Source organism: Eleutherodactylus coqui, chromosome 13 (genome assembly GCF_035609145.1).
Source record: "Eleutherodactylus coqui strain aEleCoq1 chromosome 13, aEleCoq1.hap1, whole genome shotgun sequence".
Lineage (NCBI taxonomy): Eukaryota > Metazoa > Chordata > Amphibia > Anura > Eleutherodactylidae > Eleutherodactylus > Eleutherodactylus coqui.
Genome location: NC_089849.1, coordinates 11,529,469 through 11,601,557, shown reverse-complemented (window position 1 = coordinate 11,601,557; position 72,089 = coordinate 11,529,469).

Genomic DNA, 72,089 nt, shown 5'->3' with positions numbered 1-72,089 from the left:
CCTCAGTTATAGCTGGGGATACACTATTACAAGTAACAGATTAAAAAGGAAAGACGTGTACAATAATTATAGTAGATAAAAGAGCAAAGAGAGGGAAAAAAAAAACTATGGAAAAGAAATGTCAGTCATATAATAAAGCATTATGCACTGTTATAGGACACAGTAATATAATAAATTCCTAAAAAAAACAACTATGACTTTTAAGGCTGCATTCACACGAACGTATATCGGCTCGGTTTTCACGCCAAGCCGATATACGTCGTCCTCATCTGCAAGGGGGGGGGGGATGGAAGAGCCAGGAGCAGGAACTGAGCTCCCGCCCCCTCTCTGCCTCCTCTCCGCCCCTCTGAACGATTTGCAATGAAAGGAGGCGGGATGAGGGTGGGGCTAAGTGCCGAGGAATTAGCCCCACCCCCGTCACGCCTCTCCCCATTGCAAATAGTGAAGAGGGGCGGAGAGGGGGCGGGAGCTCAGTTCCTGCTCCTGGCTCTTCCATCTCCCCCACCCCCCCTGCAGATGAGGACGACGTATATCGGCTCGGCGTGAAAACCGAGCCGATATACGTTCGTGTGAATGCAGCCTAAAACTGTGATCACGGTTAAAAGGGCCCCTTAACACGTCCGTAGGCATTTTTACATGCGCCCACCATCGCCATAAAAACGCGTGAACGGATGCACAAATCTGACATTTGTGCGCCCGTTCAGACGGCACGAGCCCTGGCGCATACACACCGAGCCCCCAATGCTGTTGGGCTTCCCCCTCGCCGGCTCACCTCCTCTCTCCTCCCGTCCTACTGTTTGCAATGGAAGTAGGCGGGGCGGAACGGAGCTAAGCTCCCGCCCCTTGTCCGCAGCCAGCCATGGGAGGTGGCGGGATGGGGCATAGCCTAGCCCCGCCCCCTCCCATTGCAAACAGCTGTAGGGGAGGAAAGAGGAAGAGAGAAGAGGGAGGGAGTTTAGCAGTCAAGCTGCTAACCCCCCACCACCACTACCACCACCCCTCTCCCACCTCCTTTCTTCGGCCGCTGTCATTGGCTTCCAGGACTATCTTTTCAGGTCGGCGTGAAAGTGTTTGGCGCTATATTGGCGCGGCCAGGCGCTTTCACCCCACAGGAATACAGCCATGTGATCTGATGCATTGGAATCCAATGCATCATATTGCAGCATATATCGGACGGCTGTGAAAACAGTGGGCCAATATATGCTTATGTGAAAGAGGCCTAAGGGCTTATTTAGACGACCGTAGATCGGCTCGGTTTTCACGCCGAGCCGATATACGGTGTCCTTGTCTGCAGGGGGGGGGGAGAATGGAAGAGCCAGGAGCAGGAACTGAGCTCCTGCCCCTTGCCACTATTTGCAATGGGAGGGGCGGGGGCGGAGCTAAGCGCTGGTACTTAAGGGGTTAATGTGGATCCTCAGGGAATTGCGTCAGAAATTCCACATACGGATTTTACAGATTTGTAGGGATAAATTTGCATGTGGATAGGCTGCAGAAATACGTAGCTTAGGCCACAGGCATAAACGCATTAGCGCATCGGGGATTGCGAATTTCTGCGCACATCTGTGTTTCATTGTTCTTCCCACATCGTGCACAAAACGCACCCAACCATTTTCCATTCATTGAAATGGGCAATTGGTGTAACTAGTTCAATATGTGTTCTTTCCCTGAGCAAATATGCAAGAAAATAGCGCATTTTGCGAATTTTATCGTACAAACAAAATGCGCACTCAAAATAGGCCTATGTGAACGAACGCTTTGAAATTAATGGGTTCTAGTCACTGCGCAAATACGTCTTTTTTTGTGAATGCGGCCTTAACCGCAGATTTCTGCCGCGTTTTTCAGGTGATTTCCATAGGTTTTCCTATAGGTAAAAAAACAAAAACCTGTGTGTGTCTTAAAGCCGTCATAATTTTAAAAAATGTGACTTTTCTGGCTTTTCTTTTTACAAAAATACCAGAAAAAAGTCTCAAGCCAAATGGATATTTTTGGGATTTTTTTGCCGCAAAGCTAGTCACTCGCTGTTTCCCTTCTCTCACATCTCCTTCACCCATTTCCCTAATATTACTCCATTATTATTATTGCTTTTCTTCTTTCTTCCCTCCTGCCTGTTCAGAATGATTTATGCCGCCGGTGACTCTGCACAGCTGCACTTGTGTCCCAGGCCGGGGGATACAAGGGGGGTGCGTTCTCACCGTATCTAATGCTTTACAGACCCCCAATAAACAGCCGTGAGATGTTCAAAACCTTTGACAGAAACCCTTTGTGATCCTTTGACCTCAGCTGAGCCCCATAAAGCAGGGATGGTCCATCTCTCCCTCCCTCCCTCATTCATTCATTCTTGGAGTGATTTTGTGAATGAAGAGTGCAGTATATCGCCAATCTCGAATACTGGGAGCCACCCACAATGCAAAAGTCCCTTACATAATATAGTCAGCGAAATGCGCACACAAAATACGGAAATATGAATAGACCCATTAAACAATGGGTTTTGTTCTCTGTGTATTGCACCTGCAAATACGCCTGTGTAGAGCCGGCCTAAGGCTAACTTCACACGGGCAAGCGCGATATGGGGCCATGAATTCCATATCATACTCACCATCCATGTTAATTCTCTGAGGATGCGAGCCGCTTTCATGGCAAAACAGTCTCGCATCACTTCGGGGATGCAGGGAGCCTTTGGCTCCCGTGGTTTTCAATGGGAGACATTGCATCGTGTGCACCCAACACATGTGATGCTGCTGCCGCCACCGGCCCCATTGAAAACAGAACAAGCCTTTTGTTGGAAGGAAGCCTGAGGAACGTTTCATGCGGGACGGAATTACAATGCAGGATGCACTGTGAGCCGCTATAGATTCCAGGCCAGAATCTGCAGGCTACTTGCGAGTTTGTGATGAGGAACTGAAAATGGCTCAAAATCTGCCTGCAATTCTGCATCAAAATCCACATTTAGATTTGCAGGGTTTGGCGTGGAAATCTCAGCCGTGGATTTGGTTGCGTCCTTATACCATCCTGTGTGAAAGGTCCCTGAGGCCGCCCTCACACATGCAGGATTTACAGTACAAGCCATGAGGGAAGATCACATATCTTCACATGATGCGGAAATTTTCTTTATAAAAGCCCTCTGTCATTTATAGCAACATATTTTCTGACATTTCTAAGAATTTCTACGTGTTGGTAAGGAGATGCCGACAAGATAAACAAGGGCATTCTGCAGTTTACTGGTGTCATTGTATTAATAACGATGTCCCAGAAGTTCCCTCACTAAAAAAAACATGGACATTTGCTGCTGCACTCAGAAAATCAGCAAATTAGAAAATATCAAAATCTCAGCCAAAAAAAAACAAAACCTTTTAGGTATGTTCACATGTAGAGGGAAAAGGGGGCATGGCCTAAATTGCTCCCAAAATTCCAAATTGCTCCAAAATTTTGGTGCAATTTTTAGCCTAAACTAAGCCAACTAATAGGTGGTCTAAATGTAGACTAGACCGTACCGAAGATTTATAATTCAGTAAAGCTACTGTGAGAAATCTGGGGGCATTTTAAGACAGTCTATTCTAAGTTTACACTAATTTTTAGACAGTATTAATAAATAAGCCCCATCACGTCCAATATGTCACTGTGGAGCCCTGGCCTAAGGATGTATTTATACATCGAGGTTTTGCTACTGTTGTATCAGTTTATTCTTTACTGTGGGTTCATGAAAAATCATGTCCAAAGCCTCAAGTGGATCATGAAAGAAGAAAAAGTGTCCACTAGTTGGTTTGGCAACAGAATTATGCATCACAACTGGCATATACACTGAATTATCATTCCCCATCCCAATCACAATTGGCGCTTCCCTGTATGGTAATTCTCCCCGTGACCCCGGAGTGCAGCATAAAAATCACGTGACAAGTTTTCCGCGGATCAGTTTCAGTGTAAATCCACATTAGATCAGAAAATCCAGCGATCGGAGCGACTCCCAACGAGTCATCAGTGCTAGACTAGCCGGGGTCTCGCTGCCATCTGCGGGGGGTTTCTTGTGTAATAGTGGGGAGTATAGTGAGGAAAAATATCCAGCGAAAGGGGATCCTGTGGACAGAAACAACTTAAAGGGGTTGTCCCGCGGCAGCAACTGGGGTTATACACTTCTGTATGGCCATATTAATGCACTTTGTAATATACATCGTGCATTAAATATGAGCCATACAGAAGTTATTCACTTACCCCCCCCCCGGTGTTGGCGTCCCCGTCTCCATGGCGCCGACCGAAGCCTTCTACTGCCTGGATTAGACACGCTTGCGCTGTCTGCCCTCTTCTGTCCCGCTCCGGCGTACTCGCGCCGCAGAGGTCTTCTGCGCATGTGCAGAAGACCTGTGCGGCGCGAGCACGCCGGAGCGGCCCCTTCAGCAGGACAGAAGAAGCAGACAGCGCTAGCGTGTCTAATCCAGGCAGTAGAAGGTTTCTGTCAGCGCCATGGAGACGGGGACGCCAACACCGGGGGGGCTGTATGGCCAATATTTAATGCACGATGTATATTACAAAGTGCATTCATATGGCCATACAGAAGTGCATAACTCCACTTGCTTTCGCGGGACAACCCCTTTAACACTGAAAGGGGTCAGAGGAGGATGTCAGGAATGATTCTGGCCAACTATCACTGCACAGTGAGCCGATAACAATGCTGGAGCTCCAGCATTCCTTATCACAGATGGGATATAACAGCAGATGACCAGTTCCAGCACCATTGTGTCTAAGAGAAACAGAAAGACGAGACTCCAGCAGGCAAAAGAGCGCAAAACTTGTATGATTGAGCAGCGGAAAAACATCTCCTGGTCAGATGGATCCAGATTTCTGTTGCCCCGTGCTGATGGGAGGTCAGAATTTGGCGCAAGCAGCATGAATCGCTGACCCCTTCCTGTCACGCGGTCAGAACATGTCAGCACCGCCATCTATTCTGCAGCAACTACAAGAAGCTTCCTGTCCGCAGGGGCCGATATTCCTGCAGAATGATTTCATCACCTAGTGGGATCTACTCCGTGATAAATTGGTGCGGTTCTAATGGCCAAAGGAGTCCAACGCGCCACTAGATGGGGGGGGGGGGGGGGGCAATAAAATGACTATTCAATGTATATTAGTATTAATAATATTTCTTTATTTTAACTATTATTTCTATAGTTCCAACATATTCATCAGCTCTGAACAGAGACCGTTCCCAATTTAGGGCCAACTTCATAGGAAGCCAATTAACTGATTAGGATGTTTTTGGAGTGTGGACTCCGGATAACCCAGAGGAAGCCCACAGAAGCGCAGGGGGAACGTACAAACGCCATACAGATGTTGATGTGATCAGATTAGAATGCAGGAGCCCAATGCTGAAAAGCATCTGTGCCAACGGCTGAGCCGTCCTGCCGTCAGGGAATCATTATGTCTATGTTGCCAAAGCGGTGTATTCCAACTGAGGATGTCAGAAGCAATCTTTTTTGATATTAAGGCTATAGACATTTTTGGCAATTGTCAAATGATTTTTCGTGGAAGATTGACATTTTTACCACAGACATTCAGTTCTATGTATGCGGCACTTTCAGAATGCCCAATGATATAAAGTATCAGACTGCTCTCGCATCTCAGGAAAATGCCTTAGTTGAATGGGAGAATGATTCCCTCATACACATATGGCAACTATATTACCTAGTGTAGTGGTCCAAAGTCACCGGGGCCCCTACAGAATGAATGCTATATGTAGATTATATTGTTGTGCACTTTGTCTGGTATAGCGTCTTTAATGTGGAATGAATCAGCTAAATGTACTAATGTTTGCAGGAATGAAAGAATTAACATCTGCAAATGTGCTGTCCGTGTTTGGAAATGTAGCACTTTATGTGGTGAGTTTGAAGTCATGTGACCATTAGTGATGAGCGAGCGTAGTCGCCAAGGGCAATTGCTCGAGCGAGCATTGCCCTTAACGAGTACCTGCCCGCTTGAGACAAAAGGTTCGGGTGCTGGCGGCGGGCACGGAGCTGCGGGGGAAAGCAGGGAGGAATGGAGGGGAGATCTCTCTCCCCCCCACTTCCCCCTGCTGACTGCCGCTCCCCCGCGCCGGCACCCGAACCTTTTGTCTCGAGCGGGCAGGTACTCGCTAAGGGCAATGCTCGCTCGAGCAATTGCCCTTAGCGAGTATGCTCGCTCATCTCTAGTGACCATACTTTATATATGTGTTTGCAAGGTGGAATGCAAAAGAATCGACTCTAGTCTAGTCTAGCAAGAGTGAGCAGTTAGCAAGAGTCTGCAAGAAAGAGATGCTTTTGGACCCCCACAGACACTGATCGGTCTGTGCGTGGATAATAGAAGAGGCCGAGTGATTTCTCGAGAATTACCCTGGGACTACTACCCTCAGGAGTTCTTCTTACTAAGCAGAGGAGAGGAGATCACCACACAACGCTGAGAGTCGGCTGAAAGTGTGAGTGTTGACGGGTTGAGAGTCCGGCGGAGTAAGTAGTGTGTTTTCCATGAGCGGAGCTTTACAGATAACTGGGACTGTGGGCCTGAGATTCATCCTGAGTTTTGCCTTTCTGTCTCACCACCAACTTTGCCTGCAGCAGTGCTTTGCTCTGGCCTATGTACTGATGAATTGTTTAGTGTTGGCGTTTCCAGTAAAGCAACTTTGCGGACCAATCCCGGCTTTGTTTTCAACTATACTCTGGGTGTGTGTGTGGATTATCATTTCATCATCCAGCTTTACCGCAGAGGAAGGAACGGTGGCGTCACATGACATTGAACTGTAAGTCGTGAACCGCAGTTCGGTTCATTATTCTTCTGAGGTCTCCCCCTAAGCAGTGGCCTGGACGGGTCTCGTTCATCCCTTACGGGGAAGAAGATGGTAGAGCCACCATGACAAGTGACATCTCTATCCCTGCTATCTCCTCGGCCATGGGCACGCTCCTCGCCCACTGCACTAGCACCTGCGCCATTATTTGCATGTTCTCCCTGTGGATGGCAGTCAAATAATACCAAGTTTAGGCTTATATACAACTGCATATTTACTACTACTGATGCGCTAGAATTCTGGTATTCGTGATTCAATTTCTTCAGCGCAAATCAGTTTAAACTAATTTACTATTGATTTCTGCTAAGCAGAGCAGATGCTGCTTCCGCCTCCACCTTTACAAAGTATTTAGAACTGGGGCAGTTTCTGAGTACAGAAAAGTTTTTAGACAGATTTAAGAATTGCAACTTTTTTTAAAAAAACCATAAGGTTTGTCGCAATCCCACTCCAGTATCCGGGTAGTGTACAAAGTGACTCCACATCTCCAGACATATATAAAAAGGTGACAAATTCATAAACATCGTGTGAGATTTGATAAATTTGTCACCTTTTAAAGTGGAAAAAGAAAATTTGCCAGAATAGTTGTCCAAACTTCCCTGCTGATGAATTCTCCCCACCGTTTTCTTTCATAAAACAATTTGGCAATTTAGGTGCTGGCATTTTTTCTATGGCAGAAAACGCAGCATCCAGGGGCTTGCTGTAGTTCAGTGGTAAAATATGGCATGCCCTGCAAACAATACGGGAAATTTATCATCAGGGGAGTTTTTGATGCCACTTTTTGGCAGCTCTTTTTTTCTCCTTGCAGCAAAAATTGTGCCAGGTTCATCAAACTTTCGCATCATGTTGATAAGTTAGTTGCATCTTTAAATAGGTTTGAATGATATGGAGTCACTTCGTACATCACCAAACTACTGGAGTGAGATTGGACAAAAAAAATTTTTTTTGTTGAAAATTTGCAATTCTTAAAACTGTCTAAACCCAACCACCTGTCCCTGAAAATTGCCTCACATCCATGGGTAAAACGTACGTTGACCAGTGCAATATCGGGACGAGTTTCTAAGCTCGATATAGCTCTCGCCTGTGTGCAGTTAGCCTATCTCTATTTGCAGATTACGGTTCTGGCTTTTATGTTACCCATTGATCACTAAAGTGAAAATCCGCTGCCTATACGCTCAGTTTACGCGACATAAATAGACAAGCTGTGCAAATGTAAACCCCAGAGGTTTTCAAACTTGTTGCAAATTGATTGCAAAAAAAATTCAGTGACGTGTGAGGATTTGTAACATCTCATTCTCTTGTCTTGTACGGTAAACACAGCGGAATATCTGCAGCTACTCCAATGCAAACTCCTCAGCATTTACTGCTGGTCTGAAGTCGGCCGAACAATGTTATTTCTAAAGTTGCAGATGCAAGATTCTCGGGCAATCATTTTGTAACGTTGGTACGGCATTTTGTTGTCTAGAATAACGTACGATTATGCATTGTTTTTGTGACTTTTTCCCAGTCAGTGACACCCGATCAGTGCGTCTATGCGTGTTCTGTACTCCGGCATTGTGAGACCTGTGCAAAATTTTTATTTTCCCATTGAACATTCAAATTCCTTCGAACAAGGCGGAATGTTATTTGGCAGCACAATGACTGACACACCTCTACACAACTACTTCAGAAAACACCCCTTCCTGGAGCACGACCCCTCCGAGAAGGTGAGGTGCTTATAGAGCGGAGCTATAATTACAGCTAGCAATCATCTGCCTGCTGGATGCCAGCCACTTCTGGACCCGAGCTGCGGCTGGCACTGGGGCTTCTTCGTCTCTGCCAGCTCTTGTTGGCTCAATTTTGTTAGTGCCCCCCTCGCACCAGCTCTTGGATTTTATTCTGTCTTCATGCCTGGGACAGGAAGGTGTCTGACAGTCTCAGGAAGGAAACACACAGATCACTGACCCCAGTGAGACCCTCTCAGAGGGGCCGTTCTGGCTGTTCTCCAGGACTCCTCTCACCTGGGACTCTCACAGCTGCAGCTCCCTGCAAGGGATCGTTGTATTTTAGGGTATTTTTTTCTTCTGTTTTTATGTATTCTTATTTTAGCTGCTATTTTCCCAGATCACCTCCCAGATATTACAGCTGCCTGTAAATATTGGTACCCATAATGCTGACTGTTCCTTAAAGTGTTCAGTAAATTATGACTTTTTGACCCTTTTTCCTAATTAATTTAAGTAAGAACCTGTTATTTATAACACAAAAAAATAAAAAGCACTATGCATGCATACAATTATCAAGCTGGTAAATGGAACCATTTACAATGCCTTGCAAAAGTATCAAGTATGTATTCGCAACCTGTATATATATTCACCCCCTCTTGTATGTGTTTACCCCCTGTATATGTATTCACTCTTCTTGTATATATTCACCCACTTTGCTGTGAAACTACAAAATAAGATCTGGTCCAACCAATTAACTCCAGAAGTGACATAATTAGTTGCATATGTTCCCCTGTGTGCAATCAAAATGTCACATGATGTCAGTAGAAATACACCGGCTGGGAAACTCCTCGGAGTCTGCAACATGGAGAAGGAACTCCAGACAGTTCAAAGGAAACGTTATGGAGAAGTAGAGATCGGGGTTGGGTTGAAAAACATATCCCAATTTTTGAGGTTCACGTGGATCACCATTATATCTATTGTAACATAACGGAAAGGACGTGGTGCAACTACAGACCAGGCAAGGGAAGGCCCCACCAAACGTCACAGACCAGACAAGAGAAGGCGCCACCAAACGTCACAGACCAGGCAAGAGAAGGCGCCACTAAACGTCACAGACCAGGCAAGAGAAGGCGCCACCAAACGTCACAGACCAGGCAAGAGAAGGCGCCACCAAACGTCACAGACCAGGCAAGGAATAACAGACACCAACGATAACTTTGTAGGAGCTCCAAAGATCCACAGCTGAGATTGAAGGATCCGTATAGAGAATGCTATAAGTCGTATCCCATACAGAGGAGAAGGAAGGATCCGTATACAGGACACTATAAGCCATACACTATACAGAGGAAACGGAAGGATCTGTATATAGGACACTATAAGCTGTACACTATACAGAAGAGGTGGAAGGATCTGTATATAGGATGCTGTAGGGGCCCAGTAGATCATCCTGGTCCCTTCCATAAATGTCATACATGTTAGTATTGTATTGACACACTGTGCAAGCCTGTCTTTTCATTTCCAGTGCAGCACTTGAGAGGTTAACTTTAATAAAATCCAAGCCTGCATGTAAATGTATCAAGTCTGTCATGTCACGTGGTGTGAGAGAAGGTATAAATGTGAGTGCTTGAGAGCGGGAAAAGGCCTTAGGAGTGGTCTTCCATTTTGTCTGCCACCTGAGTTCCACCTAACACAGAGCCACATGAAGGCACCTTCAGCCTTCTTGTGGTGAAGAGGGAAGCTAAGCAGAGATTTCCCGTACTGCATGTGTTCTGGATGTGTGTGGAGTGAGGCCCCAAGAGTGAGAGAGCATTTGTAAGCAACTGCTTCTTCTCAAGACCAGTGCAGAAGTACTATCTAATTGTTTGTTTAAGTTTCCTACGCGGCCGTCCAGAGCCAGGATCACAGTGTAGAGGTATAACCTTTAATTGTCACACCCACGCATCTTCAAGTTAGGGTGGAGGTACTACAAGAAAGTAATCTTTGGTAACACATGCATCTTTGTGCTTATGAGAGCAGTGTGGAGGTACTCCGTTGTGAAGTCATTTGCCTGCACTGTAACATCTTTAACTGAACTGCCTTGTATAATCTGTTCAGGTTCTTCAAGTAAAGTTTATTGCCAGGCTCTGACCGTTCCTAGAGATCCGTAGTAGTAAGAATGGTCGGTGTGTGTGTACGAACGGTGGCCTCACCTGTGACAACTACAACCCCTGTTATCCTGTGTATTGGGCATCGTCCTAGGGGTGGCCTGCAGTGATATTCTGGCCTTGGCTACGTGTTATCCCTCTGGGAAGGAGCCTGGTAAGTGCCACCATGAGATGCCAACACTTTACCCTCCCAGCTCCCCGTGTATGTCAGGTGTCCAGGGTCTCCCTATGGGACACTGCAATGCTATAAGCCATCCACTAACAGAGGAGACGGAAGGATCTGTATATAGCATGTTATAATTTGAACACCATACATAGAGCTTTATGGGAAATAGCCCAGAAAAGAAGCCATAGCCTAAAGATAAACATAGAAAACCTATTTGAACCTATATGTAGCCGACACATAGAAAAAGGTTCCCTGGTCAGATGAAACTAAAACTGAACTCTTTGACCATGATGCGGTAGAGTTATTCAACATATTTGTTGTAAAAATGTCACAAAATTTGGTGTAAGCTTAGCTTATGCAAACGTTCTGCGACCTTTTTGAGTGGTGGAACACTCTGCACCACTTTCCAAAAAATGACGTGCAGCTTGTCAGGAGGAGACGTGGCTGCCATGGACTCACACTCTTATGTATAATTTCTGCCAGTCTTAATAAATCTACCTTTTTTGTGAGGAGCCAACCCAACACTAATCACCCCGAAAACAGCATCCCACATTCAAGTGCAGCAATGTCAGCGTCATGGGGAGGCTTTTCATCTGCAGGGACAGAAAACTGGTCAGGAGTGAAAGATGGATGGCAGGAAACAGAGCAATTCTTGAGGAAAATCTGCTTCTATCTGCCTGCGATGTGAGACAGGGATGGAGGTTCATCTTCCAGCAGGACAATCCCCATAGACATACTGCCAAAGCTACACTTAAAGGGTGCATGGAAGTGTCTTGGAATGGCTGAGTCCCAGTCTGGACCTCAATCCAACTGAGAATCTGTGCCACCAACACAGCCATCTAACTGGAAGGAGTAGGAGTAGTTTTGCCTAGAAGAATGGGCAGAAATCTTGCTATTTGCAGCAACTACGTAATCAGTCGTGATATGGAATCTCCTTTCTCTAAATAGATGAGGGTCCCTCAGTTGGGATCTTCACCTATCAGAAATGTGTTGCATCTTGTGAATATCCCATACATTTCTGAGATGAGAATACCTTTTTGTCATTGGACACAGGACAGGCTTTTCTTATGGGGTGCCGGTTGGAACGCAGTAGGGAAGGTCACTGTATTGGCCCAAGGTGATGGGTAATACTAGGGGGCAGTTGATCAGGGTATGTGAGGAATCATTGGCACAATGGTTTAGTGTCCATTTGACACAGGAATCTGGATATGATGCAGCAGATGGAGTAACCAACGTGTTCAGTATTTATTGAAGCACAGAAAAAACCATTGCAGTCTATCAAAAGGCAGATGACAGTATACCCTCACGATATCCTTTTACGGTGTGCTCTATTCCTTCAGACTCGTTCACACGGGCGTAATACGAAGTCCTAAAAGCCCATTGATTTACAATGGGCTATTCAGATGTGTTTTTTTACGCGCATCTAAAAAAACCTTAGCATGTCCTATTTTTGTGCCTAATACACCCATTATAGGCTATGGGAATTAAAATATGCAGTAAGCATGCATTTTACATGCATATTCAACTGTATTGCCTACTATGTGCATGTAATATGCAGCTCCAATATGCCTGTGTGAGTGAACCCTTTAGGTGACCTCCGCTTCTCCCTCTTGCTTCCAAATAATTCAGTCCATAAACCAGGAGTCAAGTGCTAGAAACCTGCCCAATGTTTAGTGTCCTTATTATGAGTTCTGCCTCCTACAGCAGACCTCCTGATGAACTGTCCTTTAGTCTTTTCTTGGTGTGCACATCTAGCCGATTTACAGAGACCGGCCTCACTGACAAGTCATTGCCGATTAAACTCTCAGATTCTCTCTCTTTAGGCAGTCAAGTCTACTGATCTCCCAGATTAAGCAATCCAGCTCCAGTATCCTCACTGCCATCAGCCTCCTGCCCTCCTGTGTGGCGTCTTCTCTCCCCACAGACTGTCAGGCAGTGGCTCCTTTAATTTCTCTTACAATCCTGCACACTTGTCGTGCAGCAAAAATTTACCTTTTTCTGTCGGAGCCTCATCCAATCAGCAAATGTCCTTTTAAATATGCTCAGTTATGCCACACAACATTTGGTGCACCTGCATAGTCCATCTTCCTAGTAACACTAAACCTTTAGGGTGAGTCTCTGTTCAAGACCAGTAAATGTTATAATGTCCACTGTATGGTATCTGTATGTCACTGGCGCTTATTTTAGTATGTACTTACCAATTGTCTTGCCGGGAGAGCCAGCAAAACTCCTTGGTGCGCTCACCTGTCTTCCCCACCTGACGCCAAGGAATAGGGAAAGCTGAGTAGCAGAACATTTGGTCCAAGGTCTGTAAAAAGGTCATTTATAGTCTATAAATAAGGGGGTCAATTCTGGGGTCTGTTTCTTAGGGGGGTATGACTTGTAATTTTATGCAAATGAATGCATTCATTTATGGGTCTGCATTGGTTTGGGTGGTCTGGTGTGTGGCTTGTATTCATTTTGGGGTTTGTTGAAAAGGTTGTATGTACAATTTGTTATTCAAATACCATCATTTAGGGGTGTATCTTATATTAATGGGGAAGGTTTAAAGACAACTTTTGCGCGGCCCTTAATTTGCACAACTGCTTTGTTTCTCTTTTCAGACTTTCCCCAATGTCCCTTCTCAAAAGCGGACCCGTTTGGTGTGCCGAGCAGTAAAGTTGGGTCATGAATCGTTCTGTATCAATCTGTTTATTCCAGAAATGCCCCCATTTTTCTGTTTTTCTGTTTTGCTTCTTCTCTCCCCGCCTACACTCATCATACCCCCCCCCCCCCCCCCTGAAATGCTCGATAGAAACAGGGTGTGAGGCTGTTTGTGGAGGGTGAACACCAGGTTAATTCCAGTCTGCAGCTTCCCTCTCCAAACAATGAGACAATCACAGACCGGGAGTCTGCGTAATGCTGCGCTCGCAGGGGAAGCTGCGCTCTCTCAGGCCGAGCTGCAAGGAGTAGGAGGCTGGAATGTGCTCAGCAGTCGGGGTGAGTCACATCTTCCAGAGATGTGCAGGACAGTCCCCGGAGAACCCGGCAAACCCTCAACGAGGAGGTCAGCGCAGTCCTGAGAAGGATGAGTAACACCAGGCTATCTGCTGGACACATGCGATGTACTGGAATCCATACTGTGAACCAACATCTCATCATCAGGTGCTGTGAAAAACAAGCAAAGCGGTTGTACCGGGTAGACAAGCTGCAGGACAGGGGATAACGTGCTAATCGGTAAGGGTCTCACTGCTCAGACTACCAATGGGGGTCCCATGTCCCCCATCCTCCTCACTGTGCACTTACTGCACCCCTTGAAGTGAGAAGACTGAATGAAGCACTGGTTGCGCAAGCACACTGTCACTCTGTTCACTTTGAATGGGAGTGGAGAGATACCCAAGTACTCAATTATCTCCCCATAGAGATGAATGACATGTCAACCGCACATGTTCAGCCAGCACGCCATTCATTCTGACATTACTGTGGGGGAAGAAGCATCCCTACAGTGTTACAAAGAGGGGGACATTGGACCACCATCAGTGGTGAGACCCCCATCAATACTGTGGATAGGAGATAACTTGGAATTGTGGTGCAACCTCTATGAAACAGTCTATAGAATGGATGGAAAGATGATTCAGCCAATGCGATCACTTGTCCACCTTAAAGTCGCTGGTTCAGGACTGAGAACAAAAGATCTGCTGGCTTTATGGAAAGAGCTCCCCATCTGTCCATATTCTGTGTGTGGTATTGCTGCTCATCCCCATTCAGGCGAATGGAGGTAAACTGCAATACCAGACACAGACTATGGACAGATGTGGCGCTGTTTGTTGATAACAGCAGATCCTTTTTTCCAATGCTGGACAAACCCCTTAAATGTAAAAATCTCTTTGGGGGTTTTATGTTAATGCACTTTAGAACTGAAGCTTTATTGTCAAATTTAGTGGCTCAGGAAGCTGCAATTAACGTATTGGAAATTGTGAAAACACTGCGATTTAGCACCTTACATTCATACAAAACACGGGAACAGATTCCCCTTATTAAAGGGGTTGTCTCATGAAATACATTAATAACATATCTCTAGGCTAGGATATACGTGGGATTTTGATGCAAAAATCGGCTCTGGGGAAGACCTTAAGTTGCTGGCAAATTCGGATTGGGTAAGCGGAATAATGCAAGAGACCATATGGTCCAATGTTGCACACATGGTTTGAACTGAAAAGCCGTTTGTACATATGGACGGCCCCAAATGGCATGAACCAAATCGACTACTTCCTATGTCAACTGCGTTAGAAAAGCTCAATTCTGGCCATGGGAACACTTCCAGGTGCAGACTGCAGCTCCGATCATCAGCTCCTAGTCTCACAAATCAAGCTCAGATTCAGCAACATCCAAAGATCGCCAGCAATACGTCGTTTTGATGTAGACAACATCCCTTCACGATACGCAGTCAAAGTGATTGATCGATTTGAAGCGCTCAGCACCACCAGAAAACACCCTGATGTATTATGGGAGGAAATCAAATCCATCACACTGAATAAAGCTGAAAACATCATCCCCTTCAAAACATCTGCAAAACGACCGCAATGGATATCGAAATTTCAAAGAAAAGTCAGACAAGACAAGGAGCGCTACTGGAATGACCCATGCGCAAAACTGGAAAAAGCAAATTAGCAAGTCCATACCCGGGCTCTCTTCACCCATGTGAAGCAGATCCGAGCGCCATTCGCACCACACAAGGCAGCAACCATCAAAGACTGGGATGGCAAATTATTACAAGAAGAAAATGAAATCAAGCGTAGGTGGCAAGCATATACGGCAGAGCTGTATGCAGGCGATCAAACAGACAAACCATTGGGTGATGTACATAAAGTAGAACAAGAACTGGGCAGTCTGGAGGAAGAAGTCACATGGGCCCTGAAACCACTACCAAACAGGAAAGCTCTGGGCATTGATCAAATACCAGCGAAACTGCTCAAACCAGTGTCAGTCAAGATCCTAACCGAGCTATGTCAAAAGATCTAGAGCTCCAAATCGTGGCCCAAAGACTGTACAAGATCTGTCTTCGTCACACTTCCAAAAAAAGGTGATGCTCAAGAATGTCCCAATTACCGCACCATCGCCCTCATACCTCATGCAGGCAAAATTCTTTTAAAGAAACCTACAAAAACGCATTGTGACAATTGTTGAATGGGAATTGCTGGACGTTCAAGCTGACTTCCTAAAAGGACGTGGCACCAGAGGGCAAATCGCGAATCTGCGCTGGGTCATGTAGAAGACCCGCGAGTATCAAAAGGACTTGTACATGTGTTTTATCAACTACAGCAAGGCATTTGGTTGTGTCGAACATGACAAGCTTTGGAAGAGTCTGAAGCAAATGGGCGTCCCAGAACATATTGAACAGCTTGTAAGGTCGCTTTACAACAACCAAGAAGCAACAGTCAGGACAGATTATGGAAACACGGATTGGTTTGGAATCAAGAAAGGAGTACGGCAAGGCGGCATTCTATCACCAGTCCTTTTCAATCTGTACGCAGAAACGATCATGAGGTAATGCAATCTGGACAAATCAGAAATCGGAGTCAAAATCGGTAGCAGAAATAATCATCATCATCATTATTATTATTAAGGATGTACAATTTACTGAATAGCTCCTTTAATACAGCCCCCAGCCCTCTCAGGATTGGTGCTTCCCTGTATGAAAATTCTCCCCGAGACCCCGGAGTGCAACATAAAATCACGTGACAAGTTTTCCGTGGATCAGTTTCAGTGTGAATCCACATTAGATGGAAAAATTCAGCAATTAGAGTGACTTCTAACGAGGCCGGTCATCGATGCTAGACTAGCCGGGGTCTCACTGGCAACTGCGGGGGGTTTTCTCGTGTAATGGAGTGGAGAGTATACTGAGAATGGCGTGATCGAGGAAGAACATTGAGCAAAAGGGGATCCTGTGCACAGAAACAACTAGTCACTGCAAGGGGTCAGAGGATGATGTCAGGAATTGATCTAATGAACAAGAGCTACACAGTCAGCCAAATACAACACTGGAGCTCCAACTAATGTGTCCGAACTGATAACTCGCCGTTCCTTAGCACAGAGGATTTAACAGCAGATGACCAGTTCTAGCGCCATTGTGTCTAAGAAACTGAAAGACAAGACTCGAGCGGGTAAAAGACCACACAAATTGTATCACTGAGCAGCAAAAAAACTGCCTGGTCAGATAGATACAGATTTCTGTTGCACCGTGCCAATGGGAGGTCAAAATTTGGTGCAAGCAGAATGAATTCCTGTCGTGGTGGTGGAGTAATGGTGTGGGGAAGGTGTCTTGGCACACCCTGGGTCCTCTGATACCTGTAGATGGACAACACAACAAACTGCTGCAGTTCTGAAGGCCCAAGGAGATCCAATACACTACTAGATAGGGTGCTCCAATAAGGAGGCAATTTAGTGTAGGAAAGTGTTATATCACTTTGGCTTCTGTTGGCTCCGACCTGCATTCTCCAGCCTTTAACTTTATTGGACCTATGTGCACCTGCCCAAAACCATCAAGTGAAAACATTGTATGGCGCTTTCCATGTACATGTAGTACTGCAAAAAGAAAGTGTTATTACCAAAGTGAAGGATATAAAAATTTATATTCTTATACCAATTAGGTTCTGATGCTGACAACTGCTCTACAGTCTCTACAAGCCGCAAGGGAAAGCCACTCTGTAAGCGGCTCCAGCCTTTCCATGCATTAAATCAAGGGTGTCCAACCTGTCGGCCACATGCAGCCCAGGATGACTATGAATGCAGCCCACAGGGGTAGATTGGCCATTTACTGCATCGGGAAAATTCCTAATAGGCCAACTGCTGCACCTAACTACATGTGGCTGGCCCTGTGTATACTGTGTGTGACTGTGAAGTAACGGAGTTTCAAGACTCTGTCACGGAAGGGGGTGGTCACAGTTTAGCCATTGCTGCTGCTCCTCCAAGTTTGAGGAGAGTCATTGAGGAGAGCTAATGGGGAGTCGTACTAGCCGAGTCTAAGCCATCGAGACCCCTCATTGGTTCAGTTCTTAGCAGTCCCACCTCCACCTGATCATGTGGAATAGCAGAGAGCCGCCTGGTGCCGTTCGCTCCGCCTCTTCCTGCCTCCTCTCTCAAGCTACAGCTATGCTGGTGCAGCTTCCCATAGGGTAACCCCGGACACATGGCATACGCTGAGGAGCTGGGAGAGCAAGATGCTGGCTTGTCACGGTGGCACTTATCAGGCTCCCTACCGGAGGGATGCACATAGCCAAGGCCAGGGCAGCGCTGGGCCTCTTCTGGACACCCCCAGCATGGAAATGCCCAATAAACAGGAAAACTGGTGTGGAGTTTGTCACGGGTGACACCACCGTTCTGCTACCTTACAGCATGACAATCGGCAGGGAATTAAATGAGCCACAGACAGTTCAATAGTACCTCAGGTCCCCGGGAACGGTCAGGACCTGGAATAACTTTATCCAACGTAACTTGTAAAATACAAGGCACAATTCGAAGTGATTACAGTGCAAGAAATAAACAGACTTGACAGTAGTACCTCCACACGGTGACCCAGACTTCAGATCAACCAGTGCGTGACAGATAAAAGGGTGCATCTCTATGCTGTGATCCAGACTTCAGACGGCTGCGTAGGAAAATATAAAATGTATAGTACCTCTGCCTCGGGCCTTGATGCGCACTTGCTCACGCCTGTTCTTGCTCTTCTTAGGTGGGGCTCACTCTTTTCTCACATGTACATCCACAACGGGAAACCTCTCCTCTTCTTCCATGCTTCACTACATAGGGGCTGAAGGTGCCCCCATGTAGCTGGACCTCCCGACTACCACTCCTGAAGACATGGAACTCCACTTTCCCGCTCTCAACCACTCACATTTATCACCTCTTTCATACCATTTGACAGGATGAAATTGTTACATTACAGAGAGTCCGCTCACACTTTTCAGACATTAACCCATCACACGCTGCAGCTGTGCAATACACATGACAAAATGACAGGACAGATTTGCATAGTGCATCAACATAAGATATACATGTATGACATAATGGAGGGGGCCAGGAAAGCATGTGCTTGGCCACTACACCGGCAACAGTACTGTGAGTTCATGTGAGTTAATGAGCAGGCAGCCCAGTGCAGACAGCAGTTAGTAGACAAGCCAGGTCAGCCACCGCAGCTGAATTAATCTAGAAGTCATCAGCTCAGTGCTGCCTCTGTGTCTCAGGTGGGTATTCATTGCTTATTTGAACCCTAAGGCAATGTCCACACAGGGTGGATTTTCTGTGCAAACCCTGTGCATAGAAAATCCGCAGCATTAACAGTAGCAGCGCAGTGGATGAGATTTTGAAAATCTTGTCTACATGCTGCTGAAAATAATCTGCAGAAATTTCCATGTGGTACAGAATGTATGTCAATTTTATCGCCATTTAGGCTGCCTGTCCACAGGCGTTTTCGAATTGCTTTCTCCGCGGCGATAATCCGGCCCCGGGGAACACAATGCACGCTTTCCATAGTTGCTATGGAAAGCGCAGCCCTCTTGTCCACGAGCGGAGAATCATTGCGATTTGCAGCATGCTGCGAATTGCCACGATTCTCCACGGTCAGCCTATTTGTCAGATAGGCTGACTGCGAAGATTCGTCTGCCGGGTCTGCTCCCAGGCGGCGGCTCCTGCGGCTATACCGCAATGCCCGTAGACAGGCAGACTTAGGCTGTGGAATCCACCTGTTCTCAATGAGGGGTGCATCCCGCAGCAAATCCGAGTTAAAAACTGCATCAAAATCACCAAGTGGTGTGGTTTTTGATGTCGGCTTACAGCTGTGGATCTGATGTCCGCTACAGATGTCCCGCAGCAAATCTGCCCCGTGTGAACATGGCCTGAGGGTACATTTGTACAGCGGAATTTTCACATGCCAATTCTGTCCCTAAAAGCTGCCACAAGATCTTTGTCTTTCTGTTACAGTTTTTGCCGTGACACTCTCCAGAGATTTAGCCCCGTCAATGAGCAAAATTCACCTGTGGAATTTGTCAGAGTATATGTATTTAATGTGCAGCCCAAGAGGACTCTTCTTATTCTATTGCAGCCCAGAGATCCCAAACACTTGGACACCCCTGTGTTACACGTCAGGCATTTATTTGAAGCTACAGCGTGTAAATAGAATTCTTTTTTTGCCTTTCTCATTCTTTCCATTTATAAAGATACAGCAGCATCGCCCTTCAAGATACAGAGAAAAAGAACATGGAAATGTGTGCAGAAAGGAAGACGAGGCCGTTGTATGAGGGGAGGATTTATGAATGGAGTGGGCACGTAGAGGAGCGGTTGGGGGGTACCCTGTACACTCGGTGTGACCCCATAATTATCTGTTGTTGACGGCTGGAGGGGACATACCCGGCTCATCATGTCACAGCCTATATATAGCAGTTTAGGATATGGCCAGAATTATGACAATAGAGGGGAAGAGGACGGGTGTCCCTTGTGTCCCGTCCACCTCGCAAGAACCTGCAGCTTTCCTAAACCCAGAGCTCAGTATGACACAATAGTAGGAAAGCTCAAGGGGGGTCAGTGACCGGTGTATGTGAGATTAATCACACAGTCATCGGATTCCAGTGCAATCTATCCGCACCCTCTTCATACACTCTGCATCTGCGGAAGTCGCTCGTGGCCACAGAGTTGTTTGGGTTCATATAAATGATACCCATTTGTACTGATCTGTATGTTTGTTATATCAGAATGATCATTTCTGACTAGTTTGGAAAATGTGGCAACTTAACGTATGTATATGTCTAAAAAACATTATACTGTTTATATATACTTATACAGAAAGTTGACATTTAAGCACATTAGGCCAGTTTCACGTTGCAGAATGTGATAATGGGCCATGAAACTCTGCCTGATATCGCGCTTGTGCGATGTCCCCACGAATGTGAGGCATATTGGGGTCAAAAACATCTCTCTGCACTTTAGTAGAGTTGCTTTCAGCCATTACGGAGGATGGGCAAGTGTTTACCATTGTTTTCAATGGGAAACCTCGCATCACACTCGCGTGCACATCACATGCCGTGCAATGTGTTTTACAGCTCAATTAAAAACCATGGGTGATGCGTTGCGAGGGACGTCCAAAGATAGGATATGCTCATCTATATGACTCCATCCAAAAGAATAGTGTCCTTATTCGTTTGAGTTTTGTGCGTATCACAACGCACAAATCTCATGCAATTTTCTCAGCTGTGTGAAAGCGGCCTCAGGATAGGGTTGCACAGCGACATTGCACTGCTGTTGAAAACAATGGGTTCACAGTACAAGTCTGCAAACTCACAGGTTGCAAGAAACATCCAAGTACGATCCACGTGCAACCACTCTCATGGCCAAAGTTACGATGTAGCCTTACCCTTATTCTGTATTATACTCACTATTCTGCTGGTGGAGTCGCTGTGTACATAAATACACTCTACCTGCCGCAACCTGGGGGCCGTGCCTGCTCCACCAGTCCGTGCCCAGAGTTCAATGTTTGGGACGTGCCAGGCTTTGGCGCAAGGCGTGAAACCACTCCCCCCAACACCCCACCCAACCTACCTACCACCCAGAATGTGAATATATACATATAAACATACATTAATCAATACACATAACATACACAATATATATTAACATATACTGAAAGCCTAAGGTCAGCTCTCTTGCAGCCCTACTTCACTCCATCTTGCCCAAACCAAAACAAAAGGCTTCATGGTGCACTCACAGACCACCACTGGGATTAGAGGTGATAAGCCAGGCACAGACATCACAATGTAGTATCCCTTACATTTTTTTAAAAGGGTCTCCCTATTCTTTCTCTAATTTGCTCTAGACTGTCCTTAATCTGACCCTCAGTCTGACTCTTCATAGAAACTGTCCCTGCCCTATCCCTCCTCTCTCCCTTTCCTGTCCCTCCTCTCTCCCTCCTATGGCCCTAGAAAATTAAGAAAAGACTGTTCCTAACGAAGTACAAGCCCTCTCCACAGAAGAGAAGCCATAGATGTGCCCAGCCTCTCATACTCCACAGAACGCACCTTCACCAGGTCACCCAGGATGTTCCTACAGACCGTATCCACGGGGAGGACTTTTAGCTCCTTTGAGATTAAACACCGTGCACTCCAGATGTGGAGCCTGACCACTAGGCTAACTAGGAATAAAGTGCAGCGGTCCCTGCCACCAAGGCCTCTGAAGGCACCATAAGCCCATTCCGCATAGGAGAGGTCTGCCAGCGAGGCCAGCCTATAGAGACCCCCACCCGTTGGTATACCTCTGTATTAAAGGGGCACTGAAACAAGAAATGCTCCATGCTTTCTAGCATGTCGCTGCACTCCTGACAGGGGCAACCCCTGTCATTTAAAGACCATCCCTTTCACTGATTAACCTTGTGAGTTGTACCATTCAACCTGTCCACCCAATTTTGCATGGGGTAATCCCCCTGGCCAAATTTGATGCCGAGTACTTTTGCTTAAGTCTGGGGAACCAGAAGGGTGTACGGGAGATGTAACGCAGGATCCCCCTTCCTAACCAGAGACTTTCACACTTATCCTAGTTGACCATAGTCCCGGAATCTTCCGAATAGCAGTCGACCTCTGACACAACAAACTCCTCCCCCTCTCTCAAAGACACGAAGAGCGTGACATCACGCTCACTGGCAAGCCGTATGTCACAAGGACTGACCAGAGGTACTCATGATTAACTCGATCAAACGCTTTGGCCTGATCCAAGAACAGCAAGTACCCCTCCTAGTGACCAGCCCCACCCTGCTCCACTGCCTCCCAGACACCAAGAACAGCACTAAAGGTGCCACGGCCTGGAACAGAGCAATGCTAGGTTTCCGAGAGGAGGTGGGGTGCAAACTTGACCAGCCAATTAAACAGCACTTTTGCCAGAACCTTCGTGTCCGTATTCAGAAGTGCTATGGGACGCCAGTTCTCAATACAGCTCGAATCTTTACCTTTTGACAGAATGATCAAAGCTGACCTCCTCATTGACTTTGGCAGAGTGCCCGAGGAAAGGCACTCATTTAATACCTCTGTCAGGAGGGGACTCAAGAGGTCCTTGAAGGCCTTATAATACTCGGATGTCAAGTCATCCGGACCTGGTGACTTTTTGAGCCAAAGCCCATCACTCGCCAGTCTAACTTCCTCTACTCTGATCTCTTCTGTCAAAACATCAAGAGAGGTGTCTACCCCTGGCTCAGGGACAGTTTCAGCCAGGAAAGCCGACATCACTTCCGAATCTAGATCCCTCTTTCCCAGGAGTTGCGAGTAGTAGGATCTGACGACCTCCAGAATCCCTGATCTGGATCGAATCAGGGATCCTGTACTATCTATCAGTCCAGTGACCACTTTACTATTCACTGACATCCTACAGTTTCTGTAAGGTTTGGGCAAGCGGTATTTCCCAAAATCCCTCTCAAAAACCGAGGATGCGTGTCTGTCATACTGAGTCTTGAGTAAAGATTTCACTCTGAAGATCACCTCGCAGCTACCTCCAGTCGAAATGAGATTTTCGAGTTTCCTCCTCAGGCCGTTGTACAGGTGGTACCTGTCCAGGCATCTGAGGTTGGAGAGCTCTCAGAAGAACCTTGCCGCCCTCCTCTTGAACATCTCCCACCACTCTGACTTATTACTACAGAGATCCAGTAATGGTACCTGGCTCTGGAGAAAATCCTCAAAGGACTGTCTTATCTCTGCTTTCTATAGGAGTGACGAATTAAGTCTCCACAAACCTCTGCCCATCTGGGTGGTCTCTGCAACATTCCGAGAAAACAAAATCAGACAGTGGTCAGAGAATTACACCTCAACAACGGACACTGGTGAAGAAATGGCTTCCTCCTTCAAATAAAACTTGTCTATTCTAGACCTGTGCTGACCCCTATAAAAGGTGAAACCCGGATATGTTAAAAAGATTTGGTAAAGTGTAGGAACCTTGGATTACCCTGGTCGATATCCCAGGTTTTAGACACAGTTTGCTTTCAACTTAGAGCACTCCTGTTGACTATATATTTGAGAATCTTTAGTCTCGAACCTACTGAATTTGAGAAGCAAAAAAGAAGCAGAATGACCAAAAGTTAAGGTTTATATAGGTTTTACTGTTTTAGGTTAAAAACTCTCATATAAAGTGGCAAACTTGTATAATTTGTGATAACCCATGAAAAAAATCTAAGATTGAATCTCTACTCTGAGTACAAGAATGTCAGCGCCCCCTGTTGACCCCCTCTTTGCCCCAGGCACCTTGCCCTTCGTTTCCCCCTCAGAAGAGGAAGAGATGTCTTGAAGGGCTAGGTATCTATTGGAGAGTCCAACTGGAGGCGAGCAGGCTTCTCCTTCCAGTACTTGGCCCGGGGTGGGAGAAGATCTTGAATCCCCCCTTTGCTTTCTCCTAGTGGCACCTAGCTTATGACAATTCTCTAACCACCTCTTTCCTTCCTTATCCACACTTTCATAGTGGGAGGAATCTGAAGAGCTGGTCTTTCCCTCCTCCCTCTGGATTGTCCTGTCCTCTTCATCCACTTCGCTGTCCCTCAAGGCCTCAGCCGCAAGATTTGCTTCAGGAACAGGGACCACCATTGACCTACCTGCCATGTGGGCTCCTGTCAACTCCCTGCTCCATCCGTGCTTGTCCTGACGCCTCTGCTCAGCAAACGTCTTTTGCCGTTTGTTCTTCCCTGGCTCCTGAGCTCCCCCACCTCTGCTCTCTGCTGGCCCCCTCACCCCCGGAGGCCACCGGATGGGCTGAGACCGCATTGGTGAAGGAGCGTGGACAGCGACTGAATGGGTGACCGAAATCGCCACACAGGTTACACCTAATCTCTGCACAGAAGGCGGCTAGATGACCCAGACCCCGCACACACAGAGCGCACTTCAAGGTCTTACAAGCGGCGCTCAAGTGTGAGGGGTCGCCGCACCTGTGGCAGAGCTTCGGCTGCCCCTGGTAAAGGGACAGGATATGATCCCTGCCGCGGAAGGCTGCAGATGGAATGTGTGCCACTGAGTTACCTGAATGCCTTAGCTTGACCATAAGCGTCCAGGCCCTGAACTAGATGCCATGCTTGTCCCTGTTCTTTCTGGGCATGTGTCACCTCTCCATATCGACCAAGCCACGTCATAATATCAAAACAAGAAAGTGACTCGTTACGAGTCAAAACCGCTCTGGCGAGACACCACCTGGACGGCAAAGTCTCGCCAGCCGGGCCCGCTTTTTATCAGCTCATATTTCCCCCAGAAGAGTTCTAGACCCTCTGGGTGAACAAAACAGATGTCAAGCTCAGACGTGCCGTAGGGATGGATCAGGGCAAAGATGTCAACCGCCCTGAAGCCCATCTTCAGTAGAAGCTCCATTGCCCTCGCGGGGCATGTATCATTGCCTTTCCAGCAAAGACAGACCATATTCCTACGTCCTGCCCGGGTGTCGGTAGGGACCATACAGTGTCCCCTCTTTGCTCTCAGAAGTTCCCTAAGCCGTGTCTCTCTGTCCAAAGAGATAGGTTCACCTGTCTTCCTCCAACTGTGATTGAACTCTCCCCTTTCCGTAGAGCCCCCAGGAGGCGCTTATCACAGAGACGGGAAGTCTATATGTAAATTTTTCTTACAAGCCCTTCACAGGTATAGACTAAAAGAATATAGTTTATTAGAAACTCTTAAAAACATATACGGGCTGACTAACAGTACTAACATACATTAACACAAAAAAGAGGAGAAGATATATTTAGGTGCAAGTTTGAATTATGCATCCAATGTCTCCAATGTAGATGATGGTCACAATAGCATGGTCAGTATAAGTGGATAACTTTAGTGCATATACAGAGTTCCTGCACTGAATGACTGATGACAGTCGTATGTAGAGGTCGCAGAGAACTACGGCTCTGAATGACTGGTGAAGTCACAGAGAAATACGGCTCAACGCGTTTCTCCGCTCGCTTTAGAGCGGTTCATCAGGAGCCACAGATGTATATTTGACCAAAAAATCTTTAGTGGGATTAATAGCATCAATCATTTAATTGACTAAGCTATCTTCCTCTTTTAGGATATAATCAGTAGGATTAAATTGGCAAGAAAGTGGGTTGTCTGCGAAGATGTCGCCAACAGGTATATATATATACCAGACACCGTTAGACAAAAAGCCAGCAGGGTACGATGGTATAGTGGCTACGTTGGTAAAGAAGGAAGGAGAACTCGGATAAAGACCTTATGCACTGACAGTAGTCACAAGTCAGATGCGTATTTAGATACGTCAGCTATACGGATCCTGTATTTAGCGCTGTATACCTATCCTCCTACAAGTGTTGCAATGTTAGCAGCACTAATGTAGAGTTTCTAGTCATATGCACTGACATTAATAGAAAGTCAGGTGCATGTTCAGATAGGTCAGCTAAAGAGGATCCTGTATTTAAAGCTGCATACCTATCCTCCTAAGAGTGTTGCAATGTCAGCAACACTAATGTAGAAATGCTAGACTCCTATCAAAAGTTCAGACAACCAATCTATATTCAAGCAGGCAGCCAAAAATAGGCTTCAACAAATTTTTCTGCTCAAACAATAGGTCCCCAAGATAAGGCTACCTAGTGTGCCAAACATAGAGTAAAATAACAAGCAGATAAAGCCTGTGGCCCTGATGGTGAGCCACAGGTAAATTTAAATTGCCAGCAGCCTCCACGGGGTGCCTAGGACCTAGACTGAGGGGCCCCTGCAGACCGACCTGTCACACAGGGGACCCCCGATCTCATCCCCGCAGCACCCTCCGCATCACTGGCGTTATTGGCGCTGGCAGTTCTGCGACTGCCATAATCTTTTGCCACCTTGCCTTTTCCTGTGCTGGCCGCCCTGCTGGCTATTTCTGTCACTACACCAACCGAAACAGGGACAGAGGACCCGGCCAGTTTAACTCCTTTATCCCTGTTCCCATGTTCAAAACCCACTGCAGAAGAGTCAGAAACCAGGGTTTTCAGGGTGGGGGTGCCCTGATCTGACTTTGCAGCCAAACCAGTGCCCCCCCTCCCATCACATACACATACTTTTTCTGTACCAGGTTCTTTTTTTTCACCTTGATCTTTACATCCTCCTCCGGTAAATCAACACCAAACTGAAGGCCGCTCATATTAGGGGGGGATTCCAACAGCTGTATCTGCTGCATTATCAAAGCATCCCCGTCATTTTTATCTTCCTCCGGATCTGAATCCCAGAGGTTGGAGGCAGCGTTACCTGCTCCGGACGGATGCTGCTGGTAGTTGTAGTGCCTCTCTGGGTCTGCTCTCCCGAGCAGACAGGCGGGTCCCTCACACTATCCTCGTAGGCGTCCTCATCCGTACTGTCACCACTGCTGTCTCCATCGCTGAAGTGATCAGCCTCCTTGTGACCACTGCATTCTCACCCATTCTCTCCCATTTTGGAGAATCTGTCACTGTTTATTGATTTTTCCCTAAAGGGACCACTTTGCTCCAGAATCCTATCCCTCTCTTCCTTGCACCTTTTGTATGCATTTCTAACAGACCTGTATGGTCTTGCTGATTGCATCTTTTTTCCCGGTCCTTCAGTAACCAAGCCTACCGCAGCTTCTCCTTCTGCAGGATGATTTCTCTTCCCGCATGCTCATACTCCGCCATGTTCGTGGTCAGACAGGAGGCCAGCTCTATCATAGACTCCCCTTTCCGCCATTCACTCCATTGCGGCTTACCTCCTTTTCTGAGCATTTGGCTGTGAGTTTGACTACGGCCGCTGATGGTGTTGTGGCTGCCTTCTCAGCACTCCCCCCCCCCCTTTTTGACCAAAGCCCGGGGGGGGGGGGGGGGAGTTGCGGGACTCCATAGAACAAAAAGCCTAGATATGTGCACTAATTATGGGATCCAAAACAGGCTTCCAGCTGGGACTGCAACCACACCCTGGTTCTCTGAGGAGCTCAAACACACCAGACCTACTCCAGAGCTGCACTCACTATTCTGCTGGTGGAGTCACTGTGTACATACATTACTTATCCTGTACTGACCCTGTATTATACTCCAGAGCTGCACTCACTATTCTGCTGGTGGAGTCACTGTGTACATACATTACTTATCCTGTACTGATCCTGAGTTACATCCTGTATTATACTCCAAAGCTGCACTCACTATTCTGTTGGTGGAGTCACTGTGTACATACATTACTTATCCTGTACTGACCCTGTATTATACTCCAGAGCTGCACTCACTATTTTGCTGGTGGAGTCACTGTGTACATACATTACTTATCCTGTACTGATCCTGAGTTACATCCTGTATTATACCCCAGAGCTGCACTCAGTATTCTGCTGGTGGAGTCACTGTGTACATACATTACTTATCCTGTACTGCTCCTGAGTTACATCCTGTATTATACTCCAGAGCTGCACTCACTATTCTGCTGGTGGTCACTGTGTACATACATTACTTATCCTGTACTGCTCCTGAGTTACATCCTGTATTATACTGCAGAGCTGCACTCACTATTCTGCTGGTGGTCACTGTGTACATACATTACTTATCCTGTACTGCTCCTGAGTTACATCCTGTAGATCTTTTATTATAAAAGTATGAAACATAACAATAAAAGCAAACTGTAACAATAGTAAATAATAATACAACCGTATACAGATATAAGGCCCTTCACCCAGAGTCCATGGTCCACAAACAAAAGAAACCCCATGTCTGGACTCCCCTCCCCCCTGCCGCACACTCGCACACACACTCAACACAATATACCTAAAAGAAGAGCATCCAGCTATCCAGAAACTAAAACTAAAGCTACAGGTCCAGCCGTACCGCACTGAAACCCCATCATAAACAAACTTAGGCAATAACGTAAACATAACATATATATATACCAATAATTAACTAAATATGAAAATAAAGACCAAGCCAACCGGCATACAAAAATAACTAAAGAAATAGTTTTTCAAAAATTTTTTTTTTTTTTTTTTGGGTCCCCAGTGCAGCTCGGGGGCCATGCCTGCTCCATCAGTCCGTGCCCAGAGTTCTAAAGTTCAGGACGTGCCAAGCCACACCAGGGTTTTTTTTTTTTTAATATATATAAACTGTACAACACTCTGCCTGCCGCAGCCTGGGGGCCATGCCCGCTCCACCAGTCCGTGCCCAGAGTTCAATGTTCGGGACGTGCCAGGCTACGGCTCAAGGCGTGATACCACTCCCCCCCAACCCCCCACCCAACCTAACTACCACCCAGAACGTGAATATATACATATAAAACATACAATAACCAATATACATGACATACACGATATATATTAACATAACCCGAAAGCCTAAGGTCAGCTCACCTGCAGCCCTACTTCACTCCATTTTGCCCAAATCAAAACAAAAAGCTTTATGGTGCACTCACAGCCCGCCACCGGGATTGGAGGTGATAAGCCGGGCACAGACATCACAATGTACTATCCCTTGCATTTTCTCCCTATTCTTTCCCTAATTTGCCCTAGACTGTCCTTAGTCTGCCCCTCAGTCTGACCTTTCATGGAAACCTGTCCCTGCCCTATCCCTCCTCTCTCCCTATCCTGTCCCTATTCTCTCCCTACTCTGCCCCTAGAAAATTAAGAAAAACAAACTGTCCCTAACGAAATACAAGCCCTCTCCATAGGAGAGAAGCTTTAGATGTGCCCAGCCTCTCATACTCCAAAGAACGCACCTTCACCAGGTCACCCAGGATGTTCCTACATACCGTATCCACGGGGAGGACTTTCAGCTCCGTCGAGATTAAACACCGTGCGCTCCAGATGTGGAACCTGACCACTAGGCTAACTAGAAATAAAGTGCAGCGGTCCCTGCCACCAAGGCCTCTGAACGCTCCATAAGCCCACTCCGCATAGGAGAGGTGTGCCAGCTGAGGCCAGCCTATGGAGACCCCTACCCGTTGGTATACCTCTGTATTAAAGGGGCACTGAAGCAGGAAATGCTCCATGCTTTCCAGCACGTCGCTGCACTCCTGACGGGGGCAACCCCTGTCAATCAGAGGCCTGCTCTTCAAGTTACCCCTTACATACAGTCTCCCGTGAAAGCAGCGCCAAGCCAAGTCCCAAAACTTCAAGGGGACCCGGGTTGAATTCAGTAAACGTAACCCTCCCTCCAGGTCCCGACTTGGGCAGTCCTTGAGCGCCAGGGGCTTCTGGAAATGGGTCAACAGGACTCTTTCGTCGAGGAGCCTCCTCGTCAGAGTCCTGATCTCCCACATCCCCAGACCCCACCGGCGTATCACCTTCAGAACCAAGGTAGCGTAAGCCGGGAGATGTCCGTGCTGCGTGCGAAGGTCCTTCACTCGCCCTCCTGTCTCCCATTCCTGGAAGAAGGGCCGAAACCATCCCCTGCAGGAGTAGACCCACGGAGGAGCCCTCTCTTGCCAGAGGTTGCCTATGTTGATCTTAAAAAAAGTGTTTACAAGAAACACCACGGGGTTGACCATAGACAACCCCCCTAGTCTCCTCGTGCGGTATGTAACATCTCTCCTGATCAGGTTCAACCTATTCCCCCACAACATTAGGAAGAACAGGTTGTAGACCCGAGTCCAGAGAGGTTCTGGCAAAATGCATACGCTGCCCAGGTAGATGAATAACGGGAGCAGGTATGTTTTGATCAGGCTAATTCTTTCCCGAAGGGTCAAAGACCAACCCTTCCACTGATTTACCTTGTGAGTTGCACCATCCAGCCTGTCCACCCAATTTTGCATGGGGTAATCCCCCTGGCCGAATTTGATGCCAAGTACTTTTGCTGAAGTTTGGGGCACCGGAAGGGTGTCCGGGAGATCAAACGTAGGATCCCCCCTTCCTAACCAGAGACTTTCACACTTATCCCAGTTGACCATAGACCCGGAAGCTTCCGAGTAGCGGTCCACCTCCGACACCACAAACTCCGCCTCCTCTCTCGAGGACACGAAGAGCGTGACATCATCGGCGTATGCCACTGCCCTCAGGGTAGCCTCCGGCACCGCCCGGTCCATCCCGACCCCTGCTATAGGTCCACAATCAACCCTCCTAAGAAAGGGATCTATCGCAAACGCATACAACAGGGGGCTTAGAGGACAGCCCTGACGGACGCCGGACCCCACCTCAAAAGGGCGGCCGGGCCAACCGTTCACCAGCGGGAAAGTCTCAGCCCCTGCATACAATGTTCGCAGCCAATCAACAAACCCCACTGGCAGGCCGTATCTCAGAAGGACGGACCAGAGGTACTCGTGATTAACCAGATCAAACGCTTTGGCCTGATCCAAGGACAGCAGGTACCCCTCCCAGTGACCAGCCCTACCCTGCTCCACTGCCTCCCGGACACCGAGAACAGCGCTAAAGGTGCTACGGCCTGGAACAGAGCAATGCTGCGCCCCCGAGAGGAGCCGGGGTGCAAACTTGACCAGCCGATTAAACAGCACTTTTGCCAGAACCTTCCTGTCCGTATTGAGAAGCGCTATGGGACGCCAGTTCTCAATACGGCTCGAGTCTTTACCTTTTGACAGAATGATCAAGGCCGACCTCCTCATTGACTTTGGCAGAGTGCCCGAGGAAAGACACTCATTTAATACCTCCGTCAAGAGGGGACTCAAGAGGTCCCTGAAGGTCTTATAATACTCGGAGGTTAATCCATCCGGACCTGGCGACTTTTTGGGCCGGAGCCCATCAATCGCCAGTCTAACTTCCTCTTCTCTGATCTCTTCTGTCAAAACGCCAAGAGAGGTGTCTACCCCTGGCCCAGGGACAGCTTCAGCCAGGAAAGCCGACATCACTTCCGAATCTAGATCCCTCTTTCCCAAGAGTTGCGAGTAGTAGGATCTGACGACCTCCAGAATCCCTGATCTGGATCGATTCAGGGACCCCGTACTGTCAATCAGTCCAGTGACCACTTTACTATTCACTGACATCCTACAGTTTCTGTAAGGGTCGGGCGAGCGGTACTTCCCGAAATCCCTCTCAAAAACCAAGGATGCGTGTCTGTCATACTGGCACGTCCTGAGTAAAGATTTCACTCTGGAGATCTCCTCGCGGCTACCTCCAGTTGAAACGAGATGTTCGAGTTTCCTCCTCAGGCCGTTGTACAGGCGGTACCTGTCCAGGCATCTGAGGTTGGAGAGCTCACGGAAGAACCTCGCCGCCCTCCTCTTGAACATCTCCCACCACTCTGACTTACTGCTACAGAGATCCAGTAATGGTACCTGGCTCTGCAGAAAATCCTCAAAGGACTGTCTTATCTCTGCTTCCTCCAGGAGTGATGAATTCAGTCTCCACAAACCTCTACCCATCCGGGGGGTCTCTGCAACATTCAGAGGAAACAATATTAGACAGTGATCGGAGAATTCCACCTCAACAACGGACACTGGTGAAGAGATGGCTTCCTCCTTCAAATAAAACCTGTCTATTCTAGACCTGCTCTGACCCCTATAAAAGGTGAATCCCTCGTGGCCTGGGGTGTGCCGGATGTGGACATCCACCAGGCGAGCCTCGCTAGCTATGCTATTAAGTGCGACGCTGTCAAAAGTCAACCGCCTGTCTCCAGAGCCTCCCCTATCGCGGGCTCTTGTGACTGCATTAAAGTCACCTCCAAAGACAACTTGGCGGCTGGTAAAAAGGTAGGGCTTGATCCTCATAAAGAGACTCTTCCTGTCCTTTTTTGACTGGGGACCGTAGATGTTTACAAGTCTCAATTCTTGTCCCTTCATGAGGACATCTAAGATCAGGCACCTTCCCATTTCTAATTCAATAACTCGTCGGCATTCGACCGCTGCGGTAAAAAGGACCGCCACTCCGCTATACGGCTCGGCCGCAAGAGACCAGTAGGAAGGGCCTGACCTCCACTCCCTTTTTGCCTTATGTATGGCTGCCAAATCGGACAGCCTGGTCTCCTGCAAGAATAAAATGTCGGCTTCAACGCGGCCGAGAAAATCAAAGGCCGCAAATCTAGCCGTATCCGACTTAATGCTGGCAACGTTAATTGATGCCAGAGTCAGCGGAGTGGGTGCCGCCATCATGAGTGATTAAATTAGATGGCTTTCTTCCTCACACCCGCTTCTTCGGGGTCAGAGGAAAGCCCCTTGCTTCTTTTTTTGGACACAGATGTGTCCATAGCAGGGGATCCCCCGACCCCATCGTCCTTGTTTCCAGGCTCCAGAGTAGCCCCCTCCCCGGAAGGAACTATGCCTCCACGAGTAGGAGACTCAGCGCCCCCTGTTGACCCTTTCTTTGCCCCAGGCACCTTGCCCTTCGCTTCCCCCTCAGAGGAGGAAGAGATGTCTTGAAGGGCCCGGTACCTGTTGGAGAGTCCAACTGGAGGCGAGCTGGCTTCTCCTTCCAGTACTTTGCCAGGGGTGGGAGAAGATCTTGAATCCCCCCTTCGCTTTCTCCTAGTGGCACCTAGCTTACGCCGTTTCTCTAACCACCTCTTTCCTTCCTCATCCACACTCTCATAGTGGGAGGAATCTGAAGAGTTGGTATTTCTCTCCTCCCTCTGGATCCTCCTGTCCTCTTCATCCACTTCGCTGTCCCTCAAGGCCTCAGCCGCACAATTTGCTTCAGGAACAGGGGCCACCATTGACCTACCTGCTGTGGGCGCTCCTGTCAGCTCCCTGCTCCGTCTGCGTTTGTCCTGACGCCTCTGCTCAGCAGGCGTCTTTTGCCGGTTCTTCCCTGGCTCCTGAGCTCCTCCACCTCTGCTAGTCCCCTCACCCCCGGAGGCCGCACCATGGCCCCCATCCGTAGGGGCTGACACCGCATTGGCAAAGGAGCGTGGACAGCGACTGAATGGGTGACCGAGATCACCACACAGGTTACACCTAATCTCCGCACAGGAGGCGGCTAGATGACCCAGACCCCCACACAGAGCGCACTTCAAGGTCTTACAAGCGGCGCTCAAGTGTGAGGGGTCGCCGCACCTGTGGCAGAGCTTCGGCTGCCCCTGGTAAAAGGCCAGGATACGATCCCTGCCGAGGAAGGCTGCAGATGGAATGTGTGCCACTGAGTTACCTGAACGCTTCAGCTTGACCATAAACGTCCAGGCCCCGGACCATATGCCGTGCTCATCCCTGTTCTTTCTGGGCATGTCTGTCACCTCTCCGTATCGACCGAGCAACGTCATTATATCAAAACAAGAAAGTGACTCGTTACGAGTCAAAACGGTCACCTTCTTGACTTCGTTCTGGCGAGACACCACCTGGACGGCAAAGTCTCGCCAGCCGGGCTCGCTTTTCATCAGCTCGTAATTCCCCCAGAAGAGTTCTAGACCCTCTGGGCGAACGAAGCTGATGTCAAACTCAGACGTGCCGAAGGGATGGATCAGGGCAAAGATGTCAACCGCCCTGAAGCCCATCTTCAGTAGAAGCTCCACTACCCTTGCCCTCGGGGGGCATGTATCATTGCCCCTCCAACGAAGACGGACCACATTCCTACGACCTGCGTCCTGCCCGGGTGTTGGTAGGGACCATACGGTCTCCCCCCTTTGCTCTCGGAAGGCTCCTAAGCCGTGTCTCTCTGTCCAAAGAGATAGGTTCACCTCTCTTCCTCCAACTGTGATTGAACTCTCCCCCTTCCGTAGAGCCCCCAGGAGGCGCTGTTGCAATACGCCCTCTCTAGAGCCTGGAGACAAGGAGGACCCTTCCCCTCCAGCGGCGACACTGGCATAACTCCTACCAGCTGTCGTCGCCGCCGGAGGGGCGACTGGAACCTGTGATGTGCCCTGACTATCCCCAGAACCTGTGCCTATATTTACAGTAGGTTCCCCTGTGCTGAGAACAGTAGCTTCAGCCCGTACCTCCGAGTGCGTCGGAGCATCAGACTCGCGGGCTGCACCAGACACATCCACACCTTTCATACCAAGACCTTTCATTCCAAGACCCTCTGGACCGGACTTGGGGTTAGAAGCAGCTTTTTTATTTTGGGCCTTGGTAGACCTGGGGGGTGGCACTGCTGCCCCATCTTGCGCAGCTGCAACCACCGTAATGACCCCCCCATGGTCAGCACTCTGCATTCCGGCAGTATTAACATTTTTATTTTTGCTTTTTCCTTTACATTTGCCAGCAGCCTCCACATCACTGGGTGCCTGGGACCTAGGCTGGGACCTAGACTGAGGGACCCCTGTAGACCGACCTGTCGCACGGGGGACCCCCGATCCCGCAGCACCCTCCGCATCACTGGCCTTACTGGCGCTGGCAGTTCCGCCACTGCCAAACTCTTTTGCCACCTTGCCTTGTCCTGTGCTGGCCGCCCTGCTGGCTGTTTCTGTCACTGCACTAACTGAAACAGGGACAGGGGACCTGGCCAGTTTAACTCCTTTATCCCTGTTCCCATGTTCAAAACCCACTGCAGAGTCAGAAACCGGGGTTCTCAGGGTGGGGGTGCCCTGATCCGACTTTGCAGCCAAACCAGCGCCCCCCGTCACATACACAAATTTCTCCTGCACCAAATTCTTTTTTTTTCCTTTTTTCGCCTTGATTTTCACTTCCTCCTCTGGTAAATCATCACCAAACTTAAGGCCGCTCATATTGGGGGGGGATTCCAACAGCCTTATCTGCTGCATTATTAAAGCGCCCCCATCGCTTTTATCTTCTTCTGGATCAGAATCCCCGGAGGTTAGAGGCAGCGCAACCTGCTCCGGCCGGAGGCTGCTGGTGGTTGTAGTGCCACTCTGGGTCTGCTCTCCTGAGCAGACAGGCTGCTCCCTCAGACCGTCCTGGTAGGTGTCCTCCTCAGAACAGTCACCACTGCTGTCTCCATCGCTGGAGTGATCAGCCTCCTTGTGACCGCTGTGTCCTGACGCCATCTTGGAGAACCTATCACTGTTTATTAATTTTTCCCTAAAGGGACCACTTTGCTCAAGAATCCTGTCCCTCTCTTCCTTGCACCTTTGTATGCAGTTTTTACAGTCTTGTATGGACTTGCTGATTGCATCTCTTTTTCCTTTAGCGGCGGTCTGGTCCTTCAGTGACCTGGCCGACCGCAGCTTCTCCTTCTGCAGGAGGATTTCTCTCCCCGCTCGCTCATAATCCGCCTGCAGCTTCTCCTTCTGCAGGAGGATTTCTCTCCCCGCTCGCTCATAATCCGCCATGCTGGTGGCCAGACGGGAGGCCAGCTCTACCACAGACTCCCCTTTCCGACGCTCACTCCACTGTGGCTTACCTTCTTTGCTGAGCGTTTGGCTGCGAGTCTGACTGCGGGTCATCATCTCGCTTCCGGCGCTGTCAGATGCGGCTGCACCAACCTGCTGGGCCATGTCACTGCGCCTGCGACCCGGACCCTCTCTCTTCGCAGCTTTACTAGCTGCTCCGGCTTTCCTGGTTGTTGCTGCTGAAACCACGTATGCCGCCAGCGCCGCTGATGGTGTTGTCGCTGCCTTCTCAGCACTCCCCCCCCCTCCGACCGAAGCCGGGTGGGGGGGAATTGCGGGACTCCATAGAACAAGAAGCCCAGCTACGTGCTCTGATCCTGGGCTCCAAAACAGGCTTCCAGCTGGGACTGCAACCACACCCTGGTTCTCTGAGGAGCTCCAACAAACCACACCTTACTCCAGAGATGCACTCACTATTCTGCTGGTGGAGTCACTGTGTTACATACATTACTTATCCTGTACTGATCCTGAGTTACATCCTGTAGATATGTTTTTTAATTTTATAATAAAAAAAAGAACGAGCACAAATATCGCTCATAAAACAAATATATAACAAAACCATACTGAAACCTGCCTTGATTCAGGGAAAACAAAAGGGTCCATCTGGTCCAAACTAATCCCCACACCACACTACAGATAGACCGCACTCACACACACTTACCAATACATATAATATAACACCCCATAACAGCAATAATATATACAGAACCATAAACACAACCCACAGGATCCAGTCAGAAATGAAACAAGGACCCGAGAAACAACTGAAACTCCAATAACAATAATAAACCAGTTTTCTTTTTTTTTTTTTTTTAATTAATTTTTTTTTCCTTTCTTTTTTTATTTTACATACAAACCCCCACACACCCCACCCCTACGGTGCAGCCTGAGAGCCACGGCTGCATCCCAAGTCCATGCTCAATGTCTATGCACCGAATACACGCCCTGCCCGCCGCAGCCTGAGGGCCACGCCCGCACCAACAGTCCCTGCCCAGTGTTCATTGTCCGGGACGTGTCAAGCTATGGCTGAGGGATAAATCCCCCCTCCCCCCAATAACCCCCCACCCAACCTATCTATAACGTCTTATACTAAACTTATAATACCGTACCTCACAACAAGAACTAAGCAATAACACACAATAATACCCGAAAGCCTAAGGTTCAGTTACCTGCAGCTGTAATACTTCATTGTAGACCGAAAACAAAACTCTACTAGTGTCACACACAGCCCTCCACCAGGACTGGATATGATAAGCCGGGCACCGATAACTAAAGAAATCTATCCCTCGGATTACTCTATCCCCAAAATTTCCCTACTCCTTCCCTTAAACTTGCCCTCAGAAAAACTGTCCCTAGCTCTCCCTATGCTGCTCTATAATGACCCTAACAATAGAAAAGAAACTGTCCCTAACGAAAGACAAACCCTCTCCAAAGGAGAGAGGCCTTATCCGTGCCCAACCTCTCAAAATCTAGAGAGCACACCTTCACCAGGTCACCCAAGATGTTTCTATTCACCTCATCCACGGGGAGGATTTTCTCTTCCATCGACACTAAACACCGTGCACTCCCAAATGTGAAACTTGACCACTAGGCTGACTAAGAATAAAGTGCACCGGTCCCTGCCACCAAGGTCCCTGAATGCCCCAAAAACCCATTCCGCATAGGACAGGCGTGCCAGCCTAGGCCAACCAATGGAGGCTCCCACCTGATTGTACACCTCTGTATTAAAGGGGCACTGAAGCAGGAAATGCTCCATGCTTTCCAGCACGTTGCTGCACTCCTGGCGGGGACAACCCCTATCCACCAGAGGCCTGCTCTTCAAGTTCCCCCTCACATACAGTCTCCCGTGGAAACAGCGCCAAGTCAAGTCCCAAAACTTCAAGGGGATCCTGTCAGAATTTAATAAATGCAACCCTACCACCAGGTCCCGACTTGGGCAGTCCTTGAGTGCCAGGGGCCTCTGGAAATGGGTCAACAGAACCCTCTTGTCGAGGAGCTTCCTCAACAAAGTCCTGATCTCCCACCTCCCCAGACCCCACCGGCGTATCACCTTTAGAGCCAAGGTAGCGTAAGTTGAAAGATGCCCATGCGGTGTGCGAAGGTCCTTCACTCGCCCTCCTGTCTCCCATTCCTGGAAGAAAGGCTGAAGCCATCCCCTACAGGAGAATACCCATGGAGGAGCCCTCTCCTGCCAGAGGTTGCCTATGTTGATCTTAACAAAAGTGTTTACGAGAAACACCACGGGGTTGACCATAGATAACCCCCCTAGTCTCCTCGTGCCAAACATAACATCTCTCCTAATTAGGTTCAACCTATTCCCCCACAACATTAGGAAGAACAGGTTGTAGACCCGGGTCCAGAGAGGCTCTGGCTAAATGCATACGCTGCTCAGGTAGATGAATAAAGGGATCAGGTATGTTTTATACAGATTAACCCTTTCCCAAAGGATCAAAGACCAACCCTTCCACTGGGCCACCTTCTGAGTGGCACCATGAAGCCTGACCAGCCAATTTTGCATGTGGTAATCTCCCTGGCAAAAGTAGGATCTCGCCTTCCTAACCAGAGACTTTCCCACTTAACCCCGTTGATGCCGGACCCAGATGCTTCCGAGTAGCGATACACCTCCGCCATCACGTACTCTGCCTCCCCCCTCGAGGACAGAAAGACAGTGACATCATCAGCGTACGCTGCCACCATAGGCCTACCATCAATCCTCCTAAGAAAAGGATCAATGGCAAACACGTACAGCAAGTGGCTCAGAGGACACCGAGAACAGCACTAAAGGTGCTCCGGTCTGAAACAGAGCAATGCTGGGCCCCCGAGAGGAGCCGGGGTGTAAACTTGACCAGCCGATTAAACAGCAATTTGCCAGAACCTTCCTGTCCGTATTGAGAAGCGCTATGGGATGCCAGTTCTCAATACGGCTCGAATCTTTACCCATGCATTTGCATTTGATGTTCCACATTTTCTTTCCCCCACCCCCCACCCTAACCCTATTCTGAATTTAGTGGAAGTAATGAAGCTGGGTTCAGGACTGTACATCTTCTTGTGATATGTGAGGGCGCTATTTTGGTATGGGCTGCGGAAGGCTGGAGGCTTGGGATATTCATTCTTTGCAATATCCCACCAATCTCAAGAAAGTGCACAGTTCCTGGGGGTTTCTATGGATTGGGATAGCCTGAACTGACTGTATTTTTGTCAGTGGAAATGTGCCTAGTGTCCTGTGAAATGCAATGGCCTAGGAACAGGAGTAAGTTGGCAAAGCTGAAGTTTGGACTTAAATGCTTTGCAGTTATTCTCAGCAAGAAATTGCAACAGACTGAAAGTCTCCTCTAAACACTGTTCAATAGTGTCGCAACACAAGAGCAAATCAACATATTGAAGTAGGGAGGTGCTGCAATATTTTGGGATCCAGTTTTGAAAAACTGTTTAGAGGACCTCAAAGTACTGCCCTGACACTAGCAATATTGCTCACTCTCACAGGCAACCTTCACCCCCTACATTTGGCTTAATATGGCTGTAGTACATGTTCAGCTCTGCTGTATGGTCACATTGTGGGAAGGAGTCAGTGGAAGACATAGAAGCACGCCCAAGGTCATCCGCTGAAGTTGCCCGCTCTCCTCCTTTGTCTCATACACAAATCACTGTACATTAACATCCTTTCAATTCTGCAGAACACACTTTCTGTCGCACTTTAATTCACTCATTCTTTCTTTACATCATGATCTGCTATCCAACCTCTACATTCGCTCCCTCCAACTTGCTTCACTTGTCGACATCGCATCTTTGGCTTACTTGTCTCTCATTTGGCACTCCCATAGTGTCCATAATTGGCAAGATAATTATGCATGACCTACACTTGGTCATCTCTGTTTCTTTGACATTTTCTTACGAGCTGTGGCTACAAATATCATTAATCGAGCGTGACCCCACACTGTCACCTCCTCTGTCCCTCAGACATTTAACTCACCCCAACATTTCCTGAATGATATACTGTAATCTAGAATTCCACTAATTTGGAATTTGCTGCTACGATTGTCATTCTCAGAATGACTAACAGGTACTTCCTCAAAATATTAACCCATTATTGGAGTCCCAAACTCCACCTACTAATTAGTATAATCAGATAGCCATTAGACTGTACTAACATTATTCTACTAGTATGAGACTGTGTTGAAGGTTTCAATGTACATCTATCCAGTATAGAGCGATCTGACAACGTGTTACATTCATTTGTACATGTAATTCACATACACTGACTAGTCCAAGTTAAAGTGTAGGCTTCACTTCTTATCACCCAGATTCATCAGACAAAAGACTTTAGCAGTGTCTGTCAGGATACACAGGGTTACTGAGAAACAGCCAATACTTTCCGTATCTCATGGAAAGGATAGGGGGACATATATTCCATGCCTGATGCAAATTACTCTATCTTTTCAACAAGGTGCATAATACACTCTAATGATATATGTTAGATCACAATTTAATGTAACCGGAAGAAGCACAACATGATTATTTAAAATAACCAGTTTCCCTGAAAATAAGACATCCCCTGAAAATAAGACATAGCATGATTTTCCAGAATTTTTGAGGATGCAAAATGATTTTTTTAGGCTTTATGAGGATGCTTGAAATATAAGCCCTACTCCAAAATTAAGCCCTGCTAACAGTTAATTAAAAAAGTCAATTTCAATAGTATCCAGGCAGCTATATATGTAAAAAAAAGTTAAACCTTTTTGAACAAAAATTAATATAAGACACTGTCTTATTTTGGGGGAAACACGGTAGTGTCTCCAAATTCTGTAACGACATCATCATGGGGAAATATTTATGAATCTTTTCATTCTGCTTGTATAACAAACAAACACTGTAAACATGGTCCATACATTGTCTATTCATCCACACAAAATGCACACAGATTGATAATTTAGCAACTTAAATAGAAACAGAGGTCTGTATCTTTTCTTCAAGACAGCAAACACTGAAAGAACAAGATTCTTACCATAGTTTTGTGTTTGGCTAGTGTCTGATGTCCAGAAATTAATGATTATGCCTAGAGAATTCCACATGCCCGCATTATCCACCAAAATGTTAGAGTAATCAATTTAGGTGATACTCAAGGTGTATCATAGCCTTATCAATCAGGTATGCCTAATTATCATATAGATGATGCATCAGGGAAGAGAACAATAAGAAACACTCAAAGTTCCAAGCTCTTCTGTTTTATTGGGTTAACCCCTTAGTGACAGCCCTATCGTAAAACTACGTCCTGCTGTTGCAGGACGTGTATGGAGGGAGGTAGCGGCGCTATCTCCCTCCATACAGCACGGGCATCAGCTGTTTATTACAGCTGACACCCGCGGGCAATAGCCGCGCTTGGCCGTTCAGCTGATCGCGGCTATTAACCCTTTAAATGCCCTGAACGCTGTTTGGGGGTCCCGCATGCCCCCCCCCTCCCCACGGTGAGATCGGGGGAGCCGTGCAGGTGTCATGGCAGCCGGGGGCCTAATGAATGGCCCCAGGGCTGCCTTAGCAGACTGCCTATCAAGCCATCCACACAGGGTGGCTTGAAAGACTGCCTGTCAAAAAGCAGTATGACGTAATGCTATAGCATTACGTCATACTGCAGGAGCGATCAAAGCATCGCATGTTAAAGTCCCCTAGGGGGACTTCAAAGTAATGTAAAAAAATAATCAATAAAGTTTTTTTAATTGTTAAAAAAAAAAAAAGTCATAAAAGTTTAAATCACCCCCCTTTTGCCATATCCATGATTAAAAAATCAAAATCATAAAATAAAAATATGTATTTGATATTGCCGCGTCCGTAAAAGTCCGATCTATCAAAGTAGTGCATTATTTTTCCCGCACGGTGAACGTCGTCTGGAAAAAAAAATAAAGAACGCCAGAAATACACTTTTTTAGGTTACCCTGTCTCCCAGAAAAAACGCAATAAAAAGCGATCAAAAAGTTGTATGTATTCCAAATTGATACTATCGGAAACTTCAGGACATCCCGCAAAAAATGAGCCCTTGCTCAACTACGTCGACAGAAAAATAAAAAAGGTTATTGCGCGTACAAAATGACAGCAGAAAATAATTGAAAAAAATTAAATATCTTTAAAAAAAAAATTAGTACTACAGCAAAAAAAATACTATACAAGTTTGGTATCGTAGTAATCGTACTGACCCATAGAATAAAAATATCAGGTCGTTTATGTTGAAATTTGTGTACTGTAGAAACAGGACGCACCGAAAGATGGTGGAATGTCATTTTTTTTCCATTTCTCTCCGCTAAGAATTTTTAAAAAGTTTTTCAGTAAATTATATGGTACAATAAATAGTGCCATTAAAAAATACAACTCATCCCGCAAAAAACAAGCCCACATACAGCGACGTCGATGGATAAATAAAGGAGCTACGAGTAGGAAAAAACAAAAATGGAAAAAAGCAAAAAAGCTCCGTCACTAAGGGGTTAATGCAGGAGGTTATATAGTTTGACAACTCCCACAAAATCAAGAAGTCAACAATTAAAAGTCTACAGTATATGTGATACTTCTCTCTTAGTAAAACATTACAAAGGTGAATTGTACAAAGCTGCATGCTCAGCCTCTGCGACCCTGTTAGTTAAACTACAATACGTGTCTTTTGTACATTTACGCCTTGCTATGCTCACAGTACAAATATTAGGCACAACACTATTGCATAAAATATAATTCAATACTTTCACCGCAGCATGCTCTCTGCCGTGGAAATGCCAGTGAAATAAATCTGCGGCTCAATCCGCAACAATGTAATGCCCAAATTTCAGTTTGGGTTTTGGTGCGGATTTATGTGCAAAACATTTCCGATGGTCAATGGTGTACCTGTTTTTGGACTAGCAAGTTTCCTTTCAAATGGGGTGATGTCACATATCAACTTCTCCTTACTAGATACAGTGCACATGAGATGCCTGCGGCTGGGGTGTTTCAGTGCGTGGATACAGATCCCTACCTGCATTCACAGAATACAAGAGGAACCAGGTACTATATGATCTACCATCAGGGGCGTAACTATAGAGGATGCAGGGGATGCGGTTGCACCCAGGCCCAGGAGCCTTAGGGGGCCCATAATGCCTCTCTTCTCCATATAGGGAGCCCAGCACTATGAATAAAGCATTTTAGTTGGGGGCCCTGTTACAGGTTTTGCATTGGGGCCCAGAAGCGTCAAGTTATGTCTCTGCAGCATGGTTTAGGTATGGGTACGGGTACAGATACAGATAGAGGGGGGGCCCCAGCTCACCTTTTGCATCAGGGCCCCTGAGCCTTTAGTTACGCCCCTGTCTACCATTATACACACTATACTGCACATCTTTTCAGTTGGGTCATCAGTCAGTTGGGTGTAACGCAGGACACTGAAGCATCCATTTATCCAGGTACAGTTACTTCATCTGCATTCACCAAGTACAACAGGTGAACCATTGGCTTATTGCATATTCTTTGGACCTGAGCTTGTGGCATATTGCGGTTTCAGCAGTTAATAATCTCCAGATGTTTCTGCCTACATAGTAGCACGGCTGTGCGTTTCAGTGCTTGTTGAGTGCTTATCCTGCAGTGGCTTGGACAGGAGCCACTCGCAGGCAGCAGCCCATTACTGAGCTCCCTCTAGAAGCGCTGGTGTCCTTTCTGTATGGTTGAGATTTAAAATCAAGTCTGTTTTTAAAGTTAATGTGCCATCAGAAAATCATCTCATAGAAAGAAAGTTTTTATGTTTAATGTATTTAAGAATTTTTTTAATTTTTTTTTTTTTTTTTTTGATGTCACAATCTATATTTTTAAAAATCCTGCAGTTCTCACACTTAACACTAACGCCGGGTGCACCAAAGCTTTGATATGAGATCAAAAAGAGTTGATCCAAGATCAAGTAAAAAAATGTTGCACTAACATGGTTCAGCCTTTAAACTTGTTTTTAATGTGGGTTTGATTTGATCCCTCGATTTTGGTGGATCAAACTTACTGAACTTAGTTTACGGTTCAAAAATATTTTATTATTACATTACAAATGCCATAGTTCACTGGAACAACCAAACTGGGACAGGGACCAAGTTAAGTAAAAGACCTACCAAGAAGGAGGAGGTTATTAGGAAATAGAGAGAAACGTTTAAGACAAAACCAGAAAAAGCATGAAGATCAGAAAGAGGATAGTTATTCCAAGGGATGATAAGGAAGGGGAGGGGGGTTACCCAGTATGAACCTGTCACTGAACTTCAATCTTAAATGATTCTTTGAATCCAAGACCGCCAGCCATGAAGATACAACACCTCTTTGAAGCCAGGACTCCGCCTTAGCTGAAGAGCGAAACTGGATGCAGGTTGCCCGAATACTGAAGTGCTTAGAGAATCTGTTGCTGTCTCTAGCACATAGCTCTTCCATATCTTTAAGATTATCTATAGTCTCCAACCACATCAACCTCGGGAGGGGGGATCTCCACTTTCTGGGTATAATATGTCTCATATCTATTAGAAAGAAGCTTAAGAGAATTCAGCCTGGCATCACTGAAAGGAGTGCCATCTCTGGAGAGAACTGGACCTCATTATATAGGATGTTCACATCCTCCCAAAGGTCTGAAATCAATGGGCATGAACACCAAATGTGTATAAAAGTGCTCACATCGCCGTCATATCTCCAGCATTTGTCCATAAGTTGAGGGAAGATCCTGGCCAATCGTGCGGGGTTCTATACCACTAATGGGGATTTTAAAATTCAGCTCTTGGGTCCTGCCTGATACAGATATTTGTGCGTAAGAATAAAAGGTTTGAACCCTGACTCCTCCGGCAGCACCCGGCCCAGGTCTTTTTCCCACCCACTTATATACATCAGACCCTCCAATAGTAAGCGGTATAGTGATGAGATCTATAAGAGGTATACTTAGTTTTTCGAATGGGGTAAGTGGGGACAGCCATCTGGTTAGCTCCTGCAGGGAGCTGATGTGGTGCGTGACCTGCAGATACTGGACCATGCTCCACGGTGCGTGACCTCAGGATACTGGACCATGCTCCACTCAGTGTGCCCCTTTGCTCCAAGAGTCCCCTCAATGGTTTAAGGCCCAATTCTGACACCATATCTGTAACTCTAGGCAGCGAGCTCCGCAGTCTGTCTAATAAGGGAGCGCCTCTCAAGAACATGAGTAAATCTGGGTTACCTACCATAGGTGTTAATGACCCTGGCCTAGATATCAGGTGCGTCCTGGAGGCGTAACCCTCCCAAGTCTCCACGAGGCTTCAAAAAAATGGGGACAGCCTCAGCTCTCGAATTCCTCTCCCACTCGGTTACCAGGCCCCCACCCCCACCCCTCCCACAGAGATCCGTTCAGGTTCTACCCATAATTTTTGCTGGATGCTATGGGTCAAGTCTAGAATGCCTTTACTCAATGCAGCCTTATAATATAGAGTAAAATTGGGAAGGCCGGCACCCCCCTGTTTCTTCTGTCGAGTAAGGATCCCTCTCTTCAACCTGGGTTTGCTGCTCCCCCGACATAGGACACAATTGACGTCCGGATGTGCGTCAGAAAGGGGCCAGTAGTTTGATAGGGAGTGTTTGGAAAAGATATAAGAATGTGGGGAGTTCATTTTGATTACATTTATCTTCCCGAACCACGAGATGGGCAACCCCCTCCATCTGGCTAAGTCCTCTTCTGAAGATGACATAAGGGGCCTATAGCTCTTTGAAAGGAATGGTTCCGGGTTGGCTGTGATATTGGTTCCCAAGTATTTGATAATGTCCTCCTTTCATAGGAAAGAAAAGGAAGATTTTAACAACCGTACGACTGAGCTGTGGATGGAGACTTTTAGAATTTCCAATTTGCTAGCATTAAAGGGGTTGTCCCGCGAAAGCAAGTGGGGTTATACACTTCTGTATGGCCATATTAATGCACTTTGTAATGTACATTGTGCATTAATTATGAGCCATACAGAAGTTATCAGAAGTTATTCACTTACCTGCTCCGTTGCTAGCGTCCTCGTCTCCATGGTGCCGTCTAATTTTCAGCGTCTAATCGCCGGATTAGACGCGCTTGCGCAGTCCTGTCTTCTTTTCTGAATGGGGCCGCTCGTGCCGGAGAGCGGCTCCTTGTAGCTCCGCCCCGTCACGTGCCGATTCCAGCCAATCAGGAGGCTGGAATCGGCAATGGACCGCACAGAAGACCTGCGGTCCACCGAGGGAGAAGATCCAGGCGGCCATCTTCACCAGGTAAGAAAGAAGTCACCGGAGCGCGGGGATTCAGGTAAGCACTATCCCGTTTTCTTTTTTAACCTCTGCATCAGGTTTGTCTCGCGCCGAACGGGGGGGCTATTGAAAAAAAAAAACCCGTTTCGGCGCGGGACAACCCCTTTAACTTTAAAGTTGGATAGTCTTCCAAACCTCTCGAATTCCTACAGGATCAAGGGGAATGCCACCCTAGGATTGGATACAAACATAAGCTGAATCCAAGGTGGCGGACTAGGCTGATAGCAGGACCACAACACTCTCCTATATGTCTATATGGGGTGGTCACAACTCACCTCCTTCCCCTTCCTGCACAAGTCATAGAGCATGCCCAAAACACATTCGCAGAAGCCAATGAGGCAGGTTCTGTCTATAGCTCATGAGGCTGCTCTAAAATATCTCTCTAAGGCTACCTACACGTCCGAGCGCGATATTGGGGCGTGAACGTGCGATGTACCCACGGGTGCTAGGCGCTTTCTTGCAAAACCGCCTCCCATCATTTCTGTGAGGTTGCAATCCTCCGGAGGAGCATTCCGCCGCGTCAGAGGATCGGCAAGTGTTTGCCATTGTTTTCAATGGGAAACCTCGCATGCACATTGCACACCATGTGATGTGTTTTCCTGTCCCATTGAAAGCAATGAGCGATCCGTTTCGAGGAACGCGCTAAGATAGAAAGATCGCTCGTGTATATGACTCCATAGTGCTGTTTGGGCAGACGACAGGCAGCCAGGTGATGTATTTTTTTTATGCCCACCGCTGAAGCCTGCATGCCGGCCAAAAATCTGACTCTTTTTGAGTCCAGTGCGCATGCACTCCCAGATAAGTCTATGGAAGAGCGTGCACTCAGGACTTAAAAAGAGTCAGATTTTCGTCCAGCTCGCAGACTTCAGCGGCGGGTATGACAAATGCTTCCCCCAGCTCCCTATCACCTGCCCAAACAGCACTATAAGTTGGTTTATGGGGCTTTAGGCAGGTGATAGGTTCCCTTTAATGTACTTATTCCTATAGATCCCCTTATTGTATTTATCACCGGCCTGAGGGGGCAGCAGGGAATAAGTAACTCATACAGGACTGAGCCAAGGGTTACTTATTGTAAGGGGCTTCCTCTTGCAGTTTGATCAGTCGTAGACCTCATAGGACCACATTGATCACTACTAGTTCTCCATTACTGACAAGCATACCCACCTGTGGCAGATGGTGAATCAGTTGAGTGCATACATCTCTCCTGATCCTGGTAACAGAATAGCTTCCACTATTATACATAATTGATAGATGCACTTTAAATCTGAGCAGCGTCCACCCTACTCCAGACCATGAGCAGCGCGTTGTACAAACACTGACCTCACTTCAGCTCTACTAAATAGGCGCATCTTGTGTGTAGAACCTGATAAATCATAAGCAGCGCTCCTTTACATCACTCCATAATGTACAAGGCACAATCATACTGTGACCTTGTCACAATCCCAATGTCACCATTAGAAGCTGGATGGAGGACAAGTCCTGTATATTCTGCTGGAGTACAACACTGCCCTCTAGTGGTCATTATAGCATACTGCTGATAATTCTCCTATAAGCACTGAATGGCCCATTTATTAGAGACACCAGTCCTATTACAATTGGCAATCCCTTGTATGGAAATTCTCCCCGTGACCCCGAAGTGCAGCATGAAATCACGTGCCAAGTTTTCCGGGGATCAGTTTCAGAGTGAATCCACATTGGATGGAAAAATCCAGCGATTGGAGCGACTGTCAACAAGGCCGGGGTCATTGGTGCTAATAGTGTGGAGGGTATAGAAAGAATGGTGTGATCAAGGAAAACACCCAACGAAAGGGGATTCTGTAGACGAAAGCAACTCGTTGCCAAAAAGGGTCAGTGGAGGACGTCAGGAATCGTTCTGACCAACAAACGGTGCACAGTACAGCAGCCAAATATGATCCTGGTGCTCCAGCTAAGGGTGCGTTCACACGAGCGCATAAACAACGCGTTTTTGCGCCCAATCGTATAAACGTGACCATCTAAGGCATTGGTTTCCAATGTATTCGTTCGCACGGGCGATTTTACGGCGCGTAAAAACGGCAACCCGAAAAAAAAAACGGAACATATGCGACCGAAATACGCGCCAACGCATATTCGATGGCCGAAAAGATAGTTTGCAAAGTAGGAACAAACGATAATATGCTTTCTAGCTCTGGTCATGATCGCCGAAAAACGTTCTTTCCGGCGATTAAACGCTGCGCACGTGCGAACATAAATACGCCTACGCTCGTGTGAACGCGCCCTAAGGGTGCATTTACATGGGCGGGTATGATATCAGTCTGAGAAACTCAGACCAATATCGCACTTATATACCTGTAATTTTTTTAGGTGAGTGCGATGCGTATCGCGAGAAAAACGCACCACATTGCTGCACTTGCAGTTCTCACGCACGTGAAAATTGTCGATTCCCCATACGGAATCAAAAAGAAAAATCGCATTACATTCATATGAAATGCAAATGTTATTTATTTAATTTTTGCTCCCAAATCGCTCAAAAATAGGACATGCTGCAATTTTTCTACCTTGCAGTGAAAAATCTCACATGTTAGTACACCCATTTACAATAATGGGCTCTTGTCATGTGGGATTTCTGTGCATCTCAAAACACCCAGAAATTGCATGTCAAAATCGCATGTTTAAATAAACCCTTATGTGTCCGAATGCACAGCTCTTCGTTCTGTAGCATGGATAGGCTATAACAGCAGATGTCCAGTTCCAGCGCCATTGCTAAGAAAAAGAAGAAACCCCCGCAGGTAAAAGACCCCAAAAATTATATCACTGAGCACCAGAAAAACATCTCCTGGCCAGATGGATCCAGATTATAAAAAATTACCTGTAAGCGCCGTGGAATAATTTGGCGCTATACAAATAATAAGATTTATTTTTCTTTTTTAGATTTCTGTGGTACTGGTGTATCTTGTCTCCACCAGAAGAATGGGTGGGCCGGGTTGACTTATAGGGGAGGGGCAAGTGGCAGCCACTAATCTGGATTGGATGATGCACACATTCCTGGGCAGACGCAAGCTCACACCTCTACCCCGCTGTCGTGCTGACCTCCGGCGGCCTCGCTACTCCCGACCCTGCTGGCACTCTACCCGTCACTGTCCCAGGCGTTCTCCCATCATCTTCCCTCCTGGCTCCTGTCATTTTTCACTGCAGCTCTACCTTCTCCCCTGCAGCCTCTGGCGCTGTCAGTCTCCCCCCGGCCCTCTCATCTTCGGGACAATCAGTGTTCCTGTCCTGCGCTGAAGCCGGCCCTGTTCTCACATCGTTGGATGGATTGAGGAGGCGGTGGTGCTCAAGCCGGGCACCACAGTTATATGCATATTGGGAATAGGCGGATCAACTGCGCTCCCGTCCCCCGCTGTCACTTTCCGCACCGTCCTCCCATCTCCGCTGCAATGTCTCCTCCCATCCACCACCGAAGCTGAAGCCGGCCCCGCAATCCTTCGATCCACGGCCAACGCTGAAGCTGGGCTTGCTCACTGTCTCCCGTGTCCCATGCCGGGTGTCATCCGCAGTTTTCAGCCGGCCAATCAGCATCTATGGGCGTGCAATCTAACTCCACCAGGACATACCCATGTCTCCGCCGACAGTTCTGGTGTAGACAAGATGCACCAGTACCGATTTCTGTTGCACCATGCGGATGGGAGGTCAGAATTGTGCGCAAGCAGCATGAATCTATGAATCCTTCCTGTCAGGCTGGGGGAGATGGAGTAATGGTGTGGGGAAGGTTGTTTTAGCACTTTGTGGGTTCTCTGATACCTTTGGATGGATGCCAGAATGGATTGCTGCGGCTCTGACGGCTAAGGCAGATTCAACAGGCTGCTAGATGGGGTCTCTAATAAAGTGGCCATTCAGTGTATGTAACTGCTTTTCCGGCGTAGATTTCCTGGCTGAATGAGAATTTTGGATACCAAGTAACGTCTCCTAAGTGCAGACCTGATGTACAACGCTGCAGCTCCAATCATGACCAACCACTAGACAGGACAGTAATACAATAGTATTGTACATTATACCGCCATCATTGCCCAGCCAACCATGTAGGGCCCAAGGATCCCCACAATCCATGCAATGTGACAAATATACAATGAAAGAGGTGCAAATACTCTGTGGTAGCAATGTGACAAGTTACACCATCTGTAACCCTAAATGACCTCATTCTCCTCCTGATCCGTCACGTTGCAGGAAGGGAGTTTTTCACTTTGTGGTGTTTTCCTCCCCGACTCACTTCTTCCCTGTAAAAACAAATCTTGTGTAACTTCTGATGGCGGTCGTGAGAGCGAACTAATGAGGACGACTGAGTATTAGGGAGAAGTCACACTGCAGATCTCTGTGACTGTTCTGATCATCCGATGTAGAAATCCAGGAGTGCTGCAAAAACAACCGCAATCAGGTGATTGGAACTGATTTTCAGCCTCTGCTCTATTAGGCCTTATTCACACGAACGCTAAAACGTTGGCCGAAAATCACGGCCATCTGAAGTATTGGATTCCAATGCATGTGTTCAAATGGGCGATTTTCCGGGGCGTAAAATCGGCCATCCAGAAAAGATATCACATACGCTGCGGATTCTAGCCGGCCGCTTTTACACACGGACGGAAAAGGTAGTTCTTTCCCTATCTTTTGGCCGCGATCAGCGGAGAGCTCCAATAAAATCCTATGGGAGCTGCCAGCAATGGCAGTTTTAGCATGACTAGTGCTGCTGAACTCCTTCCTCCTCCCTTTGCCGGCAGCTCCTATAAGCATCTATGTGAGCTTCTATTTCCGCGATCAGCCGGCAAAAGTAGGGGGAAAGAGTTTAGTATCCCTAAACTCTCTCCTCCCAGCCGACGGAATTCCGGGTTGCGGCGTATATATGCGGCACCCCGCCGTCTGAATGGGCGATAAAACGCGAGATTTAGCCGTGACTTGGTTGCTGCTTTCTTTTGTTCATGCGATTTTGGGCCATAATGAAAATCGCAACGCCCGTATTAATGAGCCCTTAGTTTTCCCTCGAGGGCATTGGGATTTGAAAAAGAGGGAGTGCCTTATTTGGGATTACCTACCTGTTAATAGGGGCGCAGCACCTGGGAATATGGGCCTGAATTTCTGCAATAGTCTAAGGGTTGAATGCAAAAGTTGTTAAAGGGCTTGTACCAAGATTGCCAGTTATCTCCTATCTACAGGATATCCACAGGTTAGGGGATAATTTGCTGATCGGTGGGGGTCTCACCTGGGCCATACTTACAGTACATGCTGCCCATGGCACTGAAAGTGCTTACGCTTCCTATTGGTAGGTCAGGTAAAAGTTGCTGCTCATATACTTTAGATAGCTGTTGGCCAAACATTCGTTAGTTATTGCTCCTGACTCTCGAATACACATGAACACTCGGCTAAAGGCTATTTGGACACAACGATTATCGCTCAACATTTGCTCAATAGCCATCTTTTGAGCAATAATCGTTGCGTGTAAATGTGCCCATCTTTGACTTTTCTGCTGAACGATGAATTTCAGTTCGGCATGAAAGCCATCATTCAGCAGATCAGCTAATAAGCAGGGCCGCATGCTGTGTTCTGCCCGGGGAGCGCTGACTACATTGCCTCAGCTGTCAGCCACATGGCAGAACAAAAGGGAATTTATTCAGCGAACAGCGGGTGGTCTGTTCCCTAATTACAACTCCCAGCGGCTCACATGCTACTAATTGGTACTAATAGGCCTTAGTACCAAGTAGTAGTTTATGCAAAATGATCGCACAAAAGCCATCTTTTGAGCGATTATCTTTGTGTGTAAATGCACCTTTAGAGTGCATTGTTTTTTATTGTGGAAGAGTAAATAAGCTGCAGTACTGCTAGACATATCTGGCAGAGGCTTATCTCCCATGGGAACATATATACTATGTATGGCAACAGAAGCAAGATTACTATATAAATATGGCAAGCAAACAAAGCTTACTAACTACCGTCATAGATACAGTACCAGCACCAAAGCTTACAACATAGGTACAGTACCACAACAGAGGCACCGCTGGTCAGATGAAGCGCCCACTTTGGCAGGTGTTCAGTTTCAAGATAAGATGAATCCTTTGGACCCTGCGGATTCCGTTGTGCTGCTCACATAACAGAGCAGGAGAATGGAAACCAGGACGGTAATGTGAACAAAACCCTATATATACACTTACATAGGCAGTTTTATACATACGTATATAGACACCCATAAGGGTGCTTTTACATTCAGACATACAGATATAGCAGCGCCATCCCTGATGTATGACCCACTACGTTCCAGCATAGACTGGTTGGCGCCGTTACACGGTGTGTAGCATAGCTGCTGCCATTCAGTTTGAATAGAGGTTGTGCTATATAAAACGGCAGAGGTGCTGAACATCTGTACATATGTATCTACATACATAGGGGCATACACTCACACACACAGAGGAATACACTCACACAGGAATACACTCACACAGGAATACACTCACACACACAGAGGAATACACTCACACAGGAATACACTCACACAGGAATACACTCACACACACAGAGGAATACACTCACACACACAGAGGAATACACTCACACAGGAATACACTCACACACACACAGAAATACACTCACACAGGAATACACTCACACACACACAGGAATACACTCACACAGGAATACACTCACACACACACAGGAATACACTCACACAGGAATACACTCACACAGGGATACACTCACATAGGGATACACTCACACAGGGATACACTCACATAGGGATACACTCACACAGGAATACACTCACACAGGAATACACTCACATAGGGATACACTCACACAGGGATACACACACACAGGAATACACTCACATAGGGACATACACTCACACAGGGATACACTCACATAGGAATACACTCACATAGGGATACACTCACACAGGGATACACTCACACACACAGAGGAATACACTCACACAGGGATACACTCACATAGGGATACACTCACACAGGGATACACTCACACAGGAATACACTCACACAGGGATACACTCACACAGGGATACACTCACACAGGGATACACTCACACAGGGATACACTCACACAGGAATACACTCACACAGGGATACACTCACACAGGGATACACTCACATAGGGATACACTCACACAGGGATACACAAGCAGACTTCTACACACATATACATTGTTTTCGGTGCGGCCGGGAATAACCACACGGCGTGCGCACGCGATGCAAGGTTTCCGGAGGATCGCTACTTCCCTGAAGTGATGTGAGGAGTTTTTGACACAAAAACGCCTTGCATCTGAGGGGAGATCGCACGTTCCCAAGGGCGATATCAGGCCGAGTTTCACAGGCCAATATCGCACTCGCCTGTATGAAATTAGCCTAACTGCGGAGCACAGGCAGCCCAGGAGGTTCTCCGGTGGTGGAAGTGGTGATGAGAAGGCAAGTAGCCTGGGACTGTATGACTGACGGGCACGGCTCGGTGACGTCTGCCACTTCCTCTGCAGGCGGCCGGGCTATGTGAGGTCACAGTGCCGACTCAGCTGAGATTGATGCGGAGCTGCAGATTGACAGCAGCGCTATCACTCCGGAGGTCACTTGTGCCCCTACAGCAGTGGTGGCGAACCTATGGCATGCGTGCTAGAGGCGGCACGCAGAGCCCTCCCTACTGGCACAGGCCGCCATCAACCGCTCACCACTTTAGTGAATACCGGCAGGGGCCGCGGGTTCCCTGCCAGTATTCACTCACTGCGCTGATCCCGGCGCGCACTGTGACATTAGTGTGCAGTCGGGATCCTCTTCCTCCCTCCCCTGACATCTCCTCTTAGGTTCTGCGAGAGCAGGGGGCGGAGGCATCCAGCAGCACACTGACATCACAGTGTGCACCGGGATCAGCGCCGAGCAGCGGAGCTTCCACGAGGAGGAGGGGGTAAGTATATGGGTCTCAGGGAGGGGATGGGGGGGCCGCTGTGGGATGTCACTATTATACTGGGCCCACTGTGGGGTGTCACTATTACACTGGGGCCGCTGTGGGGGGTCACTATTATACTGGGGGCCGCTGTGGGGTGTCACTATTACACTGGGGCCGCTGTGCGGTGTCACTATTATACGGGGGGCCGCTGTGGGGTGTCACTATTATACTGGGGGCCACTGTGGGGGATCACTATTATACTAAGGGCCGCTTTGGGGGGTCACTATTATACCGAGGGCCACTGTAAGGGGTCACTATCATACTGGGGGTTGCTGTGGGAGGGTCACTATTATCGCTGGGGCCAGTGGGGTGTCTGTATTACACAGGGGGCCTCTGTGGGGTGTCACTATTACACGGTGGCCTCTGTGGGGTGTCACTATTATACTGGGGGCCGCTGTGGGGGGTCACTATTATACTGGGGGCTGCTGTAGGGGGGGGTCACTAGTATAGCTGGGGGGGGGTCACCGCTGGGGTATGTTTACATGTGGTGGAAATGGGCAGGGCTGTTTCAAAATAGACGGGGTGCAGATTCTGACTGCTTTTTGGATGCGGAAATGCTGCAGAGTTTTCCACAGAAGTTTCCACTGAGTACATTCTGCAATATTTCCGCATCCAAAAAGCAGTCAAAATCTACACCCTGTCTATTTTGATGCAGCCCGGTCCTTTTTAGAACGACGGGGGTAAAATCATACGTTGTGATAAGCCCCTCCCCCTGACACGTTGGCACTTTGCAATAAATAAGTGGGTTTTTGGTTGCAGTTTGGGCACTCGGTCGCTATAAGGTTCGCCATCCCTGCCCTACAGTGATAGGCTGAGCGGGGCGAGGCTGTATGATCAGCACATTCATTTCAATAGAATTGATTGAAATATCCAAGCATTTGCCAGTCGGAATGGAGTGTTAGTACGCGTGTGCGACCAGCGCTCCATTCAGTCTCCTCCTGTCTGTGAAGGGAACATGGGACCCACATTCTCAAGATCGTTGGGGGCTCCAGTAGTGAGACCCCCACCAATCAGCAAGTTATCCCTTATCCTGTAGCTATCCTGTGAAAAGGGGATAATCTGTGATCTTGGTACAACCACTTTAAACTGTTTTATCTTAGTCCTAATAGTAGCACAACAGTGGGATTTAGCAAGAAGAAACTCCATCGGGAGGGGGAGGAGGTCCTCCAAAAATGTGGCATTATGCATAGAATTCCCTAAGGCTGTACTGTCCAGAAACTGATCACTAAACCTATAGTGGTTTAGGAAAGTGTTTTGTGAGACCCACAATAATAACCTGGTTCCCTATTGAGAAATGAGGGAACCTTAGGAGTAAAGGTTGGGAGAAACCTTAGTAGTATCTTATCTGGTAGGAATGTAATGTAGGGTTCAATTTGCCAACAAGGCTGCAAGTCACTTTGCCCCGGGGGAAGCTTTTAATAACAGCCTTGACTCATGTGCACGACTTACGAGAACCATAACCTTCTTGGATAGAATGGTATGATGGCTATTACCTTGGCCTGGTCTTGCCTCATTTTAATACCCTTCGTATCATGGAAATTTGAGGCAATATGTAGGCCAGCCTGAACCTTCATTGTATGGACAAAGAATCTACTGCCAAGGGATTGTCTTCCCTACATAAGAATCATAACCTCTCCATCTTCACGTTGAGCCTTGTTGTCATGAGATCGGTCTCTGGCATACCCCATCTATCATGAACTCTGCCTTCTTTATGGATTTTGATCCAAGTCGCTCTGCTATTCCCCATCCCTGCTATACCATTTCAAAAGTTAACGAACAGTTAATATCTCCTGCCTTTGACTCCACCACTTCTTACCTGTTTAGTATTTTCTGGTTAGTCTGCTATATATACCCTGTCTATTTCCTCAGTCTATGCTTGATGGTCAAGTTCCAATGTCTGTTCCTAAAGGCCCATTTAGACACAACAATTATATAGCTCAAAATTCACCCATAAGCCATCTTTTGAGCAGTAATCATTGTGTCTAAGTGTGCCCATCTTTCAGTTCTGCCTGAAATCCGTTGTTTAGAGGAAGAGCTGATAAGACGGACCGCACGCTGTGTTCTTCCGGGGAAGAGCTGATAACAGCTGATTGCAATGTCTCAGCTGTTCTCAGCCATCAGCCCCACCGGCAAAACAAAAGCGAAAACATTCAGCGAACAGCGGGTGGTCTGTTCCCTGAATACAGCTCCCAGCAGCTCACAAGCTGCTAATTGGTACTAACAGGCATTAGTACCAATTAGTAGTTTATGCAAAATGATCACTCAAAAGCCATCTTTTGAGCAATCATCTTTGTGTCTAAATGGGCCTTTAATTAAGTCCTGTTCTCTGCCTTGTCCTGTTTCTGACCCAAGCCACCTTGCCAGTTCCTGATCCAATTTTGTTTGCTGTTCCTGCCTGTTGCAAATATTGTTTCTGTGTGATATTCCTGTTTTGCGTGAAATGTTGTAGACCAAAAAACTTGGAATAATCCATTTGATGAATATGTACATAGACAAATATTGTTGGTTAAATGTATTTGTTTTTATTGGTAATATCAGCGTGTTTTGATGCAATGCGATGCTTCTTCTTCAGTAGTGCTGGGACACACGCTGTTAGAAGGCAAAGCAGGGTCTGGACGTGTGCGTGGAGGAATTTCTCACCATAGAAAGGACTACATCATGCCTAGGGGACCCTTGTTCTTGTAACCCCATCTTTGTACAAGATGTTGGAAAATCTCTGACATTAGAGACCATTCTCTTGGTACCGAGTGTCCTTGACGCAGTCTGTCTGCAATAGCTTTGAGTGAAACCCACATATGACACAGGAGCACGATGGGTAAGGTTCTACTCTGCTCATAATAAGATCATCTTCACTTCATTCTGAAGGGCTTGAGATCAAGTGTTTGCCTGCTTGTTGATGTATAGGACTGTTGTTATGGATTGTGGATCCACTGGACAAACCTGTCCTGGAGTGGTTGGCAGCTGACTCCTCAGGTAGAGGCGCCAATTCAGAACAAACTCAGATACAGGAATACAGACTCAGGAACTCAGAACAGAGAGATAGACTACATACTCGCAGACAGGCAGAGGTAAGACAGACTGCCAAACACCCAAAACACTCACCAGCATACCCGCACTAATAAACAGATGGAATTCTTATAATAAGTACGAGGAATTAGATCATGGATTGGCCACATCACTTAAGCCGCGAGCCCACTTCAAGGGTCCTCGTTGTCTCGCGATCCCTACTTTAACAAGACAACTCAACTAACCCCAGGATACTTGCCTGCAAGCATGGTGATCACCTCGCTAGGGACGGCCCTGCACTGGAACCTAAGGACCTAACTAGCCCTAGATGTTAAATGAGCAGCACAGCATACACACACACAGTTATAGGACAGAGCAAGGACAAACCATAAACAGGAATGGGAACTGACAGAAAACAAACGTGCAGACAGATGCAGAGCTCAGACAACATAAACAGAATCTGGATACAAACTCAGAACTACAGACAGAACTCAGACTGCAAACACAGAACTCAGAGCAGGGACAGAACTGACACAGCACAGACCGAAGAAGATGACAAAAGAAAGCTGAGTGTAAGAACATACACCAATTTTGAGGTGAATGGAAGTGCCACAGCTCAGCTTAAATAGAGGAGTAATGCCTAATTAACCCCACAGGTGAGCTGAGAGACAGAGAGCTGGTTTACTCTCTCAGTGCTGGACAAAAGACGACAGTGAAAGCATAGACGCTCGCAGCTGCCTGTAATAACATGAGAGCAGCAGAAGCGACTAGCGACTTTACAACTGTTATCGTGTCTCTGATCTTTACTGCTTTCCCCTTGATCTGGGATGCAACGTGAAGAAGAGCTAAATGAATTGTCCTGAGCTTCCTCAAGTGCCCCAACCTGTCTGGGATGCATCCATAGACAACAGGCAGTGTGGCTGAACTGTGGACTTTCTGTCTGTTAGATTGCTCTACCAATGGAGAGAGTAACATTTTTGGGGGGCCAAGAAGCACATTTGTTTAGCCCTTTTTAGGTGCGATTCCATTTGCACAAAACCTCTCTCTTCAATGGTATAAGATGCCAGGGTCCCATGAAACTGCATCCACAGTTGCTGACATAAGGCCTAGAGCTCTCATCAGGGTTCTGATAGTTGTCCTTCATGGAAGTTATAGGATTTTTGTGCCTACTATATTCTCACCCACCTTAGAGGAGTTAACGAGATTGTCATCTGAACGGAATCAATGATGAACCCAAGGAGCTTCTTCATGGCGACACGTCTGATATCTAATTTTCAATTTAACTGGAGATAATTCTCGAGAATTTCTTCGAAGGCCAATTTTATCAACATCGTACAAGTAAAGTACGATGGATAGACCACATACTCCAAGAAATTACCCTTCTAAAGGTATGAGAGGCTTAGAATATCCCAGAAGGGCTGTGAATTGATTGTGTCTGATAATCCTTGCATTGCAGTCGGAGATCATCAGATATTTTCAGAATGGATCTACTATTGGGATCTGCAGATATGCATCATTTATATCCAGAGTGCCCAAATAGTCTCCTGGCTGTAAGATGGCAAAGACCAATCTGATAGTTTCCATACAAAACTTTTTCCTTCATATGTGTCAAATGAGGTATCTCAAATCAATAATCATCTGCCATTCACCTGAAGGTTTTGGAATTAGGAATACAGTTTTAATGAAACGTTGTGCATTTATTCGTTACTAAAGCGTATATAAAAATCTCAATTTTCAGACCCATTAGATCAAGGGGTCAAAAAATACACGGGAGGTGGCAATCTCTAAAGGTCAATGAGAACCATAATTTGTGATAATTCATATCTCCGATATGGGCATAGGAAGATGAGCAACATATTCTCTTAGTAATAATATGTAGATTTATAACTTATATTTCTTATCACTGTAATTCCATTACAAGTTAAGGTAAAATTGGATCAAAAATGTTAAACTTTTTGGGAACTGAGCCACTCCAGAGAGGAAGCTCAAAAAAATTATGTACAAGGGGCGTTCATTAAAGATTTCCCCTGACCCACTTCTATTTATCGCAGGATGCTGAAACTGCATATGTGTAATGATATAAGTCTCTATAGGTTATGTGCCAGTTTGCAACTCTGAACTGATAACAGCCTTTCTTTTATAGGTGCTGAAGTGGTGCAGGGTCTGATAATGGACCCAGTGGTATACAGAGCAGTTATCCACTTGAAAGGCCGCAAACCAAGGGAGATGTTTGATGAGATGAAAGGGGTTTATGGGGAGGATTCCCCATCATACGATGTAGTCAAGAACTGGCATCGTCAATTCCTATGTGGTCAGACTTTAGTGGAAACGGCTTCAATTCTAGGCCTACCCCAATCCGCTATCGATGAACACACCATCCAGCAAGTGGAGGCTGCCATTTTGGAAACTCAAGATTAGTGTAGGGTCCGTTGAAAAAAATCATCCAAGACCATCTTCATATGCATAAGGTATCCGATTGTTGGGTTCCCCGGCTGCTCGCATCTTTCCAAAAGCAGGAACGAGTCAAATGCTCCCCGGCTCTTTTAACGATGTGCCATAGAAACCAGGAGAACCTTTTCAACAGACTAATCACACAGGATGAAAGCTGGTCCATCACTATGATCCAGAGACTAAAGTCCAGTCGATGCAATGGAAGCATCCGGACTCACCGCCTCCTAGGAAGGCACGTGCCCAATCCTCGGCAGGCAAGGTCATGCTTACAGTCTTTTGGAAACAGTACAGAGTAGTCTTGATGGATTTCCTAGCAAAGGGTACCACGATTACTGGGGCTTACTATGCTTCACTGCTGCGAAAATCGTGGGAGGCCATCAAAGCCAAGAGACGTGGCATGCTCATCACAGGTGTCCTGCTGTGGGTATGAAATTCTACCGCATCCCCTTATTCACCCAACCTCGCAGCATCCGACTTCCACCTATTTCCAACAATGAAGTCATTTTTGAAGGACAAGCATTTTCCAGATGATGGGACTCTGATTTCCGAAGTCACAACATGGCTTTTGGAGTAACCTGTCGCCTTCTGCAAGCAAGGTGTTTACAGTTGCATAAAAAGATGGGAGAAGTTTGTGTTCCTGGGTGGCACCTATGTAGTGAAGGACTAAAAACTGTGCCAATTTTGTTGCTCTCGGTCCACAGGAAGTAGGTCCGGCGGACATCTTTAACCCCTTAGTGACCAAGCCTATTTACGCCTTAATGACCAAAACAAATTTTGGAAATCTGATGTGTCTCACTTTAACATAAAATAACTCCATAAAGGTCTTGCATATCCAAGATCAAGAAGAAAAACGTTGTACCAACACGGTTTAGTCTGTGATCTTGGTTCAAATAGAAGTTTAATTTGATCCCTCAATTTTGGCAGTTCAAATTAGTTTAACTTAGTTTAGCACCCGAAATCTAAGATAGTGGACTCAGATGATAGCCTGATAGGCTTTTCCTGGGTGGTGATATTATACCCACGTTTGCTGCTGGTAGTGGTCATGATTTACTATTGTTGTGAATGCTGGGAAGATCAACTGACTGCAGTCACCACTCACTGCGTATGATACATTTCATCTAGGTTTAACCTTTGGTTGTTGATCACGTAACTTGGTATTGCAAATCTTAGATCAAATAGTGTTGCTGCAACACGTTTTCTTTAAAGCAAATTCAGCAGCTGATCGCAGTTTAACAAAAACTCGATCTACAGCATGGTTGGTGCAACCGTCCATAGTGTCCCACAATTCCATCGAAGTAATTTAAAGGGGTTCTGTCACTAAAAAAGAAAAATGCTATACTTATCTATTCCTCCCCCATCAGGCTACTTACCAGATCTTCACCTCCGCCATGTTCCCCTGTCTCCTGCAGTCCAGGGGCTCACTTCAGCTCCAGTTGCCTGATTCTACTCCTTCCTGTGAGGTTATGTACATTAGGTTGGCAGTCTGCCAATGTATGTTAAGTCACAGCTCACAGACCAGCAGGAGGACTGCCTATCTTCTTCAGAGATTGCTCATGCGAGCTATCTCTGAAATAGATTACAATTCCTTCCTAGGCAGTGAAGCTACAGCACAGGGATGTGATCTTCACTGACCCAGCCGGAAGGAATTTGTGATAAGCAGCCCTCATAACAAGCTGGTCCCAGCCTGCAGTGAGCTGACCTGGGACACTGGAGAAGCTCAACTAGGAGAAGATGTGATAAGGAGACAGACAGGGAAGGAATAGGTAAGTTTAGATAATTTTTCTTTTAATGACAAAACCCCTTTAACAATGGAAGAAATGATATTAATGATTGTTTAGCTGAACAAATTGTATGTCCAGAAGCAGAATTCTCTCCTAATTCATGATATGAAGCACATTCAGGTGTATTTGTATAGAGTTGTTACTAGCAAGAATTTTTTTCTAAAAAAGGACAGAGAACGCCTTCCTGAAATTCTGTGGTAAGATACTTCAATGTTCGAGGCAATTATAGAAATCTTTTCAGCTTTCTCTCTGGAGTGGCTCTGTTCCGAAAAAGTTTTGAAATTTCTGTTCCACTTCTGCTTCACCTTGTAATATAATGACAGTGGTAAGATAAATATATTATAAATCTACATATTATTACGAAGTTTCCAAGATATGAATTATCAAAAATTATGGTTCTTAATGACCCCCTGTAGTTCTTGATGGCGTAACCCGATGGATCTGAAAATCAAGATTTCTTTATGCACATTCTAGTAGTGAAAAATCAGTAAAAGTTTCATAAAAATCAAAGATATTCAGCTGTTGCCCCTTGGTGATTTGCCCTAGAATGACCTGGGGTGCTTCTTCCAGTTCTCCCTTTCTAAATATTGCATGATTAAACCTTCTAGGGTTACTTGTTTCATATGAGGAAGACGACAAGTTGGAATAAACCTATGGACTGTCTTGAAAAATCTATACCGCAACCCTCATAGATGACCTTTTGGGGCCCAATTGAAGATATACAAGTCTGCAGAAATAGGGAGAGACAGCTTTTTACAGGAATGTCCCTGACCGCTGGAGACTGGCCAGTCTTTTGGCATCAAAAATCAGGATTCTTCTCTGTACCAGAGTCTCTAAAGTGCTTAGTGCCTCTTTGGCCAAAACCCCGCTGGTATTGGGATTTGAATTCCTGATTTCTCTGAGGAGACTTACCTCTCCTTTATGCTTAAGGAGTGCAGGGGGGGGGGGGGTTCCCTTTTTTATCTACCAGGCCTTCTTAATTCTAACTAATATGAACCCAAACAGTCTACCCGGGCTCATAAGGGAGGCCACTGTGGTGATATTTTGATGTGCCTTCAGCTACCAGGGCCATAAAGCTTCTCCGGCAGTGGTGAATGAAGCTGTACCCTTTGCAGGGAGTTTGGCTTTGTCAGCTCTAGAATCAGACAAAAGCTGTACTTCCAGGCTGAGAGATTTGAAGGCTAACAAGGCATCATCTCGGGGAACCCCACCATCCGCGTGTCTGCATCTGCAGTAGGTCCTTTCTCCAACAATGTGAGACCTCATTTGAGGCTACCAATACTAAACATTGTGTTGGGGCTCCCGAATAACCTCTCTGAAGAGTGCAATCTGCATGTCTATCTGTAGCAGGCCTGCTCAACTTGGCAGAAGGTAGGGGCCAAAATTAAAATAGGCAAACCTCTAGGGGCCACAGATTAGTTTTTAACAGTGCAATTTATAAGTTAAGGTTATCTATCTAATCATTACCTTTACATTCTACTTAAGCCACTAAAAACTCATCAAATCTATGGTTTAATCATTAAATCATTCTCACTGTACCAACTTTCTTACAATGTCATTGTGTAAGGTCATAAACCATCATATATATATTGTAGGCCATCAAAGGGTGAAGTTGTGGATGGAGCATATCTCCCTCCCAGGCTCTTAGTCTGAGGAAGCTCAGCTGTAGGCACTGACCCCGTTACTGGGGCATAAAAGGCTGCAGCTCCCAAGGAGTCAGTGTCTGACACCCTGAGGAGGAAACCCTCTGAGCACCCTGCGTGGTGCAGCATTTCATCTGTTATATTGCATGGACTTTTGTGTTGCTGTTTTGTTGCCTGGAAGCATATGTTAAAATAAAAACTAAAGTAAGCTTTTATGCACTTTTGAGTCCAGTGTGTCATTGCCGCCCCCACCCCTGGGGAACACTGTTACAATATATTTATGATATATTATAGTTCATCATGGTTTGTGATTGCTGTAGCAATTTCTGCTCCTGTGTCGGTGCCACTGTTTGTTGCACCACCGCTCCCTAGAGGACATTCTCTGACATCACACTCATGTGATCGGACATGCAGTGCGGCAGAGGATGACACCCACTTTCCCCTCCATCGCTGCAGCGCGACCAGTCACATGACATTCACTGAAGGTCAGGGATGGTCCTTTACCGCTAGCGTGACATGAGTAGGATGTCAAGAGGCTACCCACTAGCCTCTTGACATCAGTTATGTCACAGTCCACCAGCCGCCAGAAATCCTCTGCCAGGCCGCTTGTAGGCCACGGGGATGTATGTTGTATGGGCCTGATCTATGGGGTCCTTTAAACTCAACCCATATTCTGCTGGGACCACACTACGGCATGATAACTTGACAATTGCCATATCTTTATTTGGGGATAGCCCACAGTCTATAAACTGCTCCTCCTTAATTAGGAACATGGCTCTACATCTTCTTGAGAGGATTGTTCCTTTTTCTAGGTGTTTCCACTCAGCCATCATTGCCTTGTTTAGGACCTTGTCCACTTTGAAAGCCTTGGTCCTCTATAGGTAGACCATGGAGCTTCCCCTGTTGAACATGATGGTCCCTCGACCCAATGTACTTAAGTAACCTGTGCATTTTATCCACAGTAAAATACATCTTCCCTTTCACTTTGTCCTCCGATGAGGATGAACAAAGAACATGACTCATGAATTCCACCTCTATTGCAGGAATAGATCTTGTTCTCCTATGACGATGTGTGGATCGCCTTGAGTGTAGCATCAAGGAATCTTTGTCCCCTACATGGCATCCTGTACAAATTTCTTAACTCAAATAACTACATCTTGTATAGTATGTTCTCCTGTGGGATCTTGCAGATGACATCCACGGCGTTGCAAATACATGTAGTCATTCGGGAGAGAGAAACCGGTATCACAGGCCCTGCAACTCAGATGTCTCCATTTAGAAAAGAGTTTTCTTCTCCTTGAGTCTCGTTCACTGGATCCTGCAACTGACCTTTCTAAGAGCAGAAGTAGGCAAATATATTCGCCACTAATAAAACTTGAAGACAGGGCGGATATGAAAGGGAATAGAATACCTTTAGAAAAAGGCCATTTATGAGAAGTCTGGAGGCAGAGGTGATCCATATGCAGAAGGTGCGGAGATGGAGGCAGAGCATGGGCATGAACCAGAAAAATCGCTAGCCCCTCCTTCTAAGAAATCCCGTGATAAGTCTGAAAGAAAAGCCAATCAGCCGAAGTAGACTGTGAATGGTATTGCAGTGCAAGATGAATATGTAGGAACGTGCAGGCACCACAGTACAAGAGGTGCAAGAAATGAAGACTGGCAAGGAAGAGAGTGGGGCAGATGAATGTGATTGTCTTATGGTGCAGAGCCAGTTGGGAGTGACAATGGCAGTGATTTTGAGATGGTTGTCACAGTGCAACTCGATGCTACAATGTGAAGGATGGAAGCGGTGGAAGGTGGATGTCCCCAAGAAGATGAGTCTACAGTGGGTGAGCTTCACTCAGCTTGTGACAAAAAGGTGGCCAGAGCAGGTCTGCTGAATCAGCCGTGGTGGGCCACACATTGCCTCTGCAAGAGGTTGTTCGTAGAGCGGAAGCACTTGGAGTGGAATTGTTGCTGCAAGTGATGCTAAAGTCTCAAGAGACAACGTGGCAAAGGGTTCCAGATTGAGCGCGACACAAGAAGAAAATGGAACGGTGGTCTGTGCTACACAAAAGAAAAAGCACAGATGTTCCAGGATCTGACTTTTAAGATGAGCAGAAGAGACTGTTATCCAAAGTCAGTGCAGGAAAAGTAGTTGAAAATATGAAGCCCCCCTAAACCACTAGGGATGATATAGTGAAACCTGCACTGAGCGGGGGGAAGGGGTTGGACCACTGTTATCCCATACAGGGGCTTGTTTTTTGCAGGACATTTTGGGTACATATAATGTATTGCATAACTTTTATTTATTTTTTTAGGGGGGTTAGGAAAAAAAGAAATTCTGCCAATTGTTTTTTGGATTTCCTTTTACGGCGTACATCACGCAAAATAAACAATGAGATAACATTATTCTCTTGGTTATCACAATTCTGGCGATACCAAGTTATGCAGTTTTCTTGCTTTTTTTTGTACACACAAAAAACAATTTTAAAAAAAGATTTTCTTTTGTGTTGCTGCATTCCAAGAGCCGCGGCATAATTAATTTCGATCGATAAAATAATTTTGCAAGATGATCTGCGTTAATTTATCCAATTTTTGGGAACATAAAACATTTTGGTTGCTTTTATTCCATTTTTTTCCAGAAGCAAAATGACCTGAATCAGCAATTCCTCCATATTTTTAATTTTAAACGCTGTTCACTGTGCAGTAAAAGTAAGATGTTACAATAAATCTGCAGGCCGCTACGATTATGTCAATACCAGATTTTTATCTTTTTTTTTTGCATCTTTTTAACACTTTTAAAAAAGTTTAGGTTTTTTATCGCTGCATTCAAAGACTGCTACGTTTTTTCTTTTTGCGGGGTGTTGTACTTTGTAATGGTACCATTTGTTGATCCATGCAACGTTTTCATTGCTTTCTATTCCATCTTTTGTAAGGAGAGATAGGTAAAATGAGCTATTTTCGATATGTCTTTTTTTTTTAATGGTGTGCACCGTGTGTGTTATATAATGTACTCATTTTTTTCTCTGGGTCATTATGAATGCAGCAATAACAGGTTTGCGATTTTTTTTATTTTTTAGCTCTGCCCCCATCGCGCCCCCTCTCATTGCAAATAGTGGCGAGGGGCGGAGAGGGGGTGGAAGCTCAGTGCACTGCTCCCGGCTCTTCCAGCCTCCTCCCCCTGCAGAGAGGGACACCGTATATCGGCCAGGCGTGAGTACCCGGCCGATATATGGTTGTCTGAATAAGCCCTAAAGGTGCGGTTTTGACATTTTCATTTTTTTAAATCATTTTTTAACCTTTTCTTTTTGTCCCACTAGGGCAGTTGAACATCACCATCTTTTATAATTCTTATAATACATTGCTATACTTCGGTATAGCAGTGTATTCTAAAGCCTTTGAAGCTCAACCAATAGCCGGGAGAGGAAGAGAGCCCCCTCTCTCTGTCAAACTGTTACATGATGCATTGACTGTGGCATATAAATGGTTAAACGGCAGGGTTCACCGTTTTCTCCAGTCCCCGCTGTCTCAGCAAGTGCCAGGCTTTTAATGCAGTGCCGTAAAAACGTGATTGCATCAGAATAAAATCCCTTAACTGCCGCCGTCAAAAGGCATACGGGCTGTCGTTAAGGGGTTAAGAAGCAGTAGCAATTGTGAATCCATTTCACTTGCTTTGGTGCAAATGAAAGTGACAACAGGAGCGCCAGAGAGGCGACAGCAAGACAGCCCCAAAATAGGACTTAAAGGGGTTGTCCCGCGCGGAAACGTTTTTTGTTTTTTTCAATAGGCCCCCCGTTCGGCGCAAGACAAACCCAATGCATGTGTTAAAAAAAAAAACGTTTAGTACTTACCCGAATCCCCGCGCTGCGGCGACTTCTTCCTTACCTTAGCAAGATGGCCGCCGGGATCTTCACCCACGATGCACAGCGGGTCTTCTCCCATGGTGCACCGTGGGCTCTGTGCGGTCCATTGCCGATTCCAGCCTCCTGATTGGCTGGAATCGGCACACGTGACGGGGCGGAGCTACGAGGACCAGCTCTCCGGCACGAGCGGCCCCATTCACCAGGGAGAAGACCGGACTGCGCAAGCGCGTCTAATCAGGCGATTAGACACTGAAATTAGACGGCACCATGGAGACGAGGACGCTAGCAACGGAGCAGGTAAGTGAATAACTTCTGTATGGCTCATATTTAATGCACAATGTACATTACAAAGTGCATTAATATGGCCATACAGAAGTGTATACCCCAACTTTCTTTCGCGGGACAACCCCTTTAAGACAATCCCTTCTCCTTCATCATCAGGTGGTCCAGCTCCTACAAGATGATACCGGAGCAAGAGTCTAAGCCATAGCTCCAAGCACAAGAGCATGGAGCAGACAGACGGACACAGGCCGCTACATAAGGAAAGCCAGACAGAAGGGCATCAGGACCCGAGGAACAGGAGGAGCTGCCAGAGCCCTACAAGACGCCCCCAGCGGACTGAGGCCAGGCTGTTATACACAGACTCCATGAGGGTGGCCCGAGGGTCCGACGTCCTGTAGTGCTCACAGCCAGCAGCGGGTAGCTTGATTGGCATTCACCAGAGAATGAGAACAGGTCCACATGAGACAGACACGGAAGAGTCTGGAGACAATGGAGATCAGAGAGATCTGATGTGTGATTTACGTGTTCCTCTTAAGGGGAACCTGTCAGCACTTTCGAAGACACTAAATCAAGCCCAGTACTACAAAAATCACTTGCAAATTCTGGCGACGCTCTGATGTTGCTGACGGGCACATGCGCTGATCATCTGTCCCGTCACTGCGCTCATCTGCACATGTTGGTGATGTCAGAGCATCACGAAGATTTGCAGCGCTGCCTAAGAAGAAAGGGGCGAGCTTACAGGAAAACTTGCTGAGAAGAGACGGTCTGGCCCACCCACTGGACCACTCTGCCTAATTTACATGCCGCTTGGTAGCATATTTAAACAATGATTACGCAGGTCATAGTCATAGTCTTTCACTCGTGGCCGGGCATAATTGCTTTCCAAGTATGGGGTCTTTGCGGTGGGTCCGTAGGTGACTATAGAGACCTATTCCTTATCCCCAGATTCTTTTGCAGTGGGGACATTGGTTTCCAAGTGGAAGACGGTCCCAACAAGGGTTCGCTTGATGTTCTTTCCTCTTTATACGTTTGTCCCTTTCGCCCTCCATTCATTTCCCTTTGAAATTTACAGCACTGTTGGCAATGGTTGACCCCCAAGTTGAGCGCTCGAGGGCCAGGGCTTCCCAGTTCTCGAGGTCTGTGCCACAGTTTTTACATTTAGCTTTAACCCCATCTGTAAATCTCTTCTGCTGTCCACCAACATTCCGTTTTCTGTTCTTGAGTTGAGAGTAGAGTAATTGCTTTGGGAGACGGTAATCGGGCATTCGCACAACATGGCCAGTCCAACGAAGTTGATGGCGAAGGATCATTGCTTTAATGCTGGCGGTCCTTGCTTCTTCCAGAACGCTGACATTTGTCCGCCAAGACATTTGCAGGATTCTTCGAAGGCAATCGTGATGGAATCATTGCAGGAGTTGAGAGTGACGCTTGTAGACGGTCCGCGGATCGCAGGCATATAACAAGGTTGGAAGGACAATAGCTTTATAAACAAGCATTTTGGTATCCCTACGAATGTCCCGACCCTCCAACACTCTCTGCTTCAAAAAGTGCAGACAAGTTCTCTTGACTTTTTTGAGCAGTGTATATAATCAGTGGAGGGGCACAGCTATGGGGACAAAAGTCACTCCACATTATGCCAACATTGTCATGGAGGAGTTGGAGTCTACCCAATACTATCAGCCGTCCTACAAAATAAACGTTCACACAAATTTGGACGCCATCACCATTATTTGTGGTTCCTGGTTGCTTCTCTCTTCTCCGTTCTCTACTTCTTTCCTTGTACAACTGCATATTATATCACAGATCTATACTGGAGCATCAGACTTTCTGGATTAGTGGAAGCCTTATTAAAGCAATATCACCGGAGTTTGATAGGCCTTGACACAAATCGGGATCAGGTAGTAGACAGGACTAAATAGACTTATGTAGGGACATCCTGCAGAACCACCAGGTTAGCAGAAAGGGTTAACATGATTACTGGCGAAGAAATTTACATCTTGTTAAGATTTTCAGTCTGATCAAATAAAACCACCTAATTCCTAATCTAACTGGAACTAAACGTCGCTCCCGTGATCCAGCAGCGCTTGTAGCCTGGAGGGAACTTGTGATCCGATGCAAATAAGCTTGCATGACTTATCCCATAAACCGAGTAAATAAGCCTCCTCTGTGGCAGTGCATGCCGCCACTCTGGGCTGTGGGTCAGCCAGATCACGGGATGGATGGATGGATCTAGGTGTAGTATGAGAACAGTGCATGCCGCCACTCTGGGCTGTGGGTCTGCTGGATCACGGGATGGATGGATGGATCTGGGTGTAGTATGAGAGCAGTGCATGCCGCCACTCTGGGCTGTGGGTCTGCCGGATCACGGGATGGATGGATGGATCTGGGTGTAGTATGAGAGCAGTGCATGCCACCACTCTGGGCTGTGGGTCTGCCGGATCACGGGATGGATGGAGGCATCTGGGTGTAGTATGAGAGCAGTGCATGCCGCCACTCTGGGCTGTGGGTCTGCTGGATCACGGGATGGATGGATCTAGGTGTAGTATGAGCAGTGCATGCCGCCACTCTGGGCTGTGAGTCTGCCGGGTCACGGGATGGATGGATCTGGGTGTAGTATAAGAGCAGTGCATGCCGCCACTCTGAGCTGTGGGTCTGACGGATCATAGGATGGATGGATGGATCTGGGTGTAGTATGAGAGCAGTGCATGCCGCCACTCTGGGCTGTGGGTCTGCTGGATCACGGGATGGATGGATGGATCTAGGTGTAGTATGAGCAGTGCATGCCGCCACTCTGGGCTGTGAGTCTGCCGGGTCACGGGATGGATGGATCTGGGTGTAGTATAAGAGCGGTGCATGCCGCCACTCTGGGCTGTAAGTCTGACGGATCATAGGATTGATGGATGGGTCTGGGTGTAGTATGAGAGCAGTGCATGCCGCCACTCTGGGCTGTGGGTCTGACGGATTACGGGCTGGATGGATAGATCTTGGTGTATTATGAGAGCAGTGCATGCCGCCACTCTGGGCTGTGAGTCTGTCGGATCACGGGATGGATGGATGGATGGATGCATCTGGATGTAGTATCAGAGCAGTGCATGCCACCACCCTGGCCTGTGGGTCTGCCAGATCACGGGATGGATGGATGGGTGTAGTATGAGAGCAGTGCATGCCGCCACTCAGGGCTATGGGTCTGACGGACCACGGGATGGATGGATCTGGGTGTAGTATGAGAGCAGTGCATGCCGCCACTCTGGGCTGTGGGTCTGCCGGATCACGGGATGGATGGATGGATCTGGGTGTAGTATGAGAGCAGTGCATGCCGCCACTCTGGGCTGTGGGTCTGCCGGATCACGGGATGGATGGATGGATCTGGGTGTAGTATGAAAGCATTGCTAGAATCAGTTTTCTGCAACAGCTTCCTCTTGTGCATATATACAGCTGTCAGTTGCTGTAGTATAAAGCATGGCGGGTCATGCTTAACCCTTTAGTCATCAAGAGTCATTGATGCTCCTGTAACCAGGTCACATTCTGCAGTTCTGGTATTCCCACTTTCAGAGCATCATGACTTAGTTATTTTTCTGGTGTCCAGTGGATGTAATAAGTCTTCACACCCCGTTATAATGTCACGTTTTAGTCATGTGAAAAAATCTGACAAAGATGAATTGTTTCAGATTTTTCCACCTTTACTGCGACCCGTTTTCTGGACAATTATAAATATACACCCCCGTAGGGTGAATGTCCACAAATGGATTTCTATTGCATTTCCCATGGCGGAAATCCGCACGTGAATTCCGCAGCTATTAGGTGAGCCTAATAGCTGTCTGCCGGCCAATGCTCACATGCGGGTTTCCGCAGCGGGAAATAAATTGCGGTATGTTCTATTTTCCGTGAATTTACGCTGCGGTAGGTTTCTATTAACCCCTTGAGTGACGGGTTTCCTACCACCCTGTCGTGCCCACCAGGGGAGGTTTTTTAAAATTGTCTAATCATTGAATTTCAACTAGTTTTGCAGTTGCGTCTGAAGAGCCATAACTTTTTCATTTTTCCATTGACACGGCCATGTGAGGGCTTGTTTTTTGCGGGACAAGTTGTGATTTTTTAAACAGGGGGGAGGAAAAAAAGAAATGGGGAAAAAAGAAAAAAAGGGGCCATGTCATTAAGGGGTTAAATAATGTATTAACTTCCTTCTCTGGGTCATTACGACGCACACGGATACCACATGTGTGATTGTATTTTGGATTTTTTACAAAGTAAAGGGAGACAAGTGTTTTTATAATTTTTTTATAATTTTTTTCCTTTTATTTTTTTTATTTTTTATATTTTTGTCCCTTTAGGGGACTTCCACAGGGACCCATCAGGACCGCTGATCACATTCCAGGGGTCCGATGGTGACAGCCCTTTACATGCTGCAGTGACAGCCCTTTACATGCTGCAGTCACATACACTGCCACATGTAAAGAGTTAACACAGCAGAGATCGGAGGTTTTCTCTGATCTCTGCTGTAAGAGCTGGTACCTAGCTGTCCTCTGACAGCCAAGCACCAGCTCTCCCTGCCACAGAGACCATCGGCTTGCTTCTGACAAGCCGATGGTCTCTATGGCAACCTGTAAACAAACCAGTGCAGGAGATTGCCGGCATATCGGCAATATCTTCTGCTGGTTTTTCAAAGCCCTTGCTTTGTTCTCTGTGGGACTGTGCAGGCAGAGCACACTGTCACAGCTTGTGGCATTGTGCTCTGCAGCTCCCATAGTGATACATAGCCCGGAAATCTTCCGGGCTATGTCACTATGAGCAGTGGAGCTCGTCCCGGAAAATTTCCGGGCGTGCTACTCAAGGGGTTAATATAGCATTAATGGATACCGCAGAAATCCGCGATCACCAACAGGCAATTTTTGTTTTTTAATCGCGGTACTCCTACGGCGTAAAT